The sequence below is a fragment of the Euleptes europaea genome, chromosome 15 (assembly GCF_029931775.1).
Source record: "Euleptes europaea isolate rEulEur1 chromosome 15, rEulEur1.hap1, whole genome shotgun sequence".
NCBI lineage: Eukaryota > Metazoa > Chordata > Lepidosauria > Squamata > Sphaerodactylidae > Euleptes > Euleptes europaea.
The window spans coordinates 38914499-38980447 of NC_079326.1; the positions used below are offsets into that span (position 1 = coordinate 38914499).

Consider the following 65949-nt stretch of genomic DNA (forward strand, 5'->3'; position numbering starts at 1 on the left):
CGACCCTAGAGACTTTTAAAAAATTAAAGCTTGGAATCTGTGCTAGTCAATAGGCACCAGGTGGCTTGTCAAGATTCTGAATAAACTCCAGTCAAGGAGACAATATGGTGACCTTAATGAAGATCTGTAAGAGTCTGATTGCCACAGACCCAACTTACAATATGTGAAATGCCACAGACCCAACTTACATTTCACATGTGACCTGGCACTTACCTTAAAAACAGTGCTGGGTGGCAAAATTGGCTCTACAGTACAGCGCAGCGCAACAGAAGAGGCTTCAGCATTCCCTACCTTCCACCCCATACTCTTTAGGCCCCACAGCCATTTTGTTCTGGCCTAGGGTTGCCAGCTCCGGGTTGGGAAATAACTGGAAATTTTGGGGATGGAGCCTGAGGAGGGCGGGGTTTGGGGAAGGGAGGGACTTCAATGCCATAGAGGCCAATTGCCAAAGCCGCCATTTTCTCCAGGTGAACAGATCGCCATCGGCTGGAGATCAGTTGTAATAGCAGGAGATCTCCAGCCAGTCCCTGGAGGTTGGCAACCCTACCTGTGCGCAGGATACTGAATGGCCCAGACCCAAAGACATAACTTAATAGTCCACTATTGCCATACCAAGATTTAAGGAGAATGGCAAACTAATTTTAGCTGTTGCAGATTTTGAGCCCCATTTGTCCAAAATGCCTGCTTTGCTAGTTCCAGAACCAAATCATCAGATGACACACTACAAAATGGACAATTTACCAGCACTGCTGCTCTTGAAGAAAAATCACAGCAACCCAGAAATAGTCCAGGATTACAGCTGGAAAGAAGAAAACAAACTATGCCTCAGTCCCCTAAATGTGTTTGTGAAGGAGTTTTCAGAGACAGATAATGCATCTGCAAGTCCAATGACTTATGTAAAGATCAGTTCTCAGTCGAACTGGGAGGCAGGAAGGCCAAGGGCAGACTGGAGGAGAATATTTGTGACCATGCTCTGACCAGAAAGTCACGGGGTTTGCACATATGGCAGACAAAACATTTTAATTTAATTTGTCAGAAGTCTCCAGAGAATGTGGGTCGCAGACAGCTTCAGTGCAGATTATGTGATTTTCATTGCATTAATTTCATTTCTGAATTAAAAATACAGCCTGGCTCTGTGCAATAGTAGATTCCCCTTCAACTCTGTCACACCTCTGCAACAAAACCAGGTCCAAGTTCTCTCTCAAGCTGACTTGCCAGTTAAATGTCTTTGCAGGGTGTGGGGACAATTTTTATGACACCTCTCTCCAAAAGACATCAGCCACAAAAGATGTGTAGGATAACTTGAAGAGTACTGGTCTCTGCTTTGACATAGCTAATTCAAAGTTAGGTCAGCTTCCTCAAGAAAGTGTCAGATTAGGGGGTTATGTACTGAAGGGAAGGCACATAGCAAGTGCCTTGATAGAAGACACACACAACTGTATCTTGATTGGTGAGAGAACCAGCTCTGCCATCTGAGTGGAGCTCTCAGGTTTTTATTAAGAAGGACACATAATGAATAGCAAGGTTGATCAGTATTTTAGACAATGGAATTTAGGCAAGGCATACCATGATTAATGATTAATAAGATCAAGGCATAGAGAAGACAATGAAACATTCCTTTCCGAGGACAGCATTCCTCAAGCAAACACTGGCTGTCTGTTACATAGGATGATGAGTTTAGTAGACTTTAATCTCTTTAGAGTTGCTAATCCCTTTAAGGTTGCTCCACTGAGGTCATTAGGTCACTATACAGTCAGTAGACTTTGGACAGTATATATCAAGAGATGAGACATATGAACTGTTATGATGTAATATTCTCAAAAGCAATCAGGGCCTGCCCAGTGATTGCCATATTAACCATAAGAGTTTGCTACAATGTACAAGTTGCAATGACCTCATGTACCCCACATGGCCACCACAAGGACTTTTGATCTGATGTGCACTGGGAGTTTCATGCTGAGAACTTAATTCCCAGGTACACATGGGTCCAATTTGTATTGGGACCATGGTACGTGGAAGAGAGGGGCTACGCCTTCCATCCCTGCACTATTTTCCCAACCTGAAATGGCCCTGGGGAGTAGCTATTAGCTTTGTTGTGGAAACTCACATGGAGAGCCACAAGTAACATTTATTCACCCCATTTACATTATCATTGAAACGGTTTCTAGATGTTGACCATGGCACATTCATGGCTGTAACATCAACATTTACTTGAACTAACCATCACAGGTCAAACATCAGAGCTAAAGCTCACCTAATATCACAAACATAACATTTTTCAATAAAAACCACTCTACATGTTGAACAGAATCCAGCAGTGAACAATAAAATGTTGAAATATCATTAAGAACATGGTTGACACAAACAAGGAATATTACTTCCTGGATAGTAATCAAAAATATGGTTCAGATCCATCAGCACATTTCCAAGGACAAAACGATTTCTGCCCACAGAGCATGAATTTCTGCCCCTTGAAATTATGTTCTTGGTGGGGGGGATCATCTTGGGCTGCAGGGGGTAGGAGGAGGTGAAGAAGTTGTGCTTCATGGGAAGAAATCCTTGACTCTATATAACAATAAACCATGATTTTTCATTTCAGGAACAACCCTTGGAAGTCCTTGGTCTTTTGTTTTCCTCCTTCATGCATCCTTGTTAGATTAAGAGTACCCAGCAAACCATAGTTTGTTTTATTCTGACTGGAGGAAAGGACCAACTATGACTTGGTCTCCTTCCTATGAATAACTATTCCAAACCAAAATGGAACTGTTATTTAAAATTAGGGCTTGAAAACAAAAGCAAAAAAACACAAAGTGTTGTTTGATATTATTTGGATATTATTGACAAATGAAACATGAATTTAGCACAAAAAAAGGCAGCATTGTATCAGTGGTCCTCCAACGACTGGTTTAATAAAGTTTGCAGTCCATTAATCGATTGTTGTGTATCAAGGATCACAGCTAGAAAACAAAGGTTAGAGATTAAAGGTATTTTGAATACCATCAGAGACACGATCCCTCACACATGCAAACTGTTTAATTTTCCAAGCAACAGATCACACATTATTCATTAAGAAACAGTGCTGATTGATTTACAAATGAGCACGTATAAATCCTGGTTCATATTAATAGCTGTCCAACCTGGAGGCTCATTGGTAGAGTTGCCAAATCTAGGTTGGGAAATTACTGGAGATTTGGGAGTGGGGCCTGGAGAAGACAGGGTTTGGGGAGGGGAGGGTCCTCAGGGTATAATGCGATAGATTCTACCCTCCAAAACAACCCATTTCCTCCAGGGGAACTGATCTCTGTAACCTGGAGATCAGTTGCAATTCCAGGAGATTGCCAGGCCCCACCTGGAAGTTAAGCAATCTTAAAAATTAACCTGTGCCAGTATTAAGAATACTTTATAGAAGAGGCAGCGCGAAGGCTCATAAATCAACAGTCCATAATAGGAAATTAAATACGTTGAGTCTTTTATTACTAGGCAATTCCAGCATTACCTCATACTGTTGCCTGAACACAGTTAAACACAATAACAAAATTCCCTAACTACCTAACACAATCTAACAACACAAAACATACAAGGGAAAAGAATTGCAATTCAGCAACGACGCGAGAGAGTCCAAGTCATAGACAAGCAACTGCGTCTGCACCCATTCTTGACCACGAAGATTCCTAATGGTGCCCGAAGGTCCAATTACTCCTAGGGTGCAGAATGGTCCAGGGGAGAGCCCCAAGGCAAAACAATACTACTCGAAGAGGAGAACGTGTAGCCAGCTGTAGCACGTTTCGCTACACTTCGTCAGTTCATTCAAAGTTTATCAGCTCCTAATGCATGTCAATTTCACATTTACTGCATGCTGTAGGATGCCTCCTGAAGCCCAACATGTACATCCAACACCTGGAAGTTGGCAACACTATTGCCATGATCCATCATATCCAAAATATACTCTAGGGCAATGTGTGAACTAGATCTTAGTGCCAATTACAACGTCTTTGTGGTTGCTACAAGGACTTTTAGTCAGAGAGCACTGGGGGTATCCTGCTGGGAACTCAGTTCCTAGGAGCATGCAGGTCTGATTCAGATCAGAACCATGATGAACGGGGAGATAATGTTGTACTGATGGCTACAAGTGTCCCCAGCAGGGCAAACTGCAGCTTCCTGGAGTGTTTAATGGGAAATGATGCAGGAGAAAAGGTTGAATGCCCCTCCCCGTGCCCCATGGTTCTGACCCGAACTGAGAACTCCAATACCATGCATGTTGACTGGCCACATAGACTTTGTAACATGTGAATCAGCCCTAAGATTCACTGTTTCCTCTGAAAAGCTGATGAAAGCATAGATAAAGCACAGTCGTTTTCAGGAAAGGATTCTTCTATTTGAAAAAAGAGTGGAGAGAGAGAGAGAGAGAGAGAGAGAGAGAGAGAGAGAGAGACTAAAATGAAATACTGAAATCAGTACTTTTTAAAACAGGATCAGTATTAATCACAGTTCCTATGGAAATCAGAAACGTATCTATCTAATCTATATCACACACACACACACACACACACACACAAAGACATTTTCTAGGCACCAATATAAAACTCATCACTGTTGTAATCCTTCATTGTTACCCCAATATAGATTGTCCCTATTTAACAATCCAGGTTTCCCAACGAAGATAATTCATTTCCCACCAGCCTGCCGCCAGCCTTCCTTAAGTGGCCTGCCACTCTTTAGGAGACAAAAGGGTAAAACTTCTATTTATTTCCCTCACTTATCTCTGTTTCAGCTTTGTTATCCACCTATTACCCACTTTTCAAGAGGAAAAAAACAGGTGGGCTATGAAGAAATAAATAAAATTCAGGGGTTTGCTGGTGTACCAAAGAACAGTGGTACTATTACATGGTAATAATTCCTCAGATCTCAGTTAACATTTGCGTGTACCCAAACTGCAGCTCTTATTCTAAATAATAACTTGTTGCTGATTTCCCCATGTGAGAAATATTAGGTATGGCTGCCAGGTCTGGAGCAGGGGGTTGGTAGCTTTCTTTGGGATGCTTTAGGATACTGCTAATTTGCCATGTGTGTGTGTTAAGTGCCGTCAAGTCGCTTCCGACTCATGGCAACCCTATGAATGAAAGACCTCCAAAATGTCCTATCTTTGACAGCCTTGCTCAGATCTTGCAAATTGAAGGCTGTGGCTTCCTTTATTGAGTCAATCCATCTCTTGTTGGGTCTTCCTCTTTTCCTGCTGCCCTCAACTTTTCCTAGCATGACTGTCTTTTCCAGTGACTCTTTTGCCATGCTTTCTCAAAAAGAGGTGGTAGAAACAGAGTGGGTGTTAAGGATCTGAGCCTCCAGGTGGGACCTAGGGATCCCCTGGAATTACAGCTCATCTCCAGACTACAGACGTCAGTTCCCCTGGTGAAAATGGATGCCTTGGAGGGTGGTCTCTATGGCACTCTACCTCACAGAGGTCCCGGTCCTCCCTGGGCTCCATCCCCAAATCAACAGGAGTTTACCAACCTGGATCTGGCAACCCTTCCCCCTCATCCCCTGCCTGTGGCCAGGGGAAAACCTGGCAACCCTAGCAGGTGTAGTGCGGCTAAGCAAACAGCTACCCAAATACCTGCTACTGACTTTCCCTAATTGTTGGATTCTGTGGCTCCTCCTTGCATAATAAGCAAGCTTGAGAAGCAACTGACTAAGCTAATAAGCTGCACAAACCCCTTGATCATCAATCACCAGCCTATTCATCCCACCCACCCTTTGCACTGAGGTCCTTCACAATACTCTTTTTGGCAATTTTGCAACATGCTGGGGGAGGGGGGGAAAGGAGCTGTCTTATTTATTGTTTTTTTACAGTGATTTCGAAGAACCTAAAATAACCTGCTCATTAGTTTCAGCCCAGCTCATTGTTAGTAATAAATAGGTCAAAATGTGCTGCCACTTGCGGAAAGAAGATGAAGCATTTTGGAGGAAATGTTATTGGCAATGCTCACCTATTCCCATTTTAAACACACAGGCATTCAGAGAACAAAGAATGGCCTGCAGAGCCCAATACATCTTGGCAATCAGCTACTGCCGGCACAGTGCTTATTTTATTTCCAGTGAATGCTCTCCGTGTCTTAATTTGTCACTGAACAGCTACAGAGAATGCTCCCAAATTTGTGAGTTTCAGCTCATCCCCCCCCACAAATTTAAGCAAAAAGATTATATCGGATGTACATTCAACGTTATTGGCCAAGTAGAAAGTGTGGTAGGAAGGTGGGTAAATCGTGTACACAGGTACATCCACCCAAAAAAGGCAGCAAGATTCACAGGTTGCAACAAATAACAGTTCTACAAAACAGAAATGTGCAACACTTTGTGCCCCAAGTCTTCAAGCAGACACTAACAATTCCTCAGGCATCGTCATCCAAAGCCACAAGGAAGGGGTTCAACACAAAATTAAAGCTGTACCAAGGGGGCTTATCAAAGCAGCACCATCTCCAGTGAGAAACGGCTGTTTACTGTCATTACAATATCCATGGGCCACAGTACAGCAAAATGTACTGACTTTCAGTGTTTCCTCTAGCATAGATCAAAGGACAGTTACAATATATTTTCAAACATATGCAGCATTAGAAAATGGCAGCTGTAGGTCTAATTTCCTTCTCTACAGTATTTATTATCATGATATCGTTTCCCCACCCTATCCTGCCAATGGCTGACAGTGCAGAGATGCGAAACAGGCAGGAAAATACATACCACTTCCGGCTGAAGATGGCCGTTGAGTAGCCGTGCCTCGGCTCAGCTGCTTGCAACCTCGCCAGCAAGGAAAGCAACTAGCACGTCTAGAAGCCTTGGGGTGCAGACGTACCTCCCTCATTAAATTGAGGTCCGTACAAACCGAGTCTCGCCATCAAGCGGGTTCGAAAGAAGCTGGTGGAGGTCGGGTTTTCCCAAGCCGGCCATTCTCCTCCCTAAACTCCCCCCCCCACTTTCCTCTTTTACCCACCTTTAAAGAAGAAACAAACAGCCAGCGCACGGACAACAACAAAGTATAAAGAACTATATCAATATGCAATGACGGCTGCGAGACTGTTAATAGCACAAAAATGGAAGGACGAGGAGACACCTGACTTAAAGATCTGGATTACAAAAATGCACGAATATGCAATGATGGCAAGACTTTCGGCCATATTGCATTATGAGATGACCGAAGAACACACGCAAAGATGGTGGCCTTTTTATGAAAGATACTGATGTTCTGATGTTCAGAAATATGTTTATTAGACAGCGTTATTAAGAACAAGAATTGATGTAGTATAAGAAAATTGTATTAGACTTAGGAAATAAGGCCATGAATAGATTAGAGAGACATTCTATGTAGATGATGAAACAGTCCGTGTGACGGTGAAAAACAGTTAATGTAATTCTATTTTCCTTTCCCTAATTTCCCCTTTTTTCTTTGTATTTTGAAAAATATAATTAAAATATTTTTTAAAAAAATACATAGCACCATGGTATCAGAACATGGGTAAATATTACCACACAGTAACTCCTTCTTTAGCGTTGCCAGGTCCCTCTTTGCTACTGGTGGGAGATTTTGGGGGTGAAGCCTGAGGAGGGTGGGGTTTGGGGAGGGGAGGGACTTCAATGATATAGAGTCCAATTGCCAAAGCGGCCATTGTCTCCAGGTGAACTGATCTCTATCGGCTGGAGATCAGTTGTAATAGCAGGAGATCTCCAGCTACTACCTGGAGGTTGGCAACCCTACCCGTAAAACTGCTCTATTGAGTTTCACAGGGCTACGCCTCCCCTTCTGCAGGTGCAAGGTCACGTCTGTAAAATTAGGCATTCCTGGGGTAAAAGGACTCAGGAGCTGATTAAAGTCAGCCCCACCCCCAGGAACACCTTTTTGGCACTGACGGGCACCCTAGCACCAGGGAAACACTGCTGCAGCGGATGCGCTGGCGCCCATGCATGGCACTGTCACATGGCTCCCTGCCACCAGTGAAAGGAGCCCTGCTCCGGCGTTAGTGCCACTTTAGCCGGCACAAGTGGCACTAACTCTGGCGCAGGGGTCACACCAGCCCCAGACCCCTTACTTCTCCAGTAATAACATTGGGTCAGAGAGCAATAAAATGGATATATTACTATATTGCTCAGCAAAGGTAGCCCATAGAAATGCATATAGCTCATCACATAGATTTGAGAGCCAGCATGGTATAGTGGTTAAGAGTGGTGGTTTGGAGCAGTGGACTCTGGCCCGGAGAACCGGGTTTGATTCCCCACTCTTCCACATGAGTGGTGGATGCTAATCTGGTGAACGGGATTTGTTCCCCCACTCCTACACATGAAGCCAGCTGGGTGACCTTTTGCTAGTAACACTCTCTCAGTCCCACCTACCTCACAGGGTGTCTGCTGTGGGGAGGGGAAGGGAAGGTGATTGTAAGCCGGCTTGATTACTTTACTTTGATGATATTGTTCACATGGACAATTCGGCCCTGAACAATGTCACACTGAGATCAAAAAAGCCGGCTTGATTCTTCCTTAAGTGGTAGAGAAAGTCAGCATATAAAAACCAACTCTTCTTCTTATCCATGTGGTTTTAATTCTTCTCTATTGCTTTTTGAAAAATTATATTCAGTTCCTATGATTGTTGATGCATTTTCTCCTCCGTATCAGTCTGTATTGGTGTGACCTTGCAGTATATTCAAAATGATAATCAATTAATACTGTTTTCACATGGGGGGGGGGGGAAGTTGCATCATTCTTTTAAAAAATACTAATATTATTCAAATTATCAGAATGCTATGAAAATGGTTTTCCCCGTTGACTTGATGATCAACTGTAGAATCAAGGCAGGCCATGCCTGGGCTTGTAGCATGTAGTTTGTAGTATTCCTTTTCAAGTTGGGTCTGTTTTTCTAACAGTTTTTCTAACAGTAACTACATTGCACTCACTATCTTAACTCCCACAGGGCACCTAGATAATTCCCGATAAAGGAATAATTTAGAACAGGCTCAAAGTACTATTGGAGAGGGTGGGGGTTAGTGTGAGATGGAGAATGGCATTATTTATGCACATTTACTAGCACACCAGATTTAGATTTAAACATCTATTTTACGGCATTGTAATCAGCAATTTTATGACCGTTTTTAAGAGGAAGAAGAAGACTTTCTCTACCACTTAAATACTGACTTTCTCTATCACTTAAGGAGGAATCAAACCAGCTTACAATCACCTTCCCTCCCCCTCCCCACAACAGACACCCTGTGAGGTAGGTAGGGCTGAGAGAGTGTGACTAGCCCAAGGTCACCCAGATTGGGAAGACTGGGGTGGGGGGTCTGCTTCTTTTCTCTGAGGCCTTAGTCATACCACTTCACAAATTAACTTCTGCCTCCGGTCTGCATTATTTTACTTTTAAAATTTACCTTTAATTTTAATTGAACTTTCAATTGGATTTGTGTCAAGTTCTTAAGAAGCGCACATGGGGGTACCTAGTAGGTAGGGTTGCCAACCTCCAGGTATTGGCGGGTGATCTCCTGCTATTACAACTGATCTCCAGCCAATAGGTATCAGCTCACCTGGAGAAAATGGCCACTTTGGCAATTGGACTCTATGGCATTGAAGTCCCTCCCCTCCCCAAACCTCGCCTTCCTCAGGCTCTGCCCCCAAAAACCTCTCGCCATTGGTGAAGAGGGACCTGGCAACCCTACTAGTAGGGTTGCAAAGTTCACACTAGGGGTGGGAGATCTCTCACCCCCAATGTGCTGTTGTTCAGCTGGGTGGCAAGAGAAAAATGAGAGGGAAATTGGAGTGGGGAGAATGGCCAGTGTCCCAACACACTAGCATCACTTCCAGTGCAACCAGAAGTGACATCAGTCACTGGAAACACTCTACCATTCAGTCAAAACTCTCTTAAGATGTGCAAACTTGGCTAGAAAAATCACTGGACTATATAACAATGGCGAAACTAACAGATTATTTGATGGACAGAACACAAGAACATCATCAAGAAAAATGGAAGTCTTTCTATAAGTTTATTGCGACAACTTCTTAAAAGAAAGATAAAAAAGAATATTTTAATTGCCAGCAATCACATAAAAATAAGTCTGAGGGAAGGCTAGTTTCCAAGGTGTATGACAATTCATAGGTCAAGATACACGTTAAACACATATTGAGCTAGTTTATCCAATGATCATAAAAGATTACTTTATTTAACTATATGTAATAGGCGAGAAAACTTTGAATTGGTACTGTTACAAAAGCAATTATATATATAGCTATAAATAATAAGACTATTCGTATGATAGGTTGGACCTATCCCATTCCTTAGCTTTGTTTTTTTATGTTACTGTTCTATTTATTGTTTGCTTATCTGTAGAAATACACATATTTATCTATTTTTGTTCTGTTTTGTTGAAAATGAATAAAAAGATATTTTAAAAAATGAATAAAAAGATATTTAAAAAACTCACTTCCTGAATGAATGACACTTCAGTGTGAAAAACTCAAAAAAATATGCGGGGCAATTCAGCCTGGAATGCGCTGCTAATTACCAAGCATAAATGATCATAGAGAACTTAAGGAATTCAGTATTATGAGATGCGATGACAGCCACTAGCTTAGAAGCTTTTAAAAACAGATTAAACACATTAATGGAGGATAGAGCTATCTATAGCTATTAGCCACGACAGTTTAATAGATGTTTCATGTACACAGGCAGCCTGCCTCCAAGTAATTGATAGGGTTGCCAGGTCCCTCTTCACCACCGGCGGGAGGTTTTGGGGCGGACCCTGAGGAGGGCCGGGTTTGGGGAGGAGAGGAACTTCAATGCCATAGAGTCCAATTGCCAAAGTGGCCATTTTCTCCCAGTGATCTGATCTCTACCAGCTGGAGATCAGTTGTAATAGCAGGAGATCTCCAGCTAGTGCCTGGAGATTGGCAACCCTAGTAATTGATGCTGGGGGCAAACAGCAGGGAAAGGCTTTCCCCCAAACCAGTTAAAACATGCAGATATTGCATGTGGTACAGTCCTTCCACTGGAATGTACTGTTCTAGACCTTCAGGTAGGGAATTGTCTTTTTGAACGTTAAGCTACAATTCTTCCCCCTGCGATGCACATAGACAACTGCAGAGGACTGTACCACATGCAGTTTCTGCACATTTCTAAAGACCTTAAATTAGGGTTGCCAACTGCCAGGTAGCAGCAGGAGATTTCCTGCTAATACAACATCTCCAGCCGATAGTGATCAGATCACCTGGAGAAAAATGGCCGCTTTGGCAATTGAACTCTATGGCATTGAAGTCCCTCTCCTCCCTAAACCCTGCCCTCCTCAGGTTCCGCCCCAAAAATCTCCCATCGGTGGCGAAGAGGGACCTGGCAACCCTACACTAAATTCTTCTGATGTTTGAATGGCAATTTGAAAGTGCCTGAGAGCTCAAAAACGGGGGAAATAAGCATTCGTTTTAAATTTCAGATTTCTTTATCAAGCCAAGCTTTATTAATTCCAGAGAAAGGTACGTCATCAACAGAACTTTCCAAAATCAAAATTACACTCTAAAGTGCCCATTCAATCCTTGTAGGAACAAGGCACATTCTGAGACAAAGCCAAAGGTCAACAGGCAATGAGCAGAGGGAACAGGAGAGATCAGGGGAGACCAGTGCCAGATACACTGGGGGGGGGGCGTTAATGAGCTATTATTGCAAATAGCAGCAATAATTTATCACTGTTAATGTGACACATGGAGAGAAAGCAACAATAAGAATTAGAAGTAGAAATAGTGCTTCTGTAGGTTTCACTTTTCTTTGGAATTTTACCTTGCAGCTCTGGTTTGCGGATTCTCAGTGGCATGATGAACATATGAAGCTGCTTTATATTGAATCAGACCTTTGGTCCATCAAAGTCAGTATTGTCTACTCAGACCGGCAGCGGCTCTCCAGGGTCTCAGGCAGGGGTCTTTCACATCCCCTACTTGCCCTAGTCCCTTTACCTGGAGATGCCGGCGATTGAACCTGGGACCTTCTCCATCCCAAGCAGATGCTCTACCGCTGAGTCACAGCCCCTCCCCACGATCCTTGGCTCTTTCTCTTCTGCCTGAGTCCAGACTGCATGGTCAAAAGATTTTTTTTTGCAGGGTAAAAAAAATATGCTTTTTATTTTGAAAAATCTTCTATAACTTCCCACCCCAACCTCCTGCATTACATATAATCAACTGTATTGTATATTCTAGATTCCCATTTTTTCCTGTTATTTTTTTTAAGGCAGCTTGGAGCTCCTGCGGATCTTATATTTCATTCTTTTGCTTTGTTGCGTCTCGAGTTCCTGCCGGCTCTGAGCTGACAACGTCTTGCAATGCCCTCTGCTAATGGTCCGTGGTAGTACTTCAGATTTGAATGACTCTGTAGCACGTTGCCTTTTTTTGTTGCTTTCTCAGTGGGACACTGCACATATTTCTTTTCTGCCCATTCTTTCGCTGGCAACGACAGAAAATAAGAAGGCTGCTTCACTTACATAGTTTGTCATTTTCACTTCCCCCCAAAAAACGTAAAAGCAAGCTTGTGAAGTCTTAATCTGTCTATGCAGTTCAATTCCTGTGTAATGGCGATTCATTATATTACTAATATGTTTCCAGTAGCATGCCAACTACGCTACATGGTCACCATTTTCACCACGGGTTTATAACTATAAAAATGTAAATTTTGAGTAAATTGAAGCATATCATCTATACACAGAAACTACCCTTGTAGGCACAATAAATAAACAGTGCCACTAGTTTTGTTTTTTTTCTAATAAATATTTGTGGTCACATCTGTCACATACAGTAGTAGGCTATTCATCCCAACCAACAACTTCGAGAGGTAAGCTGCAGAGAACTTTTAATTACAGAGTACCATGGACAGATTCAAGGGGGATAAAGATTTCAGTCTCTCTAGTCAAATAATAGTATTCAAACATCAGCCAGCCTGGAGTAAAAGTTCAAGTAAGTACCCCAACACTATTATGCAAAACAAATTGGAAAATGCTGAGTGATAGAAGATATTCCCAAAGAAATTGCATAGGCTGTCCTGATGACTGCAACAGAAGCCAAGGGTCTAATACAGGTACACCAATTAAGAAGCAGCCCTAATAGGCAGGATGAACCTGATCTTATTAGAGATTGGAAGCCTAAGCAGGATTGATCATGGTTAGTACTTGGATGGGAGACCGCCAAGAAAGACAGGGGCTGCTATGCAGAGGCAGGCAATGGCAAACCACCTCTGAACATCTCTTGTCTTGAAAATCCCATGAGGTGGGACTTCATGGGGTCACCATGAGTCAGCTGCACCTCTACGGCAAACTCTTTCTTTGCCTTGACCTTGATGGCCCAGGCTAGCCAGATTTCATCAGATTGTAGAAGCTAAGCAGGGCTGGCTCTGGTTAGTACTTGGATGGGAGACCACCAATGAAGTCTAGGGTTACTATGCAGAGGCAGACAATGGCAAACCACCTCTGTTTGTCTCTTGCCTTTAAAATCCTACGGGGTTGCCATGTCAGCTGTGACTTCATGCACTTTCTACCACCATATCCACACCAATTGAAGGAACAACAAAATATTTAGCCTCTATCCTACTTTGGGGCAGCCCTAACAGCCCAGATGAGCTCAACTTGTCACAGTTTGGAAGCTAAGCAAGGATGACCATGTCAGTACCTGGATGGGAGACTACCAAGAAAGAAAGGGGCTGCTAGGCAGAGGCAGACAATGCCAAAGCACCTCTGAACATCTCTTGCCTTGAAAATCCCATGATGTGGTACTTCATGGGGTCACCATGAATTTGTTGTGACTTGATGGCACACCTTACCTTTATACTACTCTGGACAAGCTTTGCTGCCACCAATATATCCACCTGTAATTTTATCACAAGCATCTATTTCATGTTCTACAAACAAGGGCCCCACAAGCAATCATGAGGGGAGTGTTAGAAGATTTGGAAATCCCCCTCCTCAAACCCCAGGATCTCGGTTCTCAGAGGCCTGAGAACACTGAAAACACTCTTATGACATATCTTCTCTTTCATAATGAGTGGAATATTTTAAGGCAAGGTTTTACACACTCAAAACAAGTAGCAAGATTTTTTTGCTTAAGACAATCTACAGGTAATGATAGACAATGGGTGAAAACACATGGTCGCTTTAACCTCCTTTATTCCGTTTCAGCCAGGATCGAACGCATGTATTTCGCCGAACGTGCGTTCGATCCTGGCTGAATCCTGGCTGAAACAGGGAATAAAGGAGGCTAAAGTGACCATGCGTTTTTGCTCATCAACTCCTATGTATACTACAAACATATACTATGTATTTTCAAGGTAACACTTAAATGTGAATAATTTTGGCAACAGTTATTATGCTATAATGTTTTTGATGACATCACATTATTAAAGAGTTTGCTCAGATCCTGTTTTGTCTTGACAAATGCTGCTTGCATCATTTTTGCTCTGTAGTCAGGGAATCAGTGATAGGGAACAAGCCAAGATTGAACCTGAATGTTTGCATTGACACATCACATTAAACCATGGTTTAACTAGGGTTAATAAAATAACTTCAAACTATCCACAGTATATGGAGTGGCCCTCATTCGGTTCAGATCATGGGGAAATTCAACATGATCCTTAGTTAATTTAATTAACGTACACTTCGTGACGTCTGGACTGAGCCATAGGTTCTATCAGCAAAGTTCTGGACAACAATCTCTAAATGTGTTTACCACTAATAATCACCTTTAATCTGCACCTTTACTGTTAGTAACTAACAGTAGAGCCAGCGTGGTGTAGTGCTTAAGAGCAGTGGACTCTGATCTGGAGAACCAGGTTTGATTCCCCACTCCTCCACATGAGCGGCGGAGGCTAATCTGGTGAACTGGATTTGTTTCCCCACTCCTACACACAAAGCCAGCTGGGCTAGTCACAGCTCTCTCGGCCCCACCTACCTCACAGGGTGTCTGTTGTGGGGAGGGGAAGGGAAGGTGACTGTAAGCCAGTTTGATTTTCTACCACGTAATTGCCTTAAGTCGTAGAGAAAGTTGGCATATAAAAACCAACTCTTTCTCCCCCTCCTCTTTCTTCTTCTCGGTGCAAATAATTTCATTACCAGTGTTGCCTCGCAGAAGGAACAGTTTTCTACACTCTGGATAACAGGAAGGCATATAAATGGGTGGTTGGTTTTTACAGCACCATGCCACAATGCTATTAGTATCACCATGAACATCTATATCCAAATTAAAAGTTACATGGGTGGTGAAGTCCCCAAACACCACACGTTTTACTACATGATATAATGAGAAACCTGCATGGGGATCCAATAAAATCCGTGACCCGTGAGGAAGTCAGTCTTTTGTTATTTTGGCGCTTAGGAGATATCATGTTGTTTCTTAGATCTGAAACAGATAACCTTTTTAATAAACAGCACGATGACCCAAAGCCCAAAGGGGGGAAAAATAAATTAAATTAAACTATAGATTTCCTGAAACGTGATTCTTTTAATTACCTCAGAGAGCTCCTGTCTGATCTGTGGTGATACCACTGCCGGTTTACTGTGCCTTCTCAACCCCAATTTTAATTAATTTTTAAAATGTCTTCATCTAAGCACTGACACTGCTGTTTCATTAGGTGCTCTAGGATTCACAAAAACTCTATGGTAAGACTGTAGAGTTTTGAAATTCTAGAGCATCTAATGACATCGATTTATCGTTAACTGGAAATGATATCAGTGCACCAGAGCTTGCTCCATTTCCCTCTCCTATTTCCACCAGCCAGTACCTCAGCCACCAGCATGCAAAGGAACAAGATGCCAGGAGGTCTTTCTCTATGGCAGGAGACCTGGCACCTGTAGCAGAAAGATATATTAAAGACTAGTTTTCGCTGGGAAGAATAATCAATTTATTGCTTCTTTCCTGTAGTAACTTGAAACCAGCTCTGTTTAAATCTGCTCTGCATCCAACACACAAAGCGGGCTTTAACAGGACCTAACACCCTGTCCTGTGGCATTGTCCCATCCTCAAAACAGTTTTAAACCTTTTTTTTTTTTGCATCCAGCCTGAAGAAGAGTTCTAGTGAACTTGAAAGCTTCCACACTGTTCTGTGTCATTGGGTTGGTCCTAATAAAAGGTATGACATGGATTGTGTTCTTCTTCTTTCTTTTCTTTTTTTAGATTTTACTTTTGGAACAACCACATCATACTATGAAAACCTAAAAAAAAAAAGGACAAGTTGCTACCCTTTAACAATACCCTCAAATAACCACCTCTAATGCCCCAACATTCTTCCCAACAGTAGGGCATCCTTACTGACAGTGGCCTCTATAGATAAATTCCTCTGTTTGACCAGTAGGGTTACCAGCTTCAGGTTGGGAAATACCTGGTGATTTTTGGGGCGCAGCCTGAGAAGGGCAGGGTTTGGGGAGGGACTTCAATGCCATAGAGTCCAATGGCCAAAATGGCCATTTTCTCCAGGGGAACTGATCTCTATTGGCTGGAGATCAGTTGTAGTAGGAGATCTCCAGCTAGTACCTAAAGGTCATGCAAAAAATACTCACAATACTAGTAACAACAAGTAAAGGAAAAAAGAACTAGCACAACTCAATTAAGGAATAAACAATTCATTAAAGTGCTACAAATGAAACCACCACAAGTGTGCAATATATACAATTATAAACAATGGAATACAAGGAGCAAATGGAAAAAGTCCAAAGTCCAACGGTCTTATCCTATTCCAAAATCTTCTGATCCAAACGTAGGTCAGTAATGTCAATATAGTTGGCACAAGGTCCACATGAGTCCAAAGAGAAAAAAAAATGTTTCAAAAAGAGGAAGGAGGAAACGCTATTCTGGATATCTTAGCGCTTTCACCAAAGCATAGCTTCATCAGGATAGAGAGGTAAGCTATTGTTGTCTATCCTTATATTTATTATTGAATGTTTTAATATAAATGTAAAATGAAAAATTATGTAATTTTTATAGGCTGATGTGACCAAGCATTGCTTTGGAAATGCCCTGTGTTAGTAACTGACAACTGACAGAACATTTGGGGTGAAGTGACTGAGATATTTGATTTCAATTTACTCAAACACTCCACTCTTGCAGAGCATAAGGTCTGACTCATGAGCCCTACTGGATCAGACTGGTGGTCCGTCTAATCCAGCATCTAGTTTCCCATGGCCACTGAAAGGGCTGGTACAGAAATCAAAACCAGTCCCTGATGCTGCCCTGCCCAACAACTAGTATTCAGAGGTGTACTGCCCCACAACATGAATGTTCCATATACCCACCATGGCTAACAGCCTGTGATAGACCATTAATAGCCATGAATTTCTCTAATCCCCTTTTAAAGCTGTCTGAGCTGCTGGCCATCAGCACCTCCTGTGGCACTGAGTTCTCCAAGGTAGTTGTGAGATGTGTTGCGAAAAAGTGTTGTCTTCTGTCTGTCTTGAATCAACAGTCAGGTCCATCTGCATTTGCTGCTTCACAACCCAGGAACTCTAAGGCTGCACAACACACTCAGTCGCTGTGAATCATGTATTTAAATATCTGACTATTGGGTTGCCAACCTCCAGGTACTAGCTGGAGATCTCCTGCTGTTAGAACTGATCTCCAGCCAATAGAGATCAGTTTCCCTGGAGAAACTGCATTGTCACTGGGGCTCTATGGCATTGAAGTCCCTCCCCTCCCCAAACCCTCCCCTCCTTAGGCTCCGCCCCAAAAATCTCCAGTTAATTCTCAACCCGGAGCTGGCAACCCTACTGACTACTAAGGTAGGGTTGCCAGGTCCCTGTTCTCCTCTGGCGGGAGGCTTTTCCATGCGCATGCACCGGAAGTGCTGCCTCGCAAGGGGCCTTATACCATTTCATTTGAGTGGTAAAGTGGCCCTTTACCACTCAAACTAAGAGGTATAAGGCCCCTTGCGAGGCGGAACGTCCGGTTCTAAACCGGTTCTAAACCCCAGACCCAAACTGTGCACTCAGTAGTGTATAAGCTGAGCTAAGCATTGACAGACACAATCCAATTCGCAGCCACCATTCTAATGTCCTACTTGCGGCTTTCAAGTGTACAAGGGAGCACAGAGATAGCAGCCGAATAAATATTTTTGTCATACCAAAGCTAAACAAGACACAAGCACTATATGGGCCACTGCTCAAATTCGTCAAAGCATCTCTGTCAGTTGCACATGTCAGAAAAATTGCATCTCTCACATGACAGGCAAAGTCTCCAGCCACCTTACACTAGATTCCTTGTGCCATTTTCAAAATAGGGAAAGCCAATACATCAGTCAATACCAACTATGGCAGAATTACAATTCAAGGCCATTTTGACATTACAGTTCTAGGCCATTTTGAGAAACACAAACTCAGTCCTATGAATGGCTGCATGCCTACAGATTATAAACCTTGAGAGCCAGCGTGGTGTAGGGGTTAAGAGCGATGGTTTGGAGCAGTGGACTCTAATCTGGAGAACCGGGTTTGATTTCCCACTCCTACACATGAAGCCAGTTGGGTGACTTTGGGCTAGCCACAGCTCTCTCAGCCCCACCTACCTCACAGGGTGTCAGTTGTGTGTGTGTGTGGGGGGGCAGTGCCGGATTTACGTATAAGCTAAACAAGCTATAGCTTAGGGCCCCACTCTCTTGTGCTCCCCCCAAAAATTTAAAGGAAAAAAACCTGGATGTACATTTCCAAAACATAAGATAAAAAAACAAATAAAATAAAACCTACATACAGCAAATGGCTTTAGATACCTATTACCGTAGGTCCATAAATTACAATATAGCATATATTGAACACAGAAAACAGCGACAATTTGTTGTTGATAAAGGACAGCTGGACATATAAAGGGCCCCATTACCTTCAATAGCTTCAAACCTAAATCTGGCCGGGGAGGGAAGGTGATTGTAAGCCGGTTTGATTCTTTCTTAAGTGGTCGAGAAAGTCAGCATATAAAAACCAACTCTTCTTCTTCTTCTTAAGAAAAGATTGTTGCTGATGTTTAAGAATTTTAAACATTTTCCCAAGCCCTGGGTTCCAAGGTAATGATTTGGAGATCATTTCTATAGATTTGATAACAAATTAGCTTCCCATCCCCTCTTGAAGAAGAATTTAGTATAATTCGAAGGTTTGATGAACCTGATTAGTCCAATGGGATGTCACAATTTCTGCTTTGCATCTCAAGATGAGTTAAACATCCTTGTAAGCAGGTTGTTTGTTCACAGACTCACAGACTTCAGAAAGCCGGGTCCGGAAGAGACTCATCGGAAGTCCGATTACCGGGGCATCCTTATACTGGACTATGTTTGGCCTTGAGAAGATTGACCTACAGATTATAAGCAACACATGGAAGGTCCTTTAGATTGCTCCATGTGGCAGACTCCATTGCTGCTTGGGTATACGCATGCCAACGGTTCCAGTGCTTTGCTCCACACTACAGCAAAACACCTGAAAAGAGGTTGCTTCAACAATGCAGAAAGCTGCGGCAGACAATCCACCTAAAGGTAAAGGTCCCCTGTGCAAGCACCGGGTCATTCCTGACCCATGGGGTGACGTCACATCCTGACATTTACTAGGCAGACTTTGTTTACGGGGTGGTTTGCCAGTGCCTTCCCCAGTCAATTTCCCTTTACCCCCAGCAAGCTGGGTACTCATTTCACCGACCTCGGAAGGATGGAAGGCTGAGTCAACCTTGAGCCGGCTACCTGAAACCAACTTCCATCGGGATCAAACTCAGGTCGTGAACAGAGCTTTTTGACTGCAGGACTGCAGCTTAATACTCTGCGCCATGGGGCTCTTAGGACAATCCACTTATCACCCCATAAACTGCCAGCCCTCAGAGCAATTTCCACACAGAGACAGGCTTGAATTCTCAGTGGATTTGCTGGAGGGTTTTCAAAGGTACTGTTAAGGCACTTCACCCTATAAACAAAACTGACAGTATCATTCTTACTAGCCTTCAGCAATCAATGAGAGAGCCAAAAGGCAATGATCGCATCTTAAAAGGTAGCCTAGCAGTTAAAGGGGAATTGTGACTGATCCCCAAGAACACTGCTCCTTTCTAACTATTTGGGGAACCCTGACCCCAATCAATAGGAGTACAGTTTTTCACCCCCTATCCTTCAAACTTCCACGTGTTTTCCGAACAGCTGGTGTAGCACAGTGGTTAGAGTGTTGGACTGGGACTTGGGAAACAGAGTTCAAATCCCTCCTCTGCCATAGAAGCTTGCCGGTTGACCCTGGGTTTGTCACAGAGGCTTATCGCACCCAGTCCGGGGAACGTTTCCGAACCCTTTATAATACAGAACATTCCTCCCCCCCACCCCACCCCGCACCTCATTTTTCCACTTTGGTCATGAAACCGTTTTGGGAGCATATAATGCCCGTAATATCCAAAAACAGGTTTATGACCATTTAAAAACTTACTCCGTTCCCATAACGCACCAGCCTTGGGTGCGATAACTCCAAGACGCTTTGAGGACCCTTCCCTCTGCGCACGCCCACTTTCCCAGCTGCCCTCTGACTCCTCCCCTCCTGGTCACACCTCCTCCTCCCCCTCAGGCCACCTGGTCACTCTTGTGGTCACTCCTCTTCTCGTCCTTCTCTGGTGGCAGCTTGGCGGTTTGCTATCTCTCAGCCTAACTGACCTCACAAGGTGATCGTTGTGAGGACGGAGGAGGGGAGAACAATGTGGAAAGCCACTCTGTGTCCTGATCAGGGAGAAAAGCAGGGTATAAATAAAAAATTTAAAGGAACTGTGTCGTGTGGCTTCAACACACTGCCTTCAGCCATTGTTTTGTTTCTATTTGAGTGCGCGCACTATATATCTATCTCCGTTTAAAGAAAACTGAGCAAAAGAAATACTACCTCGCTGGAGCAGTTACATCTTTCTAGCCCCATTATTGACTTTAGAATGGTATACGTCTGCGCCGCAGATGCTATGGAATCACCGGATATGAAGTTAAGAAGGTGCAAATTTAGTAAGTTTGCTCAATGGGAGACCACTGGGAATGACGTGCAATGAATATTAAAAACATTAATGAAATGTTGCTTCGTCTGGATCTGTGTGATCCTGGTATGAAAAATTAATAAAATGCTTTTATTTTTCCAGGTTACGGAGAGTGTTAGCTGGCCTAGCAAAGATTACACTTCTGTGATTACCTTTGTTTAGGAAATGTGTCGCTTGTATGAACCACTAAAGAGAATAACTGCTTGGAAGGAAGCAAAATGGACATTACTAAGTGTTTGCTAGAGACAACAGTGGGTGACACAGGCTGCACACTCATGTCAGACTGCTTTGATCGATCGTTTTAATACAGAAAGGTGGGCTTCCAATGAAAAAGGCAACAGGCTTTCCCTTATTAAGATGTTAAAAAAATCCAATAGAAGTCACAAAAGAAACATTCTGCTCCTGTGGCAAGGCATTGTTCTTGTGGTTGACATTTCATACCCTACTCACTTGATTATGTCTCTTCAAAACATTTCATTTTCCCATCTCTTTTTATGATTTTAGCTACTGGAGCACAGAAATTAAAGGCAGGGTGAGGGAAAGCCGGTATGCACACACAAGCAGAGAGGTTTCCAGAATTCTGTTACAGATTTGTAAAAAAATGCAGGCTTACTATTTGTGAAATGCAGGCTGGAAACCACTGGTCGGCGTATAATTCACCCCTCGCCTAATTTACACAGTAGTTTCTTAAGACAATTTCATCTGGTTTTGTTTCAACAGAACACGCACAAGCACAGAATCTGTTAATTCATAGGCGGTTTTAGCTATGGGGAAGTTAGGGCTGCTGCCTTGGGCCCCGGCACTGTGGGGGGCTACCCTTGAGCTTCCCAGGTTGTCAAGCACCACGGCCTTCTGCAGCTGGGGTGACTACAGGTTAAGGGCATTGCTCACACAGCAGCCAGCAATCAGATGTAGGGCAGTCCCACCCCCCACTGCCCTACAGCTGATTGCATTTGCTGGTTGCTGCCTGATATGTGGGGGGCACAGCTCTACTACTTAGCTGCCTGAGTCTCAAGTAGTGCAGGGACAATCAGCTGTAGGGCAGTGCCTCCCACAACCATCCTTCAGCTGATTGCTGGCTGGTGCCCTGAAGATGTCCCACTAGGGCTGCCAACCCCCAGGTACTAGCTGGAGATCTCCTGCTATTACAACTGATCTTAACTGAACTGCTATTACAACTGAGAACAGGGCTGTAGTTTATGCCACTCTTTATTGTATGCATTCTCTTCTTAGTGCAGCACTTTCTAATTTCTGTAATCTGCAGTGTTTATGATATGTCATGTCCTACACTTTTTTATTAGTGCATTTTTATAATTTTGTAATCCAAGCATTGACCTGTTTTAGGGTTGCCATGACAGAGTGGAGATTTGAACCTAGGGTTGCCAGCTCCAGATTGGGAAATACCTGGAGATTTAGGGGAGGAGCCTGAGGAGGATGGGGTTTGGGGAGGGGAGGGACTTCAATGGGGCATAATGCCATAAAGTCCACCTTCCAAAGCAACCATTTTCTTCAGGTGAATTAATCTCTGTCGCCTGGAGATCAGTTGTAATTGTGGGAGATCTCCAGCCACCCCCAGGAGATTGGCAACCTTATTTGAATCTGGGTTTCTGAGATGCTGTAATCATTACACCACAATTTTTATAACCTTTATCTGCGAGGGTGGTTTTAGTGAGGAAATGGAAGCAATTGCTCCTTCCAGATACAGAAGAATGGAAGGACAAGTTAATGGAATACGCCGTTATGGCAAAAATGACCAACATGATAAACACAAGCAATGATATGACTTTTGAGCAGCATTATGAGAAATGAAAACTATTTTATAATTATGTTGAGGCTCATGGCTAACAAATATAAAGTGAGAAATTAGATAACATTTAGTGGTATTATGTAACTTTAATTTTACATTCAGACAATTACTTGGTTTGTTGACATATTAACTAGACATAGACAGTGTCCATTTATCTTTGTACAACTTGCCCAAGTATTGAAATGCAAAGTAATGTCGTCTGCTTAATTTGCATTAGAATCTTTACTTTTAGTTTTTTAATGGTATGTTAGATACTTTTATTCTTCCCCTTTCCCCATTTTCCTTCTGTATCCCTTTATTATGTAATAAAAATAAAAAAACAAAAAAACTGACTGTACCACAAGTAGTTATTTTTTTTAAATCTATCCTGCCTTTCCAATAGTTCTTGAAAGGAGTTTATATTTGAATGCTGAGCAGCCCTTATGATCCAGAATACAAAAGGTTACACAAGGGCATTTGGATGACCACGCCATCAAGTCCCTGGGGGTGCAGCAGAGGAAAGAGAGAAAGCAGCAAAGTTGCCCCCCCCCCCATGACAGCTTAATGCAACACGGGGCTCAGCAAGTGCACATTCCTATCAGAAACAACACTAATAATATCATGGAAACATATCAAGATGGAAATGTGCACATATGAATAATTAAAGATAGTCATATACATCTGGCAAGAACAACCGCTGAAAAAAATCAAGACGTTCTGCTTAATAATCCTGCTTACTAAGAGATCATCTAATTGCCAAACCTTGAAATATTTCCAAAGATTTTACAAGAATGGGAAACAGCCAGATTTGCTAGGATATTGAGAAAGGCTGTGGATAGGGCCACAGGTATCTTACAAACAATAAAGCCAGACAGAAAAGGGGGACTGTGCAGAATATTTACAACACTGTAATTTTGCACCTTGTTGACTCTAGGGGGAACCTTTGGTTTTAAATTGTCTGATTAATGGGCGCAGAGACTGCGGATAGAGGGTGAAACAATTAAGTGTAACCCCCCCAAGCAAGAATGACACAGGTCGACTTGCCAATGCCATCAAATTATGAAGCGCTGTTGCTACATGTCAGGTTTGTAGCAAGCAGAAATTCCACCTTCCATCTTGGTCGGTATTTTCAAGACCTGGGGGATATGATGGGTCGAGGTCAATTGTGCCATCGGTGTCCTCCCAGGGTCTTCATGCATTATCAACACAAAATCAATGGTTTTGTGGAGGGGCAAAGATGCTGCTGTGACACATGGGCCTCTCCCTTTCCAAGCTTCTTGTCCAGAAGTCATAAATGAGATGGGGGTATACAACCTGTCGGTTAAATCCTGAGATTAATTTGTGCCTGGAAGCAATAGGTTGCATCTAGACAGCCATGTTTCACTTATTTTGATTCTTCATTGTTTGTAATTCCCATAGTGTAAATCAGACTGGGATCTGGGAGACCCAGGTTCAAATTCCCACTTTGCCATGGGAGCTCATAGGGTGAACTTGGGGCAGTCACTCTCAGTCTACGCTACCTCGTAGGCTGGAGAGGGGGGAATGATGTTGTATGCTGCTTTGGGTCCCCATTGGGCAGAACAGAGGTATAAACATCTAAATTAATAAACATAGGTATGCTCACTGAGTGTTCTCTGGGTGTGTGAATACCTGATGCTGCATATAAGCATCTGACATCCAATGGATTTTACAGTGGTGTCAACATTTGGCAACTTTTGAGTCTGAAACCTTGCTTTCACTGGTTTTTCTTTTCTTTTAAAAAAACAAATCCAGTATTTTATCAGCTATTTTCAGACATCAGTGAAGGGGGAAGTCAAAATGTGTAACTCAAAGAACAGCATATTCCCTCTTTTGTCAGTTACTTGTTGGCACCAGAAAATACGATTCTAAGAGTGTGATTCATTCAGTGACTTGTCTCAATCTGAAGAGGAAGCAATCAATGAAAAGGCCAGCTTTAAAAATGGAAATTATATTGTACATTTTCTGAAAAGTGCTTGTGTGACCATAACCTAAAGATACCGCTGTCTCAACCATGTCCTTAAAACAACACAACCCTACTTCAAATGTGAGTGGTTCATGAGAACCACATTAACACCAGTGTTCCAGGGTCTTCACTGGTTTCCACGAGTCTTCGCTGGTGATCTACACAGCCCTAATGCTCTGTGCCCTGTATACTATTCTGTTATGGGCTTTCAGAATGATCAAGAACAACTTCTAAAGCTTATTGTCTAGCTTTTAATTCAGGACCATAAAGGTATGCAGAGAAGCATTCTCAGTGATTGCCCCTCGTCACAATCACTTGCTCTGGAGACTTGCCAAAATCCAAATCTAAATGACTTCCAGAAGAAGTGCAAGATTTTTTTTTTTTGCTCAAATTAGATTTTTGAGGACCAGGGAAAAGGAAGAAAGAGGACAAATAATTTTCACTAGGGTTGCAGTTCACATACTGGCTTGGATCCAGCCGTTATTTCTGCAGACGCAAGAGTTCTCCAGCAGTGGAACGGGAGTTTCTTGTCTCCTCCATCTTGCAGCAGAATGAAATGCTCCCTAAAATGATGAGGGGCAGCGATCCTAAGGAACAGCATGGACGCATGTGGATGGGGGAAGGGAATACAGTGGAAAGAGGGAATCAGCAGAAATTGCCCTGTTCCCGTTTGGCAGAAATCTGCCATTGGATCCAACACATTGTTAGCCACCCAGCAGCAGGGTAGAATAAATGTGTTGAAAGGAATGCATGAATAAGTGCTTTTTGTAGTGACAAAGTACTTCATCAACAAAGAATTGCGAACTAAGCAGCTCATTTAATATTAAATAAATCACAACACTGAGCACAGTCACATTTCAGCAGGATAAAAGCACAGATTCAGTCAAGGAATCCCGCCTTTCAGCCTTTAATAGCCACCCAGTTTCGATGCATGTTTCCAAATTAATAAGTTAATAAGTTTGGAAAAAACCAACAGAGAAAAACACTTTGCTTTCTTATATTGCGAGGTTATGGGACACCAGGCAATATGTTTTAAGGAAGTCATTTTAATACACAGCACAACCAGCCACTGTACGATGTGGTTATCAAAAAAAGCAAGGGTGGTTTCAAGAAGGATTAGACACATTTGTATGCCAAAAACTGATGAGTCAGCAAAGACTGATAGGCTAGAAACGTTTCCCCAGCAATTTATCTGTTTAACTTGATATGTATTTAATTTCATTACCTGGTTGTTAGCTGCCTTGATAGGTCCTGATTTGGCAGGAGACCGACCATCTTATAAAATATTTTAAATAACTAAATGGATGCTTATAGAATACATTAGAATTCCAGTTTACACCAGAATGGTAAATTTACCTAAAGCTTTACAACATCCTAGCAGCCTGATTAATTTACTCGAGATGGATTAACTTCAGAGTAATTGTTATTCCAGAGCAAAAATAGGCAGGAGTTTTGTGGCACTTTAAAGACTGTAAACTGGTTTGAGTCTCCTTAAAAGATAGAGAAAGTTGGAATATAAAAACCAACTCTTCCTCTTTACTGAAATAAGTGGGCTTTAGTATAAAACCTTAGGCTGGAGACCAGTTGCAATAGCAGATCTCTAGCTAGTACCGGGAGGTTGGCAACCCTACCGTCACCTGGAGATCAGTCGTAACAGCGGGAGATCTCCAGCCACCACCTGTTGATCGGCAACCCTAACTCAAGCGTAACCAAACACAGACTTGATTTCTATGGAGGAGGGAAGAAAAATACTTCCTGAACACTAATCCAGCAATTCAATCAATTTTCAACGGGGCCATTTAAAGCACTGGTTCCCAACCGGGGGTCCGCGGACCCCCAGGGGTCCGCGAGAACTAAATTAGGAGATGCAGCCATTCTTCCAATGCAATGCGGAGAGCCAGTGTGGTTGTAGTGGTTAGGAGCGGTCCGCAAAACAAAGTTATAAACCCATAATAAATAAATATTTTCAATTAAAAGCTCTCTATTATAAAAAATATATTCAAATATTATTCTAAGTTTAATGTTTAACTAACAGTTATGATTAAAGTTTATTTTCAAATTCTTGGAATTTTTATTTTGAACCTTGGGGTCTCTGCACCGAACAAAAAAGTCCTAGTGGTCCCTGGTCAAAAAAAGGTTGGGAACCACTGGTTTAAAGGATACTCTTTGATCTAATCCCTTATCTATACTTGGTATTAATTTTACATTAGGTACTGATTTAATAATGTTGGATAGGATAAGAAAAGGTTAATTAAAATAATATTGGGATTAGTTCCGTTAGCAAAAGTTTATACAATTTATTTTTAGACGGGAGAGGGAGAAGTCACTTTATTGTTAAATTAGTGATATTACTTTTTTTTTATTACTGCTATTATTTCTACTATTGGATATTGCTTTCATGTTGATATGTTAAATGGAAAAAATAAAAAAATATATTAAAAAAAACTAATCCGGCGATTCAGACACGTTGCAAAACTACATGCAAGGAAAATATTTGCGCGACGTCTTGGCAGCTCTCTCCTCGCAACTTGCCAGGGGATTCCAGTTTTACGCACAGCAACACGACGCGACAGACACGTGGCCTCAGTACACGCCCACCCCCAAGTGGCGGGGGGAGAGCACAGCACTGTGGGAGTTGTAGTCCCAAGCTGACCAAACGCTTCCGGGAGAATACGGCCGTGGAAACTACCCTTCCCGCCGAGCATCGCGAGGCGGCGGAGGAGCGACGCGACTCGGGTCCGGGAGGCCCGTATGTGGGAGGCCAGAGGATGCGCCACGGGAGGTGCGGCTGCCCTCGTTTCCCCCTCGCAGGGACGGAGAGAAGTTCGTTTTCTGATACTCTCTAGGCAGGGGGCTCGAAGGGATATCTTTGCAAGCTGGGAGGGGCCGTGGCTCAGTGGTGGAGCCTCTGCTTGGCACGCAGGAGGTCGCAGGTTCAATCCCCGGCATCTCCACTTAAAGGGACTGGGCAAAGGAGGTGATGGGAAAAACCTCTAACTTTAGGACAGGCTGTGGCTCAATGGTAGAGCATCTTCTTGGCATGCAGAAAGTCCCAGGTTCAATCCCTGGCACCTCCAGTCCAGTGGTTCCCAACCTTTTTTTGACCAGGGACCCCTAGGGCTTTTTTGTTCAGTGCAGGGACCCCCAAGGTTCAAAATAAAAATTCTGAGAATTTGAAAATAAACTTTAATCATAACTGTTAGTTAAACATTAGAATAATATTTGAATATATATTTTTATAATAGAGAGCTTTTAATTGAAAATATTAATTTATTATGGGTTTATAACTTTGTTTCGCGGACCTTAATTTAGTTCTCGCGGACTCCTGGGGGTCCATGGGCCCCTGGTTGGGAACCAGTAGACTAGACAAAAATGTGATGTGAAAGACCCCTGCCTGAGACCCTGGAGAGCTGCTGCCTAAGTGGACAATATTCACTTCGATGGACCAAGGGTCTGAGTCAGCATAAGGCTGCTTCATGTGTTAGTTAAGTATTTCTTCAGCTCCCAAGGACCCAACATGGCATATTGCTACGGGGGAGAAGCCAAGAAATTGTATTTTGGGGAGGGGCCGTGGCTCAGTGATAGAGCATCTGCCTGTCATGTGGATGGTTCCAGGTTCAATCCCCAGCATCTCCAGTTAAAGGGACCAGCCAAGTAGGTGATGTGAGAGACCCCTGCCTGAGACCCCGGAGAGCCGCTGCCGGTCTGAGTAGACAATACTAACTTCGATGGACCAAGGGTCTGATTCAGTATGAGGCCGCTTCATGATACGTACTAATCAATTTATGGGAGGGGCTGTGGCTCAGTGGTGGAGCATCTGCTTGGCACGCTTGTTTCCCCCTCGCAGGGACGGAGAGAAGTTCGTTTTCTGATACTCTCTAGGCAGGGGGCTCGAAGGGATGTTTTTGCAAGCTGGGAGGGGCCGTGGCTCAGTGGTGGAGCCTCTACTTGGCATGCAGGAGGTCCCAGGTTCAATCCCCAGCATCTCCACTTAAAGGGACCAGGCAAGGAGGTGATGGGAAAGACCCTTGCCTGAGACCCTGGAGAGCCGCTTCCGCTCTGAGTAGACAATACTGACTTGGATGGACCAGGGGTCTGGTTCAGTATAAAGCAGCTTCATGTGTTCATGTGTCATAGTATGAGAGGACAGGTTTCTCTTGTAGATCTCTCCTGTGGGTTAGTAACTGGTTCAACAACAGGAAGCAGAGGTAGGCGTGAATGGACACTTTTCAACAATAGAGGGAAATAAGCAGTGGGAGGGGGTCTCTAGGGAATCTATAACAGGGCCGTTGCTATTTAATTTTAGGGGAGGGGCCAGGCTCAGTGGTAGAGCCTCTGCTTGGCATGCAGAAGGTCCCAGGTTCGATCCCCGGCATCTCCAGTTAAAGGGACTAGGCAAGGAGGTGATGGGAAAGACCTCAGCCTGAGACCCTGGAGAGCCACTGCCGGTCTGAGTAGACAATACTGACTTTGATGGACCAAGGGTCTGATTCAGTATAGGGCAGCTTCATGTGTTCACCCCGGCCGATTATGTGCATCGCGTACGTCGCATCCCTGCCACGCAGCCCGATCTTGGGCATGTTTATTTGGAAGTAGGTCCTTCTGTGGTCGGCGGAGCCGGCGCCAAATTGCTGGCACAGAATTGCTAAACTAGGGCAAAGGACCGGCTAGAAGGTTTTAAAAATGTCATGCATTCACCGTGGGCTTTAAGGCCAGCGGGAGAACTGTAGGAGGGGTTGGGACGGGAAGTTTGCAGCGGCATCGCCGATGGCATAATAAGAGATGTCTCCGATGTAATAAAATGCTAATGGCTCCGTGGTAGGTGGAGCATCTGCTTGAAATGCAGATGGTCCCAGGTTCAATCTCGGATCAGGTAGGAAGGTGATGTGGAAGAGCTTGACCTGAGATCCTGGAGAGCCAGTAGGGTTGCCAACTTCCAGGTAGTGTGTAGGAACAAAACAGGGCAGGCTCAAAGTATCAAAAAGCTATATTCAAATAACATACGCAATTCTACAGGTGCTTCACGTCCCCTTCTGGAGACTGCCATTTGGTATTTTTTGTAATTGCTGTTGAACTTGCAGAACAGCCGTTGTATATTGTTGTATATTTGTATGTCACATTAGCTTGAGTTTTGCACCTGTAGAATTGTGTATGTTATTTGAATATAGCTTTTTGATACTTTGAGCCTGCCCTGTTTTGTTCCTACATTCTTGTATTAACAACGGTTTTGAGTTCTTGTTGTTTCTTAACTTCCAGGTAGTAGCTGGAGATCTCCTGCTATTACAACTTATCTCCAGCCGCTAGAGATCAGTTCACCTGGAGAAAATGGCCGCTTTGGCCATTGGGCTCTATGGCCCTGCAGTCCCTCCCCTCCCCAAAACCCACCCTCCTCAGGCTCCACCCCATAAACCTCCTGCTGGTGGCAAAGAGGGACCTGGCAACCCTAGCTGCCAGTCAGAGCAGGCAAGAATGGCCTTGATAGACCAAGGCGTGACTGATGTAAGCTTAATGTGTTTGGGAGGGGCTGTGGCTCAGTGGTAGAGCATCTGCTTGGTCCCTGGTTCAATCCCTGGCATCTCCAGTTAAAGGGACTAGGTGGGAAGGTGATGTGAAAGACCCTGGAGAGCCGCTGCCGGTCTGAGTAGACAATACTGACTTTGATGGGCTGAGGGTCTCCATGTGTTCATGAGCTAATTTTGAGCCCTCTCTCTGAATTCTTGGGTAGGCAGTTGGATCACCACTCTTAAATAGAATACACCAACTACACTTATTATGATTTCAGCTGGGATTGAGTTCCAAATTGGGAACTGGGAAACTGAACGACACCTTTCTCTCTCTTCTCTTTAGCCTTCTGCTGCTTCCTGAACAAGCCATAAACAAGGTGGAATCCCAGTGCTTCACAAAAAAATGTCCAACTCATCTCCCTCCTCGTCTGCCACAGCAAGACTCTCATCTACTGATACATTTAAACTTAACAATATCTGCTGTCTGCTCACCAGAAGATCGCTGGGATTTTACACAAAAGATGCTGGTGTTGTCTATAGGAAAAATATGGGGATCCTGAGGAAATTAATTTGCCAGGTATCGTGCCAGTTTTGGAAGGTTCCCAGTATAGTCACGTTTTTAAGTGGAAATTTAAAAGGAAACCAATGTGTAGATTTTCAATGACTTACATTTGGACTTGATTCTATTCTATACACATCTATATTTTCCATGTAGAAGTTCTGTGTTGTGTGAAACAACCTCAAGGGAATCTCTTTGGGGATTAATAAACTGAGTCGTGTGGCATTTTAAAGACCTAACAGGTTTTTAAGTCTGATGTGAATATTTGTGGATTAGAATTCACTTCCTCAGATTCCTGTGAAGTCCATGGAACCTGTGCTAGAAAAAATATTTTAAGATGCCAGAAGACTCCTGTTTATTTTTACTGCAAAGGACTAACATCCCTCTGGAATTATTTTCTGGGACTATTATCCTGATGCAAAGAACAGCAAGGAATTTAAGATACTCTTTCTTAATGGGTACGTAGGATCTTACATGGGTCATTGACCCATGTAAAGTCCTGTTCTCCTGATTTTTATAGAAATGCATGTTGTTAGCCCAAACTTGTCTATCTATCTCACATTTACTATAATGTTATTTACCTTTGCTATAACATGATTAACTTGTACGGCCATTTTCTGTGTTTCCTAAACCATATAGATAGATATAGATATATATTTGTAGAACACTGTGATTTATTTCAGGAAAGCACAACATTCAAGAATGTTTGGACAACACATTCCACATCTCCAATTGCTTATCAAAGTGGAAAGATTTATTTTGACAATTATCGGTGCTGTGTGAGCAGGTAATTTTTAAAGAATACTTGCTCTTTATTTGCTTTTTGAATTGCTTATTCTGTCAGATCTTGTGAACAGTCCTGTGCAGTCTCATATACATGAAATTGTCTCACGTATGCATCTTTGTAGAATGGAGGTTTATACAAATGACCAAGGGTCTCTGGACCATCTTCAAAAGGCCGCAGAGTTTGGGTATGTTAGTTTAGAAACAGTGGAGGGAGGTTATAATTATAAAATTATGAATAGCATGTACAGAGAAGATTTTTTTTGCCCTCTCAAAACACTGGGATTTCAGATCAGTTAAAATAAAGGAAAATCATTAGCAGTAGATTCAGGACAGTCAAAAGAAGTAATTCTTCACATTCAGTGCTGTATGATGCAGTGTTGGCTGCTAGTTTAGAAGGTGCTGAAAATTTTTAGAGACATTTAATGGAGAATGCATCTCTAATTGGATACCAGCCCCGATAGGTACATTGAGCCTCCACATTCAGAGATTGTATGCCTTTGCACATACAATCTCTGGAGACAAATATTTGGGAAAGGCTATTACATCATGCCCTGTTTGTGGGCTGTTGAAATAGCATCCTCAACTAGATGGGCCCTTGGTCTGGCCCCTCTCCTTATGATCCTAATTTGTGTGGCCCCTATGACCATTCCATTCTTTTTAGATTGTCTTCCAAAAACTCAACTCTCAGTTTACATTCTGGACTTAACCCAACAGATAACAGCAGGTCATTTCTCAGGAGATTTACCTTAGATCACATAAGCCGTATATTTCTGCCTTGAGATGGCCTAGGCCGGGGGTGTCAAATGTAAGGCCCACAGGCCTGTTCCGGCCCCTTGAGAGCTCTTACCCATCCTGTGAACCAGCCAAGGCAGCCACCCCCCACTTCCGATCTGGGCTGGGGAGGCATGGCCCGGCCTGACCCAACCAAGTGACATTTATGTCATATCCAGCCCTTGTAACAAATAAGTTTGACACCCCTGGCCTAGAGACTTAGGGGGTTACCGCACTTGTATTCCCAGCGATGTATTAAGAGTTTGAAAAGATATAAAAAATACTGTTGCACTTTCTATGTATTCCCACCGATGTATTAAGAGTTTGAAAACATTATAAAAAATACTGTTCGCACTTTGGCCCCTTCAGCTGTGAAGACGTCTTCCAACCATTTATAAGCCGTGGTATCCAAAAACCCTTTTAAAGCGATGTTTTTAACAACACTTTCAAACTCTTAATACATCGCTGGGAATACAAAGTGCGTTTACCCCCTTAGGCTGTTACCGCACTAGGTATTCCCAGCGATGTATCAAGAGTTTGGAAACGTTATAAAAAACATCACTTTAAAAGGGTTTTTGGATGCCACGGCTAAAAAATGGTTGGAAGACGTCTTCACAGCTAAAGGGGCCAAACAAAGTGCGAACAATATTTTTTATAACAGTTTCAAACTCTTAATACATCGGTGGGAATACATAGAAAATGCGAACAGTATTTTTTATAACATTTTCAAACTCTTGATACATTGCTGGGAATACCTAGTGTGGTAACAGCCTACCTTTAAAAAAAAAGCTAGGAATTCAGAGAACCTGACAGACACTTTATTATAATGATGTTCAATTGCTGATTTAAAAACAAAACAGCCCTCCGGTGGTTGAAGAGGAACTAGCAACTTCAGGGACCGGGGGTGAGGAAAATGCAGGGAAACCTGCCATGTGGAAGCTCCATTACTACTGTGCTATATCTCAGCAACGGAGAACCCACACAAGCCCATCCCTGGGTAGCAAACACAGACCAAGCCCTATGAGGAAAGGCTGAGGGACTTGGGAATGTGCACACTGGAAAAGAGAAGGTTGTGGGGCTGACATGTTTGCTCTCTTTAAATATTTGAAAGGCTGTCACTCAGAGGAGGACAGGAAGCTGTTCCTGTTGGCAACCGAGGATAGGACTTGCAATAATGGGTATAAATTATGGGTGGAAAAGTACCGATTGGATATTAAAAGATAAAGGTCCCCTGTGCAAGCACTGGGTCATTCCTGACCCATGGGGTGACGTCACATCCCGACGTTTCCAAGGCAGACTTTTGTTTTGCGGGGTGGTTTGCCAGTGCCTTCCCCAGTCATCTTCCCTTTACCCCCAGCAAGCTGGGTACTCATTTCACCAACCTCGGAAGGATGGAAGGCTGAGTCAACCTTGAGCTGGCTACCTGGAACCGACATCCGTCGGGATCGAACTTAGGTTGTGAGCAGAGCTTTTGACTTCAGTACTGCAGCTTAACAATCTGCGCCACGGGGCTCCTGACTGGCTATTAGGGGGGAAAATTTTTACAGTAAGATTTGTTTAGCAGTTGAATCCGCTGCCTCAGGAGGTGGTGAGCTCCCCCTCACGAGCAGTCTTCAAGCAGCGGCTGGCCGAACACTTGTCAGGGATTCTTTAGGCTGATCCTGCATTGAGCAGGGTGTTGAACTAGATTGCCTATCGGGTCCCTTCCAACTCTATCATTCTATGATTTTATGAAACAGATGGTTGGAAGCAGATTGTGGAAAGAATGGGCAAAATGGCTGGGCCACGGGTGGAAAGAATTTGCCTGGGGCAGCTCCCCATGACCAGACCTGAGTGGTGGCAGAAGAGACATAAGAAGAAAGAGATGGAGGCTGCGCTGTTCTGGGAAACAATGAGAAACTGCACCACAAAGCTGAGTGACAGCCCTGAATACCGGTTGCAGGACGAATTGGTCATGATTGATAATAGTACTTAGAAAGACCTTTCGAATAATGGAAAGTGATACACTCTAATCCCTTTTTCCTCAGTGTCACACCTGAGCCAAGGATAATTTATCAAATGCCAGCATGCTCTAAATCAGAAAAAATAGAGGATGCTTTATTACTGGAATGCCCTGTGGTAAGGTTCTTTTTTTTCTTTTTCTTTTTTTAGCAAAGCCATTCTGCAAAGACAGAACTCTCTTCTGTTATAATCCATGTGTGTGTATGTGTTATGTAAAATATATAAACACACTCCTTCTAATTGTGTCATACAAATGAAATAATCCCTGGGTAACACCTTTTGAGACTAGAATGGATGGCATCTCCAAAGTTCTGGCTCCAGAGACAGCATCTGCCTGTTTTTATGTATACATATATAACAGGAACATGCCCGTGGCCTATCACCGTGGTGACCCACCTTTCTCACAGGACGGTGGAGTCTGAATAGATATATAGTATTTTCTAGCCAATGAGGGGTCGTTTGCAAAGCAGAATCTGATACATGCTCTGAGAGTCCAGAAGAGTGGCCACGCTAGCTGGCTGCTGCCTATTATACTACATTGTATTTTACATTTACTGCAAGAAGAGGAAAATGCCCTTTGCTACAATGGCTGCTGTATTGTGCTGGAGGGGGACATATAAGGGGGGCATATAAGTTTGTTTCTGTGTTGTCTGCATACAGGGACGTGCTGGACTGCCTTGTCAACAGAGGTCCGGCAGCCTGGGATCTGGAGTGAAGGCTTTCAGTCATGTCCCGAGTGTAGTGCTTACAGCACCTATTCATTTGAATGGGAGGAAATAAAGGCATGTGCTCAGGCGCACCATTGGGTATTGTGGAGAGCTGTGCTCCCTGTCCTAGGTTGTTTATGCGCGGGTACTTTCACTCACATTCACCCCTGGTCTGACTCGGTTGTTCCTTAGAGTTATGCATGAGTTTTCCGTCTATTAGAGGTGACCTCGTGCCCAGCCCTTGCAAATCCCAGGTCTTCCCATTGCAGTTAAAACCCGATTCTTCTATTTCTCCTGAGATCAGGCTGGGCGAAATCTCCGTGCGTATGCCAAAGCCCATGACACGGAAACCTGGGGGATGGTGACGTTTTTCTCCCAGCAAGCACTGCAGCCAATTACAAAGCAGTGTTTCAAGGGGCAGGAACTCAAATACTTCTTGCTTTCTTGGAGTTTTCTCTGAGCAGAAAGGATTTTAAAAATGACGCTTGGGTTTCTCTCCCGCTCCGTTCCTTTTAGAGATCTACATTTTTGTTTTGCTTTTTAACACATCTTTCTGTGGGGGAAGGGGGGGAGAACTGGGTGTTTCTTTCACTGTAAGCACTATCGCCAATTAAAAACTAGCGTTTCAAGAGGCGGGACTCAAATGCTCCTTGATTTGAGCTTGCTGACTGCTGGTGTGTAACAGTTTTTGGATTCACAACAGAAAAGTGTGGGTCCAGCGAGCAACAAACCCCAGGTAAAATGTCCATGCATAAACGACCCTAGTGACTCCAGCCATTCCAAGTCTAGCCTACTCCTGACTGTGAAGCCTTGGCATGTCATTTGCATAGCCCCATCCTGGGATCTGTGTCTTGGTTAGATTAAATTGTGACAGAATGTTGAGAGTGGGTTTTCCCCTTGTATGTTGTATGGGGGCATCCATATTTTAGTGTCATTTCAAGTGCACAATGGACAGCGTGATATTCTCTTGGTTTGTTTAGATTTGTTTCCTGCTCTATATGGAAGACCTGGGATGGAGGATTGTTCTCTGTGACTAAAATTGCACTTCTGGTATGCAAAATACTTTACGGGTCCTTAGTCACAATTAGGATTGTTACCATCTTTTACTTAGGTACCTCTAAACAGCAGTTTTCTCTGCCATATTAGTCAGCCATAATGCTTATTGGGTTGGATCTCACCAACTTTTTCACTACATCTCAGCCAATTCCCCTCTGTATTACAGTCCCCATCCCACACAGCTTATTGTGGTCTGAGGGAAACTCCCACTTCCCTTTTTCACCAGAGGAGAATCCGGTTGGATCCAACCCCTTAACACCCACCATCTTTAATGCACGGTTTACAGACAATCTGCATTTGCTTTACTGTTACCCTGAAACACTCTGTTTTTACCTTCTCTGCTTATTCATGTGATAAAGCGGAATTCTTTTAATACAGGGTGAAGTGCTGCCCAGCCCACAGGACTACAAACCATCCTTAGCAGTTCTGACAGCTCATAATTGGCTTTTTCGTCTCTCTGCAAGTACTGGAGAAATACTTGAGAAAGTGTATCTAACTTCACACTGCAAATTCAGGTAATAAAGGTAGGCTTACTCTGAGACTACTTGGGTTAGTGTGCAGTGGACAGTGGAATGCTTACAACCCAGTCCTATGGCATGTTGACTGGAAAATGAAGTCTTGTTGTATAAGACTTCTGAATGGATATGTGTATGGCTCAGGTCATATACCAGTGAGGTCAGGTCTGCGTTCAGATCCACAAGTACTTCCCATCCGACTCACTGGCAGTTCTTCCAAATATTGCAAGAGGTTAATTTGTGACAGGTGTAAAATCTGAGACAGATAGTAGCCCTTACTAGCAGTATTTCCATAGAAATAGCAAGGGTCTTTAGGAAGACTACAAGGTCTTCCTAAAGGTAAAGGTACTCTCCTGTGTAAGCACCAGGTCATTACTGACCCATGGAGTGAAATTACATCCTGACATTTACTAGGCAGACTATGTTTACAGGGTGGTTGGCTGTTGCCTTCCCCAGTCATCTACACTTTACCCCCAGCATTTTACCGACCTCAGAAGGATGGAAGACTGAGTCAACCTTGAGCCGGCTACCTGAAATGGACAGAAGTCTGTTTCAGGTAGCCGGCGCAAGGTTGACTCAGCCTTCCATCCTTATAACAGCAGCATTCCAGTGCCAGGATGAATATCCTTTCGTTTGAAGAACAACTCTGATGTCCCTGTCTTTTTTTGCTATTATACAGAATGGGTAACTTGACAGTGCAATCCTAAACAGAGCTCTACCCTTCTAAATCCATTGATCTCAATGGATTTAGAAGGATGTAATTCAGCTTAAGGTGGCACTGTCAGTCTGAGAAAGTCATTTACCTGAAGAAGAAGAAAAAGGGTTGGTTTTCATATGCCAGCTTTCTCTACCTCTTAAGAAAGAATCAAACTGTCTTACAATCACCTACCCTTCCCCTCCCAGCAACAGACACCCTGTGAGGTAGGTGGGGCTGAGAGAGCTCTAAGAGAGCTGTGACTAGCCCACGGTCGCCCAGCTGGCTTCATGTGTAGGAGTGGGGAAACCAACCCGGTTCACCAAATTAGCATCCTCCGCTCATATGGAGGAGTGGGGAATCAAACCCAGTTCACCAGATTAGAGTCCACTGCTCCAAACCACCACTCTTAACCACTCGACCATGCTGCCTGTCTTGATTCTGAATTATAGTAGGGTCTGGGAAACCAGGGTTCAAATGACTATGCTGCTTGTTGGGGGACCTTGGGCCGGTTACTGTCTCAGTCTAACCTAACCTACCTCACAGGGTTGTTGTGAAGATAAAATTAGGAAAGGAGAACCATGATGTGCTGCCTTGAGTTCCTTGAAGGAAAGGTGAGACAAAAGGTGCTAGTGGCACAATCCCTGTGTTGTTAAGCTTTTTTAGAATTAGGCAGTTGGGTTTTTTTTAATGTTGTGTATTTTGTTTTTAATTTATTTAATGTATTCCAGTCCATTTACCTTTTATCCCCAACAGATATCTGAGCTGGGACACCCCTCAACAGGTCATGGTTGTGAAATCGGCTCAGTGTAAGGTCCCGGCAGCTGCACGGCAGGTGTGTTTGTTTGAAAATGTTTATGGCTGAATATTCAAAGAGACCTTTTTGTAAGCTTCCATCTTGGCATTGCATAAAGTGGGTTTGGGGAAATGTTTTTCCCTGATTCTTGCAATGAGGACAGTTGTGTAACGTACAACATTGTTCTATGAAACACTCTTTGGATTAATTTATGGCATAGACTCTCTCCAGAGTGGCTGTTCTTGTGTAGCCTTTTTATTTATTTAATGCATATTTGTCCTGCTAAAAAATAGTCTCCAAAGTGGGTTACAAATGTAATAAAAGAAGCTAAAGCCCAAATAAGAAAACACTTCTTAAGATAGTGTAGAATAAAAAACAGATGAGTCAGACAGGCTAACCTTGGAGAAAATTCTATCCTTGGGGCACCACCACTAAAAAGTCTCTCTCCTGAGTGATTGCCCTTCTAACCTCTGATGGCTGGACCCTCTAAAGAAGGGCATCAGATAAAGAATTTAATTGACAGAGAAACTCATATGGGAGAAGACAGTCCTTTTAAATTCCCTGGTCCCCATCTGTAGAGCTTTCTCTATCCAAAATAGCCCATTCAGCTGTTCCTGGAACCAAAAAGGAAGTGAGTGAAGATCTATAACACTGGAGTAAAGGTTCCCTAAGTGGCATCCCACTTAGCAGGTTGGCTTCCATCTTCTAGACTAGTGGTTTGAAAACTGTTTCAAAGACGGCCCCGTGTATTCCATCCCAGGTGGTTCAGAATTGTGAGTGACTGTGGTACGGTCATCTCTTTCTGGGAGTGGATATGGCATCACCTCCTTATCAAGGCTGGGAATCATAGGCTGGTCGCCCAGTCTAATGAAACAAAGGTCCAGTGGCACCTTGAAAACTAAAAGAGAAGAAAATAGGGCTACATCAAACAATGTGTCAGCAAACCAAAAAAGGAAAATAGATGTAAGGTGACTGGTGACAGCTTTATTGTCCTGTTCAGCCCCTATGCGTTTCGCTACTAAAGCTTCATTAGGGGGGATCAGAGTTCTTTTTGCTGAACGTTTCCACAGCAATTGAGTTCTGTAGAACTCAGCTAAAAGAACTCTGATTCCCCCCCTGATGAAGCTTTAATAGCGAAATGTGTAGGAGCTGAATGTGACAATAAAGCTGTCACTTTTCACCTTGCATCTCCCCCCCTTTTTTCAGTTTACCTTAAAAACTAACAGTTATTGCAGTGTGAGCTTTCGTGAGACTTTAAGGTGCCACCGAACCTTTGTTTCATTGTGCTACAACAGACCTCTCTCACAAAACATAGAGACTTTTCTTAGTGGAAGGGGGAGAGCATGTATCTGTGTGAATGTAAGAGATTAGAAAACAATATATATGTGTGTGGGTGGGCGCATGGCTTTTTAAATGCTTGCGAAAAGGTGGGAGATCATTCCCACTTGCACATTGCCTAATGTCATACAAGCTGACATATGAGAACTATTTTCAGTGTGCTTCTTCCTAGGCAGGCACCCAGCAGTCTGTGCTCTTCTTTCTTGCTGTATTCAGAGTTATGCCACTTTCATTTATTGGAATGCTGGAAATTGACAAAAAAGTAAGTTTACAGTAGATAAGTTGATGGTCTCTTATCTAGTCCTGCTGGAGCAGCACACGTCCCCTTAATACGTCTTTCATACACTTCGAGGAGGCTTGTCTCCCTTTTCCCAGAATACATTCTCTCTGCCCTCAGGAGATATCTGGATTTGCTGCTTAAGTTTTCTTTTTTCTAAAATAATAGTTGCTGTTTCATAGAACATAGCCAGTTTTCCAAGCGTTTACTAAATGCTCTCTTTGCAGGTGAAGAACAGAATGGTAGGCTTGTACGGATAAGTGATTGAAATAGTATGTTTTCTTCATGGTTTATCGTGCAACTAAAGACTATGTAAAATTTCATACCCTGGGGAACAAAACATTCCTAAAACACAAGAAACATGGAAACGTGGGCACGGTCAGGCAAAGTTTGCCCCAATTTCAGGGGATAGAAGTAGCCACTAAGCCCCAAGTTCCACTGCTTTCTTTCCCTTTGTCATTTATTCCTAACAGGAAATAACAACGAATAATTATGAAATGTGAAAGGAGAATTTAGGCAAAACAGGCTAGATTTAAGCAGATAAATGTATACTTTATAATATTCTCTGAACTTGGGTTTCCTTGGTGCAGAATTTGAATGCCAAATGGATGCATTCCTGCTGACTGTGATGCAAAACATATATGGTATGTGCTTGGGTGAGCATTCCAATAACTCAGAGCGGTTCCCTTACTGCAGTGGGGGGAAGGGGAGTCATTAACAGCGAGCAAATGTTTTCACTTTTCTTCTGGAATTTCATTGCTGCCCCAGCACTTTCACGTTGGTAAAATATCCAGCGCATTGTTCTATCTACAAGGTGGGGAAAGTATCATGTTCTTGGTCGGGTCTTATGTGGAAACTCCTGCCAGGCATTCGCTTGGGTGAAATAATATCAGTTGTACGACCGCCTTTGAAGGAAAAATGTCATTGTCTTTTCCGCCAGATTCAGGGAACGGGAACAATCTGTTCTTTTACCAGCGCTGGTGTTTTTGTCAAGTGTCGGAGACCTCTGGTGTTATTTCCCCCCCCCCTTATGAGCTGTTTCCTCCCCCCTTAAACTAGATCTTTGGAAACAGCATAACAGATGCCGCAGTGTCTCTTAGAATGCTGATTGTGATGCACAGCGTTGGTCTTGTCAGGCTATACAGCTTCCAGTCCATCTCTGAAAAGGTAACGGAACCTTGCTGTTGTTGTTTATTAATAGTAGTACAGCAGTATTACGGCATCATCAACAGAGCGTGGTACTTTATAGAATAATGTAAGGGGAGAATCAGTCCTGTCTAGTACTTGGACAGGAGACCACCAAGGAATACCAGGGTCGCTATGCAGAGGAAGGCAATGGCAAACCACCTTTGTAAGTCTCTTGCTGTGAAAACCCTACAGGGTCACCGTAAGTCAGCTGAGACTTGATGGCATTTTACACACATTTACGGGGAGAATATATAGATCCCTGCTCTAAGAACCTTGGTGTGTTTTTTTGTTTTAACAATCCGTATTCCATCTTTCCAGAATACAAGCCGCTCATGCCATTGTTTTAATAATGATGTAACGTGCACATGTCGCAAAGCTTCTGCCAGCAGCCACATTTTGCATCAATTTCTGTTTCTTGCTTCCTTTCAAGGGCAGCCCAAAGAAAGGGGGGTTGCGGTAATCTAAAGGAGTAGTGAATGTTCATCTTAAGATGGACAGTAGGGGGAAAACAGCAGGCAGATGAGAGTGACGAGGGTAAAAAAGGATGAATATGATTCTGCTCCTCGTTCAATGCTGATTTTTTAAATCCGACCTTTAAAATGACTATTCATGGTCCCAATGCAAGACGAGAAAGTCAAACAAATTCCACCATCCCCTTGCCTGCTCCTTCATTCCTTCATTTGCATAGCCATTAGCAATAGTCGTTTGCATAGCTAAGCTGCCGGCTGGGATTCTGCATGCTTCCTTCAGTGAATGCTTCGATGCGGGGGCGGAGCAAATACAAAAGGTCATGTTAAAGGGGCTCTTAAGAAATGCAAAGCAGGTTCAACGTGAAGAAATTTAAAAAAAATGTGGAGGACTTCAGCCTGGAATGCACTGCTAATTACCAAGCATAAATGGCCAGTGAGTCTTACTATGCCTTCGCACTGGTTGGCTCGGATTCAGACTAAGGTTTCTACAGCCACAAGGACTTCCACCAGCAGTGTGATTCTCTTCCCTCGGCAGCTGGGCATTTCAGACTGGGACGGGGGAGAGGGGGAAATTGTGCTCCGCAGGTAGAAGTCCTTGCAGCCACAGAAACGTTACCCTACCTCCAACCCATTGATTACCAAACGATATAAAGGAAAATTGGAGTGATGCAGCTCCATGGAGCTCCATGAGAAGCATGCACAAAAGTTTGTACACCCACAAAATACATTCAGGCATGTCCAAAAGGTTTAAATGTTGGAAGAATGATGTCTCCTTCTATGGGAATATTCCACTCTTAGCAGAAGAGAAGCATCGGATCCAACACATATAAGTTAACGGCGCTGTCCCTGTAAATGCCGGCTGGCACATTTCCCTTGGAAAAGATCACTGCTCGGTTCGATAGATCAGCTCATGGCTTGAGAAACTTGTATTCTTCCTCTTCTTTGATTTTCAGTGTAACATCGTCCGTGTGAGTTAAGTGCTGTCAAGTCGCTTCCTACTCATGGCGACCCTATGAATCAGTGTCCTCCAAAATGTCCTGTCTTTGACAGCCTTGCTCAGATCTTGCAAATTGAGGGCTGTGGCTTCCTTTATTGAGTCAATCCATCTCTTGTTGGGTCTTCCTCCTTTCCTGCTGCCCTCAACTTTTCCTAGCATGACTGTCTTTTCCAGTGACTCCTGTCTTCTTATAACGTGACCAAAATCTTCTACTGTTGTTTAAATAGTACATCGGAGTGTGCATAATAGCAGATAGCAAGAGCTGATTGCATTTGGGTGCGCTACTGAAAATGAATTTTAGTTCAAATTAAGGGGCAGTAATTAGAAAAATAACCTTATTTCAGCATGGACTTCCTTTCCTTAGATGACAGTATACTGTCAAAACTTTCTGCAGAACAGTATATGGCACATATGCAAAAATAATTAATCAGATTTACGGTAGCTTCTTTTTTTCCTTTTAGTTTATGACACAACAAGTGGATTTGGGCCATGAATGCAACTGGAATGGCAAAGTTGGGATTGTGGGAGAATACCCTTTTGGCATTCCTTGTAATATTAAAATAACAGGTATTTATAAATCGTTTTTGTTTCATCACTTTGGCTGATGGATTGGATTGCTGTATTGCCACGAGGCAAAGAGGTTCTTTTCCACTAAGGGATTCTAGGTCAATAAGCACACCAGCAGTGGTGAAGGAAAACAGTTTTATTGAAATCTCTACAATAATGAGATATCAACAAGTCACAAGAATAAACAGAGAATATAGCCACACCCCTTCAGCGGCAGGAACCCCGAAGAATGACAGCGGGCAGACTCCAGGTGTTGGCCGATGTGCTCAGTGCTGTTCCTCGATCTAGCCTGAGCCAAAGTTCCTATAGCTGAAGGGTGTGGGTATATTCTCTGGTGGAGTCTGATCTGGAGAACCAGGTTTGATTCCCCACTCCTCTACATGAGCGGCAGAGGCTAATCTGGTGAACTGGATTTGTTTCCCCAGTCCTACTCACGAAGCCAGCTGGGTGACTTTGGGCTAGTCACATTCTCTCAGCTTCACCTACCCCACAGGGTGTCTGTTGTGGGGAGGGGAAGGGAAGGTGATTGTAAGCCGGTTTGAGTCTCCCTTAAGTAGTAGAGAAAGTCGGCATATGAAAACCAACTCTTCTTCTTTATTCTCTGTCTATTCTGGTCTGTTGATATATCACTGCTGTGGAGATTTGAATAAAACTGTTTTCCTTCACCACTGCAGGTGTGCTTATTGCTCTCGAATCCCTTAGTGGAAAAGAACCTCTTTGCCTCTTGGCAAATACAGTTGCGTATCATACAATATTCTGGTGTTGCCAGCAACACTGGGTTTTGTGTTCTCTCATAGAGGAACAGTTGCTGTATGGTTTTCATAATGAGAATGTAAACCAAATTTGTTTACTGGAAATGCTATCCTGCCTCATTCCTGCAGCTGGGGTCAGACCACAATATTAAAAGCCCATCCGATGAAATGTTGGTTAAAAGCCGAACTGAGTAAAATGTAATGCCAGTGACTTTCTCAGGAGTTTTGTTCAGAATTTGTTCCTTGTTATGGCTAAGCAGGGCATAATGTTTTCATACTCAGAATGGGTGTTTTCCCCCACTGTGGGCGGGGGAAATGAATACTAGTTTGTGAAACCGGTTAGTTGGTAAAGTTTGCCGACTGAGATTAAAGTTGAAATTACTGTCAGGTAGTACGGGTAGAGTATCCCCTATCCAGACATCCCATATCAAGACTGATCTGAAAACCGGACCCTTCGATCCAGCATGCAGGCAGATCCGTGCTGCCTCCTTTCAATGTTTCCTCTCACCTAAAAAAATAAAATACACTGTACACAGTGTATAAAATACAGTGCATCGTAGGTGGAGACTGAAAGCCTGCCAGTGTTTGTTTGTTATTGTTCTTGTTTAACAGCTGATATAGGTATTCTGGTGAGATAGTTACACCTTTGCTTTCTTATGGTTCGGTGTAGCAAAATCATTGAAAATACTGTTTAAAATTACATTCAGGCTATGTGTGTGAAGTGTATATAAAACATAAATGGATTTGGGTCCCATCCCCAAGATATCTCATTGTGTATATGCAGAAATTCCAACATATTCCAGTATATGGAAAGATCCGAAATACGGACCACTTCTGGTCCCAAGCAGTCCAGATAAGGGATGCTTAACCTGTAATACTACAACAGAGGGTATAGCTATATGACAAACATGTATCAGTTTTATATCAATTTACCTTTCATGGCTTTCCACAAAAAACCCTGGAAGTTGGGTGCCCCGTTAAGAATTCCATTAGAATTCCTTAGTTCCAGGGTTATAGAATCATAGTTTTCGAAGGTACCACCAGGGTCATCTAGTCCAACCCCCTGCACAATGCAGGAAATTCACAACCACCTCCCCTCGCCACACCCCCAGTGACCCCTACTCCATGCCCAGAAGATGGCCAAGATGCCCTCCCTCTCAACACCTGCTTAAGGTCATAGAATCAGCATTGCTGACAGATGGCCATCTAACCTCTTTTTAAGAAGAGCCTCCAGGGAAGGAGAGCTTGCCACCTCCCGAGGAAGCCTGTTCCACTGAGGAACCGCTCTAATTGTTAGAAAAACTGTTAGGGTTACCTGGGAAGAGTGAATGACTTTTGAACTGGATTCAGTCTGTAGCACAGAGATCCCCCAACATCCTCCTAGAGTGATGCTTGTTTGTATTAAAGTCTAGTTCTTTCTCATTTGTAATAACACCCAAATAATGGCTGAAAGGAGAACTTGGTTTTGCCATATATTAAATCAAGGTGCTTATTTTGTGTAAAGCGAATTGATGGCATGGCTTTGTGATCCCTGTTGTTGTATTATAAATTGTCTGGCAGGGAATAAAAAAAATGGAATCTATCTGCATTTGGTGCCACTTCACTCAGCATCATCCATTTAAAAAAAAAAGATTTACTCAATTATTAATCTACTAAGATAAACAGTATTCTTAATGTTCAATGCTATTCAGATACTCCAGATCTGCTTTTTGAGGTGTCTTCCCTGGAGAACACATTTCAGATTGGAGGATACCCTTGGCATTATATCATCACTCCTAACAAGAGAAGCCAAAGAGGAATCTTCCATGTTTGTTCCTTGAAAGACCACACTTTGGTAATATGTTCACGCTACAGTCCTTCTCACATTGTTCTATTTTTGTACACATCCGCCTTCTCAATAATCATGGAAGAACCAAACATTTCCCCTTTTTTGTATCTATATTTCCTTGATGGTTGTTTTCACTAGAAGCCAAACACTGCTAAGAGAGTGGAAAAGTTATATGTTAATTCGAGGTACATAAACAATAGAGAAGGTCCCAGGGGGCTAGTAAGATGTAAGTCTCGTACTTAGAGATGTAAAATTTCCAGAAATGTTAAAGTTACAAAAAAACAACCAATTTTTCCCAGGAAAAAAAAACAGAATTGGGGGGAGTAAATGAAATAAAGGCAAATCTTACCGTTCTGTCAAACCGACACTAATTTTACTTCTTTAACAACATAAAATAAATAATTTATAACATACTTAGCATATAAAATTGCAATATTTGGCATATTTATGAAGTTATAAATGCCTTAGTTTTATACAAACAAAATTGCAAACACACCCAATACTTGAAAGAAAGCCACAAGCCAATGCACCCAATGCTGTCTTAGCACATGTATTTTAATTTTTGCTATCTGGTTAGAGAGAGCTAAATTCGCAGTGAAACTTTCAGTTTTCCTCTGTGGCTTTGCACAGTTTCAGCCCCACCTCCTTCTGCCTTTTTTCCCTCCTTCCTGCAAGGTAGGGCAGTAACCAACTTTTTACCCTGTCGGCAGTGTCACAGTGGTTTGAGGGAGAGGTGGAAAGGTCAACTGTGTCAGGTTAAAAGGACAACAGAAGACATGCAACTGTTGAGAAGCAATGAAAGCCCTGAATGCTCCCCTCATGAAGATAAGGTATCTTCTAGGTGCAGAAATGCATCCTGGATTTAAGAGCTGTATAAGCCTGCAGCATGCCCACCTTGTCTTTAAAATCATTTTACTAATTTGAAAAAGAGCAAATATTTCATAGGAATTTTTTCAGAACTCCCCCAAATTTCAATTTTTTCCATTGGAAAAACCAGGGGGGAAAGGCATCCAAAAAAAACAGGGAAAAGTTCCCCCCCCCCAGAATGTTCCTGTCCCCCCCCCCGCAGTCCTTCACATCTTAACTTTTATTCCTGTCTAGCTTGTTTTGCCAAATCCCCAAGTCCTGTGAGCATTCTGCTTTAGTTTGTAGTAATAGTTAGAGATATTAGGTTAAAAACAGTGCATTCTGAATTTACTTGTAATAACAGTGATTGGCAGAGGTGCTGGATCCAGCCCCATGCGCCGGGCAAGTATTAATCAGTATTTTATTCTAGCTGCTTTGAGCTCCCAAATCTAGATGCTCATACCAATTCCAGTTCACTCTTTTTTTCTGAAAGTGTTAGTTAAGGAATATTCGTACAAACAACCCAATTGCATTATAGCAATTTTCACCTAGTCATGTGGGGAAAGGCACATATGCTTCTGAGTCTCTGTTCTAATGATATAATTACTTTGTGGTTAAAATAAATATTGCAGTGTGGTATACCCTGTAACTGTATTATAATTCAGTTCTTTGGGTCTTAGTTAATTATTATAATATTGGACAAAGTATTAAATAGTATTCTGCAAACCTAGGGTTGCCAACCTCCGGGTAGTAGCTGGATATCTCCCACTATTGCAACTGATCTCCGGCAGATAAAGAACAGTTCACCTGGAGAAAATGGCCACTTTGACAATTGGACTTTATGGTATTGAAGTCTCTCCCCTCCCCAAACCCTGCCCTTTTCAGGCTTTGTCCCAAAAATGTCCAGGCATTTCCCAACCCAGAGCTGACTACCCTATGTAAACCCCATGCAGTATAGTGGAGCTGAGCCTGGAAGATCTGCATTAAAATCTCTGCTCAGTCATGAAGTTCACTGGATAGCCTTGGAAATTCGATATCATCAACCTAAATAGCTCAGGTTTGTTAAGAGGATAAAACATATCACTCCCCCTATGTACCACCCAAAGCTCTTTGGAGAAAGATCAGGATACAGATGAGATAAAGAAACTTTCTATGTGTTCACGATTGGGATTTTCTCAGTGTTTGAACTTGCTGTTCTGTTGTTTTTTCAGGCAAAGAACGGCGTGCAGGACATGAAGTGCTGCTCGTTGGAACCTGATTGGATCTCTTTCCACCCGGACAGTTCTGGAAGAATACTCCACGTAGGACCAAATTTGATTAAGTAAGCATTTATTGAAACTTGCCAAAGTGATGGAGCAGTTTTCCCAGGGTCAGAAAGGAATGTTTCCCTGGGCTACAGATGCCTTTTAAAAATCATGAAGGACAGATCCATAATAGCTATTAGCCATGACAGAGAAATGGAACTTCCAGAGGCAATATATCTCTGAATGACAGGTTCTGGGGATATGCCTTGAGGCTGTAGCTTTTAAGCCTTGCTTATGGGCTTCCCGAAAGCATCCAGATGGCTGCTATAGAAAGGAAGATGCTTGACTGTGGACTTTAGATCTAGCAGGGCTCTTATGCTCTTATGTTCAATCTCATAGGTGAGAAAGACATAGAAATATTTTCTCTTGTGGAAAAAAGACATACACTATCGATTATTCCATTTGGGTCTAGTGTTTGCCATCCCTGTTGCTTCGATTCAACAAGATTACATATGCCATGATAATTTCAAAATTGATTTTTTATACTGTTGGAGCTAGAGTGCTTGAGCAGACATTTTTCTACATGCCTCCAGTAGGGCATGGGTGGTGACACCAGAAAATACAGATACCTAATTTCTTTGTCATACCTGTGATCCTAATTAAATTGTTAAATTGTGGAACTCCCTGCCCCAGGATGTGATGGCTGCCAACTTGGAAGGCTTGAAGAGGGGAGTGGACATGTTCATGGAGGAGAGGGCTATCCATGGCTACTAGTCAAAATGGATGCTACTAGTCAAAGTGCATACCTATTATCCCCAGGATCAGAGGAGCGTGCCCATTATATTAGGTGCTGTGGAACACAGGCAGGTCAATGCTGCTGCAGTCGTCTTGTTCGTGGGCTTCCTAGAGGCACCTGGTTGGCCACTCTGTGAACAGACTGCTGGACTTGATCCAGCATGGCCTTTCTTATGTTCTTATGTTCTAATTGTTGCTTTTCAGCATTCTTATTTACAGAGGTAGGGTGTGATGCACAAGCCAGCTATGTTGTACTGACTGCATAGGCATGCTTGCAGTCCAAATGGCACTTAGCCTGCAGATTTTGCATTTGCATACATTTATTTATTTATATCCCCCCTTTTGCCTCACAGTTGGGACTCAAAGCAAGTTAGAACATTGCTCTTCCTTCTTCCATTCTCTCACAACAACCCTCTGAGGCAGCCCAGGCTGAGAGTTTGTGACAGGCCCAAGGTCCTCCAGCAAGCTTCCATGGTAGAAGTGGGGATTCAAACCCAAGTCACCCAGGGTGCTGGTTCGCGGCTCTACCCACAACACCCCACTGGCTCGCCAGCGTGTAACACCACCATTGATTGACTGACTGACTTGGCAGAGTACTTGTGTCAGAACCTGACCAGGATCCTCCATCCCGATGCAATTGTGGGTCATGTCCTTTGCTACCACTACAGTGCACAGCTCTTTGGGTATAGGTAGAACATTTTTGGGGGGAGGAGGAGGATTCTTAGAGTCAGTGGTAAATACAAGTTAAGTGAAAAGGTCCAAGGTAGGGTAGATTTTGCTGCCACCATCTATTGACAAGGTGCTAAAAACCTGCTTACCTGATTCCATCATGTAGTAGATCCCTTCAAGCAGCCCATAATTGCAGCAATAGAACTGTATAGTAAATGCAATATTAATGCTTGATGGGAGAAAATGTTGGTCTGGACCAGGTCTTCTTGAGAATGTGACTGTTTCTTTATTTTTCCTCCCTTTCAACAGAATTTTGAAACTGAAGGAAACTGATAGTATCACAGAACAGCAGGAAATCAAAGAAGACTTTATCATTGAGGCCCACAGGGAAAACGATGTGAGAATAAAACAAGAAAACGAGATATAAACAGTTCTAATTTTTATATTTGTACTTCCATTATAAGAGTGCCAACGTGGTGTAGTGGTTAAGAGTGGTGGACTCTAATCTGGAGAACTGGGTTTGAGTCCTCACTCCTCCACATGAGCAGCAGACTCTAATCTGGTAAACTGAGTTGGTTTCCCCAGTCCTGCACATGAAGCCAGCTGGGTGACCTTGGGCTAGTCACAGCTCTCTTAGGGCTCTCTCAGTCCCGCCTACCTCACAGGGTGTCTGTTGTACGAAGAGGAACGGAAGGCGATTGTAAGCCAGTTTGATTCTCCTTTAAAAAGTAGAGAAAATTGGCATATAAAAACCAACTCTTCTTTCTCTTCCTCTTTTTTCTCTTCCTCTTCTTGAGGCATTGATCCAGAGTTGAACTGAGAACTTCCTCTAACTATAGGCAGATTACTATCACTTAAGGGCTGGTTCACGCATATAGTTTTGTCACTCAGTGATGGCATATATTAGTAATTTTTTGCAGATTAAACAACCAGAGACAGAAGTGTTGGTACTGCCCAGTGCCTGTTCAAACACAGTGGCCTGGATACAACAAAACATGAATGGGGGAGGGGGGTCACGAAAGGAAACAAAAACCTTGTGCAGGAATACAGGTGAGTTTTTCCACAGATGCGTGTATCAATAAATAAATAATAAATAAATAGCATCATTCCTGTGGGTCTCCTGACCCTCAGAATTGAGTTCTCAATACAGTGAAAAGGGGAAAGTGGCAAAGATCCCTTCTGCACAACGAGTAGAGTTTTTCAAGGGAGATGGTTGAGATTCTTCAGATGAAGTACGTGCATGTTGTGGTGAGAGTAGAAGGTGGGCTGAGGTTTTGCTTAGGCTATGAGCTATTTGGCTTTGGGATGTTTTTCAAACACCTGAAATATCTTGTTTAGAAGCAGGCCTCAAACACAGGTTGGCGTTGAAAAGATCTAGAAGATCATGATGAAATAACAATGATCGTTATGGTTGAAGAGCTGATGTTTTGCAGAGTCATAGTTCAGATGCAGCTCACAAACACATAACACGACTTTTACATAACACGACAATATTACATGGCCCAGAGTGGTAAGCTGCAGTACTGCAATCCAAGCTCTGCTCACGACCTGAGTTCAATCCTGACAAAAGTCACTTTCAGGTAGCCTTCTATCCTTCCGAGGTCGGTAAAATGAGTACCCAGGTTGCTGGGGGTAAAGGGAAGATGCCTGGGGAAGGCACTGGCAAACCACCCCATAAACAAAGTCTGCCTTGGAAACGTTGGGATGTGACGTCACCCCATGGGTCAGGAATGATCCGGTGCTTGCACAGGGGACCTTTACCTTTTTTAAATATTGGAAAGGGGATGATGCTACTTGAGAAATTCCTCCTTGAAGAGAACATATGCTCTAAAAGTGTCTACAAGGGTTTTCACACTCCTCACCACTATAGCAGCAACACCAGCATGTGGATTTGGACCAGGATCCACCCCCCACATCCCACTACCAGCTGCTTTGGCTCCCAACCCCTGCTCCTCCCCTTCCCACTCATTTCCCTGCGTAGGATGGCCAGCTCTGGGTTGAGAAATACCTGGAGATTTGGGGGGGTGAAGCCTGCAGAGGGCAGGGTTTGGGGAGGGGAGGAACTTCATTGGGGTATAATGCCTTAGAGTCCACCTTCCAAAGTGGCGATTTTCTCCAGGTGAACTGATTTCTGTTGCCTGGAGATCACTTGTAATAGCAGGAGTTCTCCAGCCACCACCTGGAGGTTGGCAACCCTATCCTTGCAACACCCCCCATGGCCCTGAATCCCCTTCCCCCGCCCCTCATACTGAGCTGTGTTGTAACAGCTCAGCAAGGAAGGGATGAAAAGCCCTTTAAAGGGCAAAAACATTCAGGCTCTTTTCATGTACTAAGTGGTGATAAATCTTAAGTTTGGAGCAAAATCTTTTTTGGGGGGGGAAGAAAGTCAGGGAAAGTTTTAAAGGGCATAGGCAAAATATTTGGATACAGTTTTTAAAAACCAGTATTGGGTGGGTCTTCTCCAGGAGTTATAAATATGGCTTTATAACCTTGGTTTGTTTATCTCTGTGGTCTTTTATGCTCAACTGTTTCACTCACGGTCACCCCTCCAACGACTTCGGGTCTTTGTGTTGATTATGCATGCCTTTTGCAGCCATCAGAGGTCGCCTCGCTCTCCCCCTGCGTTTCCCCGCATTTTGCCCGCGTTTTCAAATTCAAGATAAAACAGGTCTTTGAAAATGTGGGCAAAATGGAGTGAAACACAGGGGGAGAGCAAGGCGATCCCTGATGGTCAGAAACGGCACATAATCAACACAAAGAACCGAAGTTGTCGGAGGGGTGACCATGAGTGAAACAGGCATGGATAAAAGACCTGCTTCTTTCCCATGGCTTCTGAATCCTGTTCCATTTGGTTTTCTTTTCTTTTCTTTTTTTCTTGGAAGGCATGGAAGACATTTGTGATAATTTGGAGGGGGGAAACTGGTTATTAAACCACAGACTCAATTGATGAGACATGTTATTTGATCTAACACTGAACGTACAGTATTATAGTATGTGTCTGTGTGTTAAGTGCCGTCAAATCTCTTCCAACTCACGGCGACCCTATGAATCAGTGTCCTCCAAAACATCCTGTCTTTAACAGCCTTGCTCAGATCTTGCAAATTGAGGGCTGTGGCTTCCTTTATTGAGTCAATCCATCTCTTGTTGGGTCTTCCTCTTTTCCTGCTGCCCTAAACTTTTCCTAGCATGATTGTCTTTTCCAGAGACTCTTGTACTTTGGTCACGTTATGAGAAGACTACAGCCTCAGTTTAGTCATTTTAGCTTCTAGGGTCAGTTAAGGCTTGATTTGATCTATAACCCAATGATTTGTTTGTTTTTTTGGCAGTCCACGGTATCCATTACACTCTCCTCCAACACCACATTTCAAAGGAATCTACTTTCTTCCTATTAGCTTTCTTCATTGTCCAGCTTTCACACCCATACATAGTATTAGGGAATACGATGTTATGAATTAACTTGATCTTGGTGGCCAGTGACACACTCTCACACTTAAGAGTCATTTCTAGCTCCTTCATGGCTGCCCTTCCCAGTCTCAATCTCCTTCTGATTTCTCAGCTGCAGTCTCCTTTTTGGTTGATGATGGAGCCAAGGAATAGAAAGTCTTGAACAATTTCAATTTCCTCATTGTCAACCTTAAAATTGAGTAATTCTCCTGTAGTCGTTACTTTTGGCTTCTTGATGTTCAGTTGTAGTCCTGCCTTGGCACTTTCTCTTTTAACTTTCAGCAGTAGTTGTTTCAAGTCTTCACTATTTTCTGCCAGTAATGTATCATCGGCATATCTCTAACTTCATCTAAATCTAATCCAGCTTTCCTAATTATATGTTCTACATATAGATTGAAGAGATAGGGAGATAAAATACATCCTTGTCTAACACCTTTGCCAATTGGAAACCATTTTGTTTCTCCATATTCTGTCCTAACTGTGGCCTCCTGTCCAGAGTACAGGTTGCGCATCAAAACGATCAGATGTTGTGGCACACCCATTTCCTTTAAAACCAGCCATAGCTTGTCATGATCCACAGTCAAAAGCTTTGCTTGTAATCTATGAAACACAAGCTGATTTTCTTCTGAAATTCTCTCGTATGCTCCAGTAACCAATGTAAATTTGCAATATGATCTCTAGTGCCTCTTCCTTTTCTGAATCCAGCTTGAACATCAGGCATTTCTCGTTCCATATATGGTAACAGTCTTTGCTGTAAGATTATGAGCATCACTTTACTAGCGTGAGAAATTAATGTGATGGTCCGATAGTTGCTGTAATCATTGACGTCTCCTTTCTTGGGAATTGGAATGTAAATGGATCGTTTCCAGTCTGTGGGCCATTGTTTTGTTTTCCATATCTGTTGGCATATTCTTGTCAAGATGTTGATGGACTCAGTTTCTGTGGCTTGGAATAGCTCTATTAATATCCCATCTGCTTCTTGTGATTTGTTTCTCCCAATTGCTCTCAGTTCAGCTTTCACTTCACTTTCTAAAACTGTAGGTTCTTCAAAAGATTCTTCTTGGAAGGAATCTGTCATCCTTTCATCTCTTCTGTATAGTTCTTCAGTGTATTGTATTAGAGTATACTGTTTGACTATGTTCTTGGTCTGAATGAACTCTCTGTTTTTAATAAATTTGGTACATTCTATTGTTACAGAAGAAAAATACAGTTAATAAAGAGAGGATGAGAAACGGCTGAATGGTGCTCCTAAGTTAGTATTGAATAAACAAGGGAATCTCAAGCTCAGAGTGTTATAAAGAATTTTCAATTCAAGAGAGCCTGCAATAATTTCTTGGGCTATAAATATCCAGGACAGCTGAAAAGCTTCATCTCTAGTGTATAGTGGTTGGTAGTCTGTACTGTTGCTGGAATAGCCCAGAACAGACTTCCTTATTCCATTAGATGCTTTTAAGTATTGGCAGAGGGTGCTTTAAGTATTGGCAGAGGGTGCTTAAAATATTATTTATTTTATTTACTTCGTTTATACCCCACCTTTCTCCCCAATGGGGACCTATAGTCACCTAGATCATCTCCTTTCCTCATTTGATCCTCACAACAACACTGAGGTAAGCTAGCCTGTGAATGTGTGACTGGCCCAAAGGTCATCTGGGGGCTTCCATGGCAGAGCTGGGGGTCCCAATCTGGGTCTCCCAGCTCCTAGTCTGACACTAACCTCTGTACCATGCTTCCTCTGTTAAAGGGTCCAGGTCTGTATTTTCTAACTGCCTTTTCCAACACTTTTCGATAATTTAAAACCATGATCTAATTTGTCCTTTAGCAACAGCAGTGCTATAAACCCATTTGGAATCCATGTTTAGCTAAAAACAAAACAAATCCTTTTTATTACCCTTCATTCACTACCTATCTGATTTTTCTCCTGTATCCTTGTTTTTTTGATCTCAAGGTTAACAACACTGTAACGGTAACAGCTTCCGGCCGAGTAGTAAAGAAGCGTATTAACTTACTTGATGATGATCCGGAGCAAGAGGTAACTTACATTCTAAAACTGTTGGCCCCCAGCAGAAGATGCCACCCTGTGGTTGTTGTTTTTTAATGTGCCGGGTATGTACATAGGGAGAAATTTTTACTCATTTATGCACCTATTAATCTGCTAATGTAAACAGCCTACAACACAGTGGTCTGGATCCTGTGTTGCGTGGGGCACAAGCATCATGCCTCTTCTGTACATCCCCCCCCCCCCGAGCCCTTTCTGATCCAGGAAAAGTTTATTGCCGGAATCAATGCGAGTTCCATTAACTGTCAAGACAGTTAAAGGGTTAATTTGTTTATATCAACAGTTTAGATAGTCTCAAGATGATGAAATAACAGATGTCAGTAGTCTATTGGCTAGCAAATCGCCATTGCAAACGTGCAGAATGTCACGGAGTTAGGATTGTCTTTATTGCCCTGTTCCTTTGTTAAGGTTGTAAAACTTTAGGGCAGGATGGTCAGTAGCTTTTTGAATCTCACAGATGCAAGATGCTTGTTTCATCTCTCTTGAGCTGGGACACAGACAAAGGGATTTAAGCCATAGTACCTGCTAAAATCTCTAGCAAGTTTTATAGGGAACTAGATAGAAAGATTGTTATTTGTTTTCATCCCATGTAACCTACCTTGTTTAGGAAAGTAAAGGATATTTGCTTGATTAAGAAAAAGTCTTTGACTCTGTTTTATTGTGTGCTGTGAACTGACTCTTTCTAACCACAATCACGATTCCATGGGCCCTCAATATCTAACAGAATTGCATGCACTAATAGCCATGCAAGTCAGGCAGCCGCAGTGGGGAGGAGGGAGCAGAGCACAACTGTCAGGTCTTCCCTGCTGGCAGATTTGTAGAGTCCAAGCCCTTCTCTAACAGCTGCACAAGTCAGGCAGCCGCAGTGGGGAGGAGGGAGCAGAGCGCCTCTCATGCAAGAGGCAGAAAGGGCGAGTTTGTTCCCTTTTGGAGTCTGATCGGGAGAACTGGGATTGATTCCCCCACTCCTCCACATGAAGCCAGCAAGGTGACCTTGGGATAGTCTCAGCTCTCTTAGAGCTCTCTCAGCCCTGCCTACCTCCCAGGGTGTCTGTTGTGGGGAGGGGAAAGGGAAAGTGATTATAAGCCGGTTTGAGTCTCCCTTAAGCGGTAGAGAAAGTCGGCATGTAAAAGCCAACGCTTCTTCTTTCCCCCTGCCCGCTACAGCTGTCCAACCAATGTGGCTGTTAGTACATGAGTCCCTTGACCCTGGGAGGGGCTGTGGCTCGGTGGTAGAGCATCTGGGTCCCAGGTTCAATCCCCGGCGTCTCTAATTAAAGAGACTAGGTAAGAAGGTGATGTGAAAGACCCCTGCCTGAGGCCCTGGAGAGCCGCTGCCGGTCTGAGTAGACAATACTGACTTTGATGGACCAAGGGTCTGATTCAGTATAAGGCAGCTTCATGTGTTCATGTGAGGTTGGAAAGATCCCAAACCACCAGCTCTTTCTGTTGGCGGGTTCTCAGGATCCAAGCCCTTCTCTGACCTCAACTTGGAACACAAGAAGCAAGGGTTCCTTTTTTTAAAAAAATAGAGCAGATCTCACTGCTTGCTAATCAGTTCCTGATTCAAGAAGTGTAAAACGTTTCCCCTAAATGCACAGCTGTTACAATCGCAAGAGAGAAAAAGTGGCATAAGCTGTATTGCCAGGAGTGTTGGGCTAATGAAGTATCGTTGAGGATGGGAGTGTCTGAAATACCATGAAAGGAGATACAGGAAATCTTAGCTGGCTGATGAAAATGTTGGCGATGTGAATACTCAATTTAAATGCCCACTGCATTGCCTGCTACTTATTATTTGAGAGCGTGCCGTTCATGACAAGATGGTAAACAGCACCAGGAAAACACTACAGATCTGAGCATCGTAACACACCCCCACCCCGGCATCATTAGAAACTATTTTTGGAAACTGGTTTTTTCACCCTCCATCAGGAACCGTAGTCGAAATGACACAGCCACAGGAATTCTAATTCCTCGGCTTCTGGAAACCATTTTCAGCCTTGTTTCCATGGAAATGAATATTGTCTAGGCGAAAACATGGCCCAGGTTCCTCCGTGGCCTTTAAAACCTACGGTTTATTTATATTCAATTACCAATAGATAGATAGATGGGTAAATATTTAAAAAGAGAGACAGAAGCGGGCAAAGTTTTATCCATAGTCCTCCTACTGTTTGATTGTATGGCTGGAAATATGCACTTGGATAACATGTTTGTTAAAAATATTTTCTTGGATTTCTTATGGGGAAGGTGGGGGAGAAGAGGACAAATTCAAATCCTTGTTTAACAGTCAATAAATTATACTGGATCTTAAGAGGTAATGTTAAGTTATGGAGCATATTTTCCTACATTATATCCCACAATCAGCTTTTTCATTCTCTCGGTATAGATACGTGTGTGTGTGTGTGAGAGAGAGAGAAAATAAGCAAGAAATCCTACGTTAAGTGACTAGTCTAAATCCACTAAAATTAGTGGTGTTAGATTGGAGTAATTCTGTATAGGATTGCAAAACTGTAAAATTTTACAGAATTCAGAAGGACTTCTGTCAAATTAGCTAAGATATGTTGCAAGCCATCATCTGAAAGATTCGAGTCCAATAGTACCCATTTCTTACCATCAGAAGTTGCCTTGCTCTCCCCCTGCATTTCCTTGCGTTTTGCCCGCGTTTTCAACTTTGAGATAAAACAGGTCTCTGAAAACACAGGCAAAATATGGGGAAACTCAGGGGGAGATCGAGGAGACCTCTGACGGTCGGAAACGGCGTGCATAATCAATACAAAGACCTGAAGTTGTGGGAGGGGTGACTGCGAGGGAAACAGCCATGCATAAAAGGCCTTACTGTTTATAAACAGATGATGGCGGTGGCTAGAAATTTGCTATAGGTTACACTATGAGCTGCCGGCACATGAAAGAAAGCACTGTTATAAATCAAGAACCTTTATCTTCCCTGCCTCATGAATTCTTTTGCACCATAGCAAGGAAATATTCAAACACATAGCCAAAAATGTTTATTTACTCATTAATGGGGTTTCATTTTTCTTTTGACTAAGACTTTCAAAATTGTGGACTATGAAGATGAATTGGATTTACTGTCTGTCGTGGCAGTTACTCAGATAGGGGGCGATGGGGCCGCTCATCTGGACTTCCATTGTAATGAGTCTGGGACTCGACTCAAGCGCATTCTTTTTGCAGAGTCGTGGGACGTGGTGAGTGATTTATATTTTTGCTTATGTGTCTGGTATCTCATCTTAGTGTGCCATTGGATGTGTCATTCAGATTCTAAACTGAGAGGTCCAAAAGAAATTCCATGTGGGAATACCTGTAAGGGTGCCTGTGAGGATCATGATGCTCAGAAGCATGTCTGGCAACTGCGACACAAAGACAGGGTAGAGGGGGGGGGACATACTTTTTCCCACCACGGTGCCAATCCTCCTGGCACTTGCTTGCCAAAGAGAGGAAGAACACAACCAAGGTGACTAAATTTGCAGACCCTTGTCCAGTTGTACGTAGAAAGGATATCAGCTTCTGCAAAACTCTTCTGCTCACTTCACTCTTCTGAGAGCCAGCGTGGTGTAGTGGTTTGGAGCGGTGGACTCTGATCTGGAGAACCGGGTTTGATTCCCCACTCCTCCACATGAAGCCAGCTGGGTGACCTTGGACTAATCACAGCTCTCTTAGAGCTCTCTCAGCCCCACCTACCTCACAGGGTGTCTGTTGTGGGGAGGGGAAGGGAAGGGGATTGTAAGTCGGTTTGAGTCTCCCTTAAGTGGTAGAGAAAGTCGGCATATAAAAACCAACTCTTCTTCTTCTTCATTTCCCAGTCCTGTGTTTGCACTAAAACATCTGCCGCATGCAGATGTCTTGAGTACAATATTACCTATAACATTCTGATTACACAGGCCTTTTATGCATCTGCAGCATGCGGATTTCTCCCCGAAGAACTTCTTATGAGAAAGAGGGTTGAATCCTGCAATCTGCAGACATGAGGATTACAGATCTTTCCCACATTCCCACTGCTTTCAACAGTCTTTTCTTACCCCGAGGAAGTGTATCCCCAGGGTTGTGGGACCTTCATGGACTAAAAACCACATGGGTCAGGAGGTGCTTTGGGGAGGGGGCAAAATCACTCCCTTCTGCCACTTTCATCAGCAGAGCTTTGCTCTGCAGCAGCTTTCCAACTGTTTGTCTACACAGGTCTTGTGATTCTGAGAATAAACTTTCCTGAGGTTGGAAAGGACTGTTTGGGAAGAGGAATGCATTGCACGCTGTGGGAAAACTAGATTCAGTACCATGATGGCAAGAACAAGTTGTTTTCTGTTGCCCCAGAACGTTAGACCAGAACCAGTGGGTTGAAATGAAATCGAAAGCGTTTCCAGCTAAACATTAGGAAGAACTTTCTAAAGTTAAAGCAGTTCCTCAGTGGAGCAGGCTTCCTTGGGAGGTGGTGGGCTCTCCTTCTTTGGAGGTTTTTAAGATGAGGCTAGATGGCCATCTGTCAGCAATGCTGATTTTATGACCTTAGGCAGATCATGAGAGGGAGGGGAGGAAGGTTTGCATCAGTGTTTGGCTCTCATGGCCCTTTCTTGCATGCCCAGGGTAGTGCCGATTGCCACTTTGGGGTCAGGAAGCAATTTTCCTCCAGGGCCGAATGGCCAAAGATCCTGGAGGGGTTTTTTTTCCAAGGAAAAAAGAGAAAGGGAATGAGACCCAACCTGAAAAACAGAAGCTGGGTACCCAAGGTTGGGTCGGATAAAAAAATAAATAGATAAAGAATATATAATATATTTAAGGCGCTATGCCAGGATTAAAATTATTTTAAAATATCGTTAAAACAGCACAGTGGCATATCCTAGGTTGATATACTGTAACCACATGTCAGACGCGTTTCGGCCTGTTTGGCCTTCCTCAGTGGTCAATTGATACCCATGTAAAACATATACACATATTTACAGATATACATACATATACAGACAAATATATATCAGATCAGGCATATATGTAGGTTGTATAGTATATTTCCAATTATACAAACATCTGGTTAGATTGTCTACAAGTTGTTATACTGGGCTGTATATGTCTCCCATCTAAAATGTGTGTGCAATTGTCAACTAGGTAAAACACGGTTTTGGTTTGTTTGTTTGTTTTTTGCCATCTTCTGGGCATGGAGTAGAGGTCACTGGGAGTGTGGCGGGAGGTAGTTGTGAATTTCCTGCATTGTGCAGGGGGTTGGACTAGATGACCCTGGTGGTCCCTTCCCATTCTATGAATCTAACTCGTTTATGAAACTTAACTTGGAGATCTCTTGAAGCCAACACTTTGGGGCTACTTTGAGATTGGTGACCGAAAGGTTGAAACCTTGGTAATACTTTTTTGTGAGCATGCAGGTTACCTCCAAATTTGGTAATGGTGGTGGGGAGTTTCTACAGCATTGTTGGCCTAGGCTGCTGGTGTCAGTTTGTCCTTCAACACAGGAAACAAAGGGAGTAATTTGTCCCCAATACCTGGTCACACCCATTGCAGTCACACCAGGATGATGTTCCGTAGAGCAGCTTCTGGGTAGAGCTGTGTTCTGTCATTACTCAAAGCAAGTGCTTAAGGTTATAATCTGCGAGGAGGAGTCATGTCTGTGGTGTGTTTTTCACCACAAAGTGCCTGTGTGCTTGCTACCTGTACTTCTCTCTTCCCTTACCTGGCAGAAACGAAAATGACTATTTACTTTGTTCTCTCCCTGCAGACTTACAGCCACGAAGTTTACTTTGACAGAAATGTGGTGCTGCACATAGAACAAAAACCCAACAGGATCTTCAGCTGTTACGTTTACCAAATGGCCTGCAGTAGTTCGAGAGAGGGCGAAAGCAGCAGGAAAGATAAAAGGGAGCGACGCTTTTGCAAAAAAATGGGAAGGACTTTTGAATGTTTTTAAAGAACCCCTGTTGTTTTTAGAGGCTCTGCTACAGACAGCATCCAAAGAGCTGTAAACCACAATGGGCTAGTTAATAACTGTTATTCGGCTCCACCTAAATCCCTTAAGATAAGAGATTTTTTTTTAACAGCCACTGCAATGCATTACTTAGATGTAAGGACATTATTACTGCCCATGACATTTGGCACAAGAAAAGGAGATGTGTGAAAATAGACCTTTTCTTGGGCCAGTTTCTGTTGGCAAAAGGATGTTCGAGCCTTTAGGCAGCTCAGGCCCTGTCTGGGCTCCAAAGAGATTTCTTCCATCGGTGGAAGGCTGTCTTTGCTCGCACAAGGAGGGGTTCTCAATCTCCTAGTCCAGCAGTGTCCTGCCTGTTTCACATCCCACACCATTTCAGAGGGGTCCCCTATTCCTCTGCAAGAGCTTTTTGGGTGGTGTAGGAGAGCAGCGAAAGATAGCAAGAGGCCGGACAGCCCCACTGCGCAAGCAGAGCTTTGCTTACAGTTCTTGGGTTCCTACCCCATATTTATGTATTTTTTTAAATTATTGAAATGTATCTCCCACCTTTTATATATAAACAGGAACTCAAAAGCATAGTACAGCCATTTTAAAATTGCATAAACCAGCAGTTCTTAGACACTAGCAACCCAAGAAGCCCCATCCTGAGTGATTTTGTTGTTTTTATTAAAAGCGTCAAAATACTTCTTTTCTCCCTCATTGGCACAACAGCACAGGCAGGAAAGCCTCTTCTCAAGTTGTGTGTAGTAATAGTAGTAGGTGGTGGTGGTGGTTTTTATATGCCGACTTTCTGTACCACTTAAGGAAGAATCAAACCAGTTTACAATCACCTTCCCTTCCCCTCCCCACAACAGACACCTTGTGAAGTAGTATTGAAGATCAATAGGCAATTCAGAGCTGTATTGCCAGCATTCAGATGCTTCTTGAATGCTGCCAATATAATATTGAATTGCTGTATTGGTCTAGTGCTATAGTGCAAAGTTTGGAATGTTTAAAAAAACACACACACAAAAAAAAACACTGCAAAAAAGGGTGTGGAGGGAGGGAGAAGCAGCACAGTTTGAAATGGCCAGAGCACTTCAGACACTGCTCATAAATGGATTTAAATATGCTGTATGAAAACCGCATCCCAATGTCACTTTTCTTGGAATCGGGCCAACGACGGATAACAACCGCTTTAGAATGGTAATGTGAAAGGGGTCTGGATGACTGAGATTATTGGCTCGTTGGAGGTAACCTGAGTCGGGCTGCTGGATGATCTCGTTAACAGTGGAAACACCAGCAGTGCAGTACTCTACTGGTGGCTGGATGTAGTCTGCTTGGATCAGGGCTCCTGAGTTGAAACGATTCTCCAGATGATGGATAGCCACTTAAAGATGCCCAAAGGCACATGCCAGGCAAGTCAAAAGAGAGGAACAGTGTGGAGGTGTTTCTATGCTAATGCTAGAAGCCTCCAAGCAAAAATGGGGGAATTAGAGTGCATGGTTTTAAGAGAAAACATAGATATAGTGAGCATTACAGAAACCTGGTGGAGGGGAGAGAACCAGTGGGATACAGTCATCCCTGGTTACAAACTGTATAGAAATGACATGGAAGGGCGTATTGGAGGGGGTGTTGCTATGTATATCAAGGAAGGCATAGTGTCTAATAAGCTAGAGACCATAAAAAGGGCAGACTCGTCCACAGAATCCTTATGGGTGACAATTCTGGGCCCCAAAGGAGATTTAGAACTGGGGACGTTCTATCGGCCCCCTGACCAAATGGCTCAGGGTGATCTTGAGATGGAGAATGAAATTAGGGAAGCATGTAAAGGTAATGAAGGAGTAATAATGGGAAACTTCAACTTCCCTCATATTGACTGGATAAATGTATGCTCCAGTCAAGCCAAAGAGATAAAAATTTTAGACATCCTAAATGACTGTGCCCTCGAACAGTTGGTCATAGACCCAACCAGAGGGAAGGCGATCCTGGATTTAATACTCTGTGGTTCTGCCAGTGACTTAGTGCGGGATGTGGATGTAGTTGAGCCTGTTGGCAATAGTGATCACAATAGCATCAAATTTAATTTATATGTAAGTGGGAAAGTGACTGGGAAATCTCACACAATTACCTTTTACTTTAAAAGAGGTAACTTCTCTAAAATGAGAAAACTGGTAAAGAGGAAGTTGAAAGGAACAGTTAGGAGGGTTAAATCTCTTGAAAAGGCTTGGGAGTTACTCAAGTCCACATTACTAGAGGCTCAGCTAGTTTGTTGACCGCAGGTCAGGAAAGGTAGTAATAAGTCCAAGAGGTCACCACCATGGCAAACGGGTAAGGTGAAGGAAGCAATTAGATGAAAAAAGTCTTCCTTCAGAGACTGGAAGGTTTGCCCAAACGAGGCGAACAGAAGCAAACACAAACTTGCACAAAGGAAATGCAAGCAGATAATTAGAGATGCAAAAAAAGATTTTGAGGGGCATATTGCTAAACACATCAAAACAAACAATAAGAAATTCTTTAACTATATTAGGAGTAGGAAACCAGCTAGGGAAGCGGTTGGACCATTGGATGACAATGGGAGTAAAGGAACTCTAAGGGAGGATAAAGCGATTGCTGAAAAACAAAGTGAATTCTTCTCATCTGTCTTCACTGTTGAAGATACAGGGCAGATTCCTTCTCCTGAACAAATTTTGGAGAGGGGAAAATGAGGAAATGAGGCAAATAGTGGTAACAAGGCAGGAAGTCCTAGAACGTCTAGACAAACTGCAAACTAACAAGTCAGAGACCAGACGGTATTCATCCTAGAGTTCTTCAAGAACTCAAACGGGAAATTGCTGAACTTCTAACAAAGATATGTAATATGTCCCTTCGATCAGCCTCTGTACCAGAGGACTGGAGAATGGCCAATGTAACACCCATTTATAAAAAAGGTTCCAGGGGGGACCCAGGAAATTACAGGCCAGTTAGCTTAACGTCTGTTCCGGGTAAATTGGTGGAAAGCATTATTAAAGATAGAATTGTCAAGCATATAGAAGGGCAAGGTCTGCTGGACAAAACCCAACATGGCTTCTGTAAAGGTAGGTCCTGTCTCACTAACCTCTTCGAGTTTTTTGAAAGCGTCAATAAGCATGTAGACAGGAATGAGCCTGTGGATATTGTGTATTTGGATTTCCAAAAAGCTTTTGACAAAGTCCCCCACCAAAGACTGCTAAGCAAACTTCATAGTCATGGGATAAGAGGACAAGTCCTCTTATGGATTGAGAGCTGGCTGAAAAATAGGAAGCAGAGAGTAGGAATCAATGGTCAGTTCTCCCAATGGCAGGATGGGAGCAGTGGGGTGCCTCAGGGATCTGTGTTGGGACCGGTGCTTTTCAACCTGTTCATCATTGACCTGGAGCTGGGGTTAAACAGTGAAGTAGCCAAGTTTGCAGATGACACCAAATTATTTAGGGTGGTTAAAACAAAATCGGACTGTGAAGAGCTCCAGAAGGATCTCTACATACTGGAAGAATGGGCATTAAAGTGGCAAATTAGATTCAATGTAGGTGTAAAGTGATGCATGTTGGGGCAAAAAAAATCCTAACTTCACATATATACTGATGGGATCTGTGCTGGCAGCGACAGACCAAGAAAGGGATCTTGGGGTGGTAGTGGATAGCTCAATGAAGATGTCAACCCAGTGTGCTGCTGCTGTAAAAAAGGCAAATTCCATGTTGGCCATAATTAGACGAGGAATAGAGAATAAAACTGCTGATATACTTCCCTTGTACAAATCTATGGTGAGACCACACTTGGAATACTGTGTACAGTTCTTGTCACCACACCTAAAAAAGGATATTACAGAGCTTGAGAAGGTGCAGAAAAGAGCAACCAAAATGATTAGGCACTAGAGCAACTGTCCTATGGGGAGACGCTTAGGGCTGTTTAGCTTGGAAAGAAGGCGGCTGAGGGGAGACATGATAGAGGTCTATAAATTATGCATGGTTTGGAGAGAGTGGACAGGGAGAAGTTTTTCTCCCTCTCCCATAATACTAGAACACGGGGTCATCTGCAGAAACTGGAGGGTGAGAGATTCAAAACAGATAAAAGGAAGTATTTTTTTCACACAATGCATAGTTAAATTGTGGAACTCCCTGCCCCAGGATGTGGTGATGGCTGCCAGCTTGGAGGGCTTTAAGAGGCGAGTTGGACATATTCATCGAGGAAAGGGGTATTCATGGCTATTAGAATGGATACTAGTTGTGCTGCATGCCTATTCTCTCTAGTATCAGAGGAGCATGCCTAATATTTTGGGTGCTTTGGAACACAGGCAGGATGCTGCTGCTGCAGTCGTCTTGTTTGTGGCTTCCTAGAGGCACCTGGTTGGCCACTGTGTGAACAGACTGCTGGACTTGATGGGCCTTGGTCTGATCCAGCAGGGCCTTTCTTATGTTCTTATTGATGCCAGGGCCCCTACGAGTCAAGCTAGCCACTTGTCAAGTCAAGCTGACACACGTTGAGCAGGATAATTCATTTTCATTCCCAGATACGTTTAGAGTGGCTTGCTACCAGTTCCCATTTTAGTGATTTCCCTTTGGGCCTTGGTGCTTTAAATTCCATTTGGGACAAGTTCTGTGAGGGAATATCTTAAGAGGAAAGCTGTATATCATTCTCTACAAGTTGCTGTTGGAATTTTTTTTTTTTAAACACCTCTAAAGGTCTTTGGCTTCATGGATCATCATAGTTCAGTCTGTTATCTCCCGGATGGTCCAAGGTATTAGATGTTTGACTAATACTGTATGAAACTGGTCAAGAGAATATAGATGACAGTGAAAAGGAAATAATGTTTGAGTGCAAGAACATACTTGAACATTTAATCCCCCCCCCAAAAAAAATGTGTGGCTTGAGTACCTGGAGTTTACCAGAGTTCTCTGGGACACTGTTTTCCAGACTTTCTAATTTCTTGAGACTTTTTCCACACTGACTAGCCTGCTAAGGAACTTCAGCATGCCTCCCACAGAACTCCAGGCTCTTTGTATTTTGGATTATGTGCCACAGCTTGCTTGTTTCAGGCAGATCCTTGGCCAGGTGAGAGGGAACCCTGGACCCTTCCCCGCCCCCCATTCTCCACGCAGCTACACATTGCAATTTAACATCCGTAGCAATGAGAAGTGAGATTTGTCCACTATTACTTCAGTGAGAAGCCCCTATTAAAACAAGACGCCCTTGCAACACAGTTTGAAAACGAATTTAGAAGAACAGAGACATGTCTATATAAGGTTTAGTCTGAGTCTGAGATACTATGAATGGGAGATGAGGGTGTTGGTTATATTGAATGAATTAAAGAACTTAAATTGTTTGAAGTAGGTCTTTATAAAGGGTAGTGTACTTGCTCCTAAATGAAACTATTTCTAGTAAGGCTGCAATCCTAA

The 65949-nt window shown here is 43.1% G+C and overlaps 1 protein-coding gene across 2 annotated transcripts; it reads left to right on the forward strand.

Moving 5' to 3' along the window:
• Nucleotides 1–30671: 30671 nt before the first annotated feature.
• On the forward strand, nt 30672–60611 carry DCAF17 (DDB1 and CUL4 associated factor 17). 2 transcript variants are annotated; one of them, XM_056861440.1, is made up of 14 exons: nt 30672–30845; nt 31511–31614; nt 34412–34502; nt 36527–36663; nt 38114–38192; nt 39664–39753; nt 40828–40935; nt 42885–42990; nt 45434–45576; nt 47628–47737; nt 49434–49521; nt 54514–54597; nt 57669–57824; nt 60353–60611. In XM_056861440.1, the coding sequence occupies exons 1-14, from the start codon at nt 30672–30674 to the stop codon at nt 60539–60541; spliced, it is 1659 nt and encodes a 552-aa protein (XP_056717418.1). In that variant the 3' UTR covers nt 60542–60611. The 2 variants fall into 2 exon arrangements, with proteins under 2 accessions (XP_056717418.1, XP_056717419.1); XM_056861441.1 differs by lacking the exon at nt 40828–40935 and having other exon boundaries at nt 30702–30845.
• The last annotated feature ends 5338 nt before the right edge of the window (nt 60612–65949 follow it).

Excerpts from the sequence above, each read along its gene's own strand:
- DCAF17 (XM_056861440.1), top strand. The coding sequence starts at position 30,672 with ATGTCCAACTCATCTCCCTCCTCGTCTGCCACAGCAAGACTCTCATCT. Across the intron at positions 38,193-39,663 it reads TCCCGGCAGCTGCACGGCAG|GCAGGCACCCAGCAGTCTGT; the intron begins GTGTGTTTGTTT and ends GCTTCTTCCTAG. Across the intron at positions 39,754-40,827 it reads TGCTGGAAATTGACAAAAAA|ATCTTTGGAAACAGCATAAC; the intron begins GTAAGTTTACAG and ends CCCTTAAACTAG.